Raw genomic sequence first — 69612 nt, 5'->3', positions numbered from 1 at the left:
GGCGGGGGCACCAAGAGGGGTTGGTTTGAGGGGGGTCACCCATGGGTGCCCCCCACCCATCAATGGGGTGTTCGGGGGGGGGGGGCACCATAAAGAGGGGGTGCACCCATGGGTGCCCGTCACGCCCCCCACACCCCTCCATCACCTCCCATCCAATAGGGGGCGCCTCAATGCCAGGAGCAGGGTGTTATATAGGGAGGATAAGGGGGAGGGGCACCAAAGAGGGGGTTGTTGGGGGGGGGGGCACCCATGGGTGCCCCCCACCCATGGGTGCTGATGTTGGGGGGGGGAATACGTTACCACTGGAGGTTTATTCCCTGATTCCTTCAAACAAAAGGCGATGGCGTGCTGGGGGGGACAGGAGAGAGCGTCAGGGGGGGGCCCAAACCAACCCGCCCCCCCCCCAAGGAACAATGGGGGAGCCCCCCCCCCCCCATTTAGAATTGGTGGGGTCCGATTGATCTCCCCCCTCCCCTCAGTTTATACAGAGGGGGTTTAAGTGACACCACCCCCCAACTGGTATCAATGGGGGGGGCATTTGGTGCCCCCCCCCCACTTTAATAGGGGGTCATTTGGTGCCCCCCCCATTGATGGGGGTCATTTAGTGCCCCTCCTATATATTAATGGGGGTCATTTAGTGCCCCCCCATATACTAATAGGGGGTTATTTAGTGCCCCCCCATATATTAATGGGGGTTATTTAGTGCCCCCCCCTTGTATTAATAGGGGGTTATTTAGTGTCCCCCCCTATATATTAATGGGGGTCATTTGGTGTCCCCCTTATATTAATGCAGGGGTGATTTAGTGCCCCCCCAATATATTAATGGTGGAGGGTGTCATTTGGTGCCCCCCCATATATAGTGATGGGGGGGGTCATTTGGTTCCCCCCCTCCTTGATTTTTTGGGTCCCCAGTTTAATGGGGGGATCCCATTTGGTGCCCCCCCATATATTTTAGGTGGGTCCCTTAACCCCCCTTTTATTATGGGGGGGTCATTTGGTGCCCCCCATTATTGGGAGGGGGAACACCCTGCTCCAGGCTTTGATTAAGGGCTCGGGGGGGGGCTCCCCCTGGTACCCCCCATATTAAGCCCCTATAGACACAACCCACACATGCCCCCCCACCTTGTGCCCGCCCCACTTCATGCCCCCCTCCCCATGCAGTTCCGTGCCCCCCCCCTTGATGCAGTTGAGATGGGATAAAGGAGGCGGGGGGGGGGGGGCAGAGGATGCTGGGGGGAGACCCCCATACTTTGGGGGGAGCACCCGTATTTGGGGGGGGTGCTCTTTAGACCACCCCCCATCACACTGGGGGGGTCTCTAAGTAATACCCCCCCCCCACATCCCAATTTGAGGGGGTCCACAAGCAGCACCCCATATATTCAATGGGGGGGGCTCAACAAGCAGCACCCCCATAGCCAAAATGGGGGGGGGTCTTCAACCCCTCCAATATAAAGCACCCCCACCCCCATATTGTGGGGGGGTCCCCCAAGCATCAGCCCCCCCCCCCCCCCCATTTATAAGGGGGGGGGCAGCATCCTCCAGCATCCTTCATGCAGCAAAGCAAAGGGAAAAGGGGGGGCACCCCCAAACCACAGTGAAGGGGGGGGGTCAGGAGCCCCCCCGGGTTTGGGGGGGGGGGTTAAGTGGGGGGGGGCAGTTCTGGGGAGCTGGGGGGGGGGTCAATGTAAAGCTCCCACTTACAGGAACCAGCTTCCAGTACCAGCGGGTGGGACACTGGAGCAGGAGACACAAAGAGCAGGATCAGAGCGAGGGGGGGGCCCAAAGCAAAGGGGGGGGGGGGCCCAAAACCAAGGTGGGGTCCCCAAGTGAAGGGGGAGGCCCGAAGTAAAAGGGGAGCCTCAACAGCAAGCGGGGGGTCCCCAAGACAATGGGGGGGTCCCCAGATGATTGTGGGTAACCCCAAAACCAAAAGGGGGTCCCCAACTCAATGGGGGGGTCCCCAAAAGCAAAGGGGGGGTCCCCAAGGCTATGGGGGGGGGTCCCCAAAAGCAAAGAAGGGTCCTAAGACCAAGTGGGGATCCCTAACTCAATGGGGGGGGGGTCCCAACACCATGGGGGGTCCCCAAAAGCAAAGAGGGGGTCCCCAAAAACAAAGGGGGGGTCCCCAAAAGCAAAGGGAGGTCCAGATAACCATGGGGGGGGTCCCCAAAAGCAAAGGGGGGTCCCAAAAGCAAAGGGGGGTCCCAAGACCAAGGGGGGGTCCCCAGCTCAATGGGGGGGTCCCCTAACAGCAAACCCCATGGGGGGTCCCCAACACCATGAGGGCAGGCCCAAGCCAAAGGGGGGGGTCCCCAAGGCCATGGGGGGGGGGACCCCAAAAGCAAAGAGGGGTCCCCATCACCAAGAGCAAAGCAGAAAGAAGCAGGAGGAGGGCACAAAGCTCCATTGGGCTCAGCATCAGCAACTTGGGGGGGGGGTCCCCTTTAAACCCCCATTAATTGCATGTAACCAATTAATACCCCCCCCCCCAATGGCACCAACCTTGTGGGTGCAGGCGGGGGGGCCCGCGGGGGGGTCCGAGGTGGGGCCCGGGCCGGGGGGGGCCTCCTTCTCGGTGCTCTCCTGTAGCTTGCGGTTCACCTGGAGGGGGTATGGGGGGTCAATAGGAGGGTGCCCCCATAGCCCCTCCATAGGCACCCTATAGACACCCCACAGCCCCCCATAGCCTCCCCATAGCTCCCCATAGACTCTCATAGCCATCCATAGCCCCCATAGCCACCCCATAGCCCCCTATAGCCCCCCCCATAGCCACCCCATAGCCCCTATAGCCCCCCCATAGACACCCCATATAGCCACCCCATAGCCCCCCATAGCCTCCCCATAGCTCCCCATAGACTCTCATAGCCATCCATAGCCCCCATAGCCCACCATACACCCCCATAGACCCCCCATAGACACCCATTGCCCCCCATACACCCCATAGTCCCCCCATAGCTGCCCCGTAGACACCCCCATAGCCCCCCATAGATCCCCCCACAGCCCCACATAGCCCCCCATACACCCCCATAGACCCACATAGACATCCCATAGCCCCCCATACACCCCATAGTCCCCCCATGGCTGCCCCATAGACACCCCCATAGATCCCCCCACAGCCCCCCATACACCCCCATAGACCCCATTGCCCCCCATACCCCCCCTACCGTGTCCAACCAGCACAGGATCTTCTGCTCCCAGCCCTCAGGCCCGGGGGGGGCTCCCGGGGGGCACCCCAAGCCCCGCGTGGCCTCGGCCACGAAGGCGCCCATGAGGGAGTCGATGAGGGTGAGGTGGGCATCCTGGGGCACCCAGAGAGAGGGAACGGGGGAGCGGGGGCACCCAGAGCTCCCAGGGCCCCCACTGCCCCCCCATTGCCCCCCATTGCCCCCATTGTCCCCATTACCCCCAATTCCCCCATTGCCCCCATTACCCCCATTGCCCCCCATTACCCCATTGACCCCATTACCCCCATTGCCACCCATTATCCCCCATTGCCCCCATTCTACCCCTTGCCCCCCATTACCCCCAATTCCCCCATTATCCCCCATTACCCCATTGACCCCATTACCCCCATTGCCACCCATTATCCCCCATTGCCCCCATTCTACCCCTTGCCCCCCATTACCCCCATTGCTCCCATTGCCCCCCATTACCCCATTGACCCCATTACCCCCATTGCCACCCATTATCCCCCATTGCCCCCATTCTACCCCTTGCCCCCATTCTACCCCTTGCCCCCCATTACCCCCATTGCTCCCATTGTCCCCATTACCCCATTGACCCCATTACCACCATTGCCACCCATTATCCCCCATTGCCCCCATTCTACCCCTTGCCCCCATTCTACCCCTTGCCCCCCATTACCCCCATTGCTGCCATTGTCCCCATTACCCCATTGACCCCATTACCACCATTGCCCCCATTCTCCCCATTGCCCCCCATTACCCCCATTGCCCCATTACCCCTATTGCCCCCCATTGCCCCCATTCTCCACATTGCCCCCCATTACCCCCAATTCCTCCCTTGCTCCCATTGCCCCCAATTCCCCCATTACCCTCATTACCCCCAATTCCCCCATTGCCCCTATTACCCCCATAGCCCCCCATTACCCCCATTGCCCCCATTGTCCCCATTACCCCCATTACCTCCAATTCCCCCATTGCCCCCCATTACCCCCAATTCCCCCATTGCCCCAATTCCCCCATTGCCCCCCATTACTCCCCATTACCCCCATTACCCCCAATTCTCCCCTTGCTCCCATTGCCCCCATTGCCCCCATTACCCCCAACTCCCCCATTACCCCCATTACCCACAATTCCCCCATTGCCCCAATTCCCCCATTGCCCCCCATTACCCCCATTGTCCCCATTGCCCCCCAATTCCCCCATTGCCCCCATTGCCCCCCCGCTGCACTCACGATGTCGAGGGGCGGCCTGAGGTCCGCCGCCTGCAGGGGGCGCTCGCGCAGGGTGGGGCCGTCCCCGCGCTGCCGCAGCAGCTCCAGCAGCGCCGCCGTGTCCGGGGGCGGCCGCGCCCGCAGCGCCCAGGCCCAGGCCCGGCAATAGAGCCCCGGGGCCGAGAGCGCCCGCGCCACGGCCGGCACCAGGCGGCCCCGCTGCAGCGGCTCCCGCAGCGCCTCCGGCACGTTCCCTGCGGGACAGCGGAGGGGGGCGTGGGGGTACCAGAGACACCGCCGGGTACCACAGAGACACCGCCGGGTACCATAGAGATGATACCATAAGGATAACATGGGGGTACCATAGAGACACTGCCAGGGTACCATAGAGATGATACCATAAGGATAACATGGGGGTACCATAGAGACACTGCCAGGGTACCATAGAGACACCGCCGGGTACCACAGAGACACTGCCAGGGTACCATAGAGATGATACCATAAGGATAACATGGGGGTACCATAGAGACACTGCCAGGGTACCATAGAGATGATACCATAAGGATAACATGGGGGTACCATAGAGACACTGCCAGGGTACCATAGAGATGATACCATAAGGATAACATGGGGGTACCATAGAGACACTGCCAGGGTACCATAGAGACACCGCCGGGTACCACAGAGACACTGCCAGGGTACCATAGAGATGATACCATAAGGATAACATGGGGGTACCATAGAGACAATGCCAGGGTACCATAGAGACACCGCCGGGTACCACAGAGACACTGCCAGGGTACCATAGAGATGATACCATAAGGATAACATGGGGGTACCACAGAGACACCGCCGGGTACCATAGAGACACCGCCGGGGTACCACAGAGACACCGCCGGGTACCACAGAGATGATACCATAAGGATAACATGGGGGTACCATAGAGACACCGCCGGGGTACCATAGAGATGATACCATAAGGATAACATGGGGGTACCACAGAGACACCACCGGGTACCATAGAGACACCGCCGGGGTACCATAGAGACACCGTCGGGGTACCATAGAGACACCGTCAGGGTACCATAGAGACACTGTCGGGGTACCATAGAGACACCGCCGGGTACTACAGAGACACCGCCGGGTACCACAGAGACACCGCCGGGTACCGTAGAGACACCGTCGGGTACCAGAGACACCGCCGGGTACCACAGAGACACCGCCGGGTACCGTAGAGACACCGCCGGGTACCACAGAGACACCACCGGGTACCATAGAGACACCGTCGGGTACCAGAGACACCGCCGGGTACCACAGAGACACCGTCGGGTACCATAGAGACACCGCCGGGTACCATAGAGACACCGCCGGGGTACCATAGAGACACTGCCGGGTACCATAGAGAAACCACCGGGTACCATAGAGACACCACCGGGGTACCATAGAGACACCGCCGGGTACCATAGAGATGATACCATAAGGATAATATGGGGGTACCATAGAGACACCGCCGGGTACCACAGAGACACCGCCGGGGTACCATAGAGACACTGCCGGGGTACCATAGAGACACCCCTGGGGTACCATAGAGACACTGCCGGGTACCATAGAGACACCGCCAGGTACCACAGAGACACTGCTGGGTACCATAGAGATGATACCATAAGGATAACATGGAGGTACCATAGAGACACTGCCGGGGTACCATAGAGACACCGCCGGGGTACCATAGAGATGATACCATAAGGATAACATGGGGGTACCATAGAGACACCGCCGGGTACCATAGAGACACCGCCGGGGTACCAGAGATGATACCGTAAGGATAACATGGAGGTACCATAGAGACACTGCCGGGGTACCATAGAGACACCGCCGGGGTACCATAGAGATGATACCATAAGGATAACATGGGGGTACCATAGAGACACCGTCGGGTACCATAGAGACACCGCCAGGGTACCATAGAGACACCGTCGGGGTACCATAGAGACACCGCTGGGGTACCATAGAGATGATACCATAAGGATAACATGAGGGTACCATAGAGACACCATCGGGGTACCACAGAGACACCGTCGGGGTACCATAGAGATGGTACCATAAGGATAACATGGGGGTACCATAGAGACACCGTCGGGGCACCATAGAGATGATACCGTAAGGATAACATGGGGGTACCATAGAGACACCGTCGGGTACCATAGAGACACCGTCGGGGTACCATAGAGATGATACCATAAGGATAACATGGGGGTACCATAGAGACACCGTCGGGGTACCACAGAGACACCGTCGGGTACCATAGAGACACCGTCGGGGTACCATAGAGATGATACCATAAGGATAACATGGGGGTACCATAGAGACACTGCCGGGGTACCATAGAGACACCGTTGGGGTACCATAGAGATGATACCATAAGGATACCATGGGGGTACCATAGAGACACCGCCGGGGTACCATAGAGATGATACCATAAGGATAACATGGTGATACCATGGGGGTACCATAGAGATAACACAGAGACACCATAGAGATACCATAGAGATACCATGGTGATACCATGGGGATACCATAGAGACACCACAGAGACACCATAGAGACACTGCAGGGACACCATAGAGACACCATCGGGGTACCATAGAGATACCATGGTGATACCATGGGGGTACCATAGAGACACCGTCAGGGTACTATAGAGACACCGTCGGGTACCATAGAGATGATACCATAAGGATAACATGGGGGTACCATAGAGAGACCATCGGGGTACCACAGAGACACCGTTGGGGTACCATAGAGATGATACCATAAGGATAACATGGGGGTACCATAGAGATGATACTATAAAGATACCATGGTGATACCATGGGGGTACCATAGAGATAACACAGAGACACCATAGAGATACCATGGGGATACCATGGGGGTACCATAGAGACACCGTCAGGGTACTATAGAGACACCGTCGGGTACCATAGAGATGATACCATAAGGATAACATGGGGGTACCATAGAGAGACCATCGGGGTACCACAGAGACACCATCGGGGTACCATAGAGATGATACCATAAGGATACCATGGGGGTACCATAGAGATAACACAGAGACACCATAGAGATACCATGGGGATAATATAGAGACACCATGGGGGTATCATAGAGATACCATGGGGACTCCACGGGGATACCATAGAGATAACATAGGGATACCATAGAGATACCATGGAGATACCATAGAGATACCATGGGGATACTGTGGGGGTACCATGGGGATACCATAGAGATACCATGGGGGTACCATAGAGATAACACAGAGACACCATAGAGATACCATGGGGATAATATAGAGACACCATGGGGGTATCATAGAGATACCATGGGGACTCCACGGGGATACCATAGAGATAACATAGGGATACCATAGAGATACCATGGAGACACCATAGAGATACCATAGGGATAACATAGAGATACCATGGGGATACTGTGGGGGTACCATGGGGATACCATAGAGATACCATGGGGGTACCATAGAGATACCATGGGGGTACCATAGAGATACCATCAGGGTACCGTAGAGATGATACCATAAGGATAACATGGGGATACTATAGGGATACCATGGGGTTAACATAGAGACACCATGGGGGTATCATAGAGATACCATGGGGATGCCACGGGGATACCATGGAGACACCATGGGGATACCGTAGAGATACCATAAGGATAACATGGGGATACCATAGAGATACCATAAGGATACCATGGGGATACCATAGAGATACCATAAGGATACCATGGGGATACCATAGAGATACCATGGGGATAACATACAGACACCATGGGGGTATCATAGAGATACCATGGGGATAACATACAGACACCATGGGGGTATCATAGAGATACCATGGGGACTCCATGGGGATACCATGGGGATGCCACGGGGATACCATGGAGACACCATGGGGATACCATAGAGATACCATAGGGATACCATGGGGATACCATAGAGATACCATGGAGACACCATGGAGATACCATGGGGATAACATAGAAATAGCATGGGGATACCATAGGGGTACTATGGGGATACCATAAAGGTACCATAGGGATGCATGGGGATACCATAGAGACACCACAGAGGTACCATGGGGATACATGGGTATACCATAGGGATACATAGGGATACCATAGAGGTACCATGGGGATATCGGAGGGGTACCACGGGGATACTATAGCAATACATTGGATACCACAGGGATACTGTAGGGGCATCACAAGACACCAGCGTCTGCACCATGGCTGGCACCAGGCAGCCGGCTTCAGCCACAGCACCTGGGGCATGTTCCCTATGGAATACCATAGAGATACCATGAGGATACCATGGGGATACATGGGGATACCATGGGGATATCATGGAACGGATCCCACAGTGCCGTGGGCACATTCCCTATGGATTACCATAGAGATACCACAGGGATACCATAGGGGTACCAGGGAGACACCACAGAACAGCTCCCGCAGGGCCTCAGGCACATTCCCTATGGGACACATGGATACTGTAGGGATATCATGGGGACACCACAGAGACATCATAAGGACATCGTAGGGACACCATGGAACGGCATGGGATCTATCCATGCATCCATCACAGAGTGACCACAGACCCACCATGGACACTACAGACCCCCCATAGACCCATCTATGGACCCACCATGGACTGACTACTTGTTGCCTCTGATCCATCAATGGATCCATCCACAACCACTCCATGGAGCCATCCATGGAGCCACCATAGACCTGCCACGGCCACCAAGGCCAAGGCCCCAAAGCCCACAGCCCCACAGGATCCATCACAGACCTTGAATGGACCCATGGCCATGGCCTACAACCCCCATGGGGATCCACGATGGCCACAGACCCATCACAGACCTACAGCCAAGACCAAGGCCATGGGGACCCCACCATGAGCCAGTGGAGGCAACCATGGCCATGGAGACCCCAATGGCCAAGACCATGTCAATGGAGACCCCAGTGGCCAAGACAACACCAATGGAGACCCCAATGGCCAAGACCATGTCAATGGAGACCCCAGTGGCCAAGACCACGTCAATGGAGACCCCAGTGGCCAAGACCATGTCAATGGAGACCCCAGTGGCCAAGACACCACCAATGGAGACCCCAATGGCCAAGACCATGTCAATGGAGACCCCAATGGCCAAGACCACGTCAATGGAGACCCCAGTGGCCAAGACCACGTCAATGGAGACCCCAATGGCTAAAACCATGTCAATGGAGACCCCAGTGGCCAAGACTATGTCAATGGAGACCCCAGTGGCCAAGACCACGTCAATGGAGACCCCAATGGCCAAGACCATGTCAATGGAGACCCCAGTGGCCAAGACAACACCAATGGAGACCCCAATGGCCAAGACCATGTCAATGGAGACCCCAGTGGCCAAGACAACACCAATGGAGACCCCAATGGCCAAGACCATGTCAATGGAGACCCCAGTGGCCAAGACAACACCAATGGAGACCCCAATGGCCAAGACCATGTCAATGGAGACCCCAATGGCCAAGACCACGGCAATGAGGACCCCACCATGAACCAGTGACCAACTGTGGACCCACATCACCCATGACACCATCCTGCACCCACACCCAACCAATGGCACCCACCCATCGCACACCCTGAACCCACAGCACCCACTCAGCACCCACACCCAACCCACAGCAACACCCACAGCACCTATTGGCACCCACATCACCCATATGCACCCACAGCACCCTACTGATGGTATCCCCAGCACCCATCCTGCATCCCACAAAGGGGGGTGTCAGTCCCCACCACCCACCTGCACCCCAGCACCCAATGAGGAGGAGGAATCAGCCCCCAGTGCCCATCCTGCACCCACAGGCAACCCATGGCACCCATCCTGCATCCCCAGCACCCAACCTGAACCCCATAAAGGAGTGCCTCAGCCACCAGCACCCATCCTGCACCACCAGCACCCATCCTGCTCCCTATAAAGGGGGGTCTCAGCCACCAGCACCCATCCTGCACCCCATAAAGGCGGGTCTCAGCCACCAGCACCCATCCTGCACCCCATACAGGGGGGCCTCAGCCACCAGCACCCATCCTGCGCCCCACAAGCGGGTGTCACCCCCAACCACCCCCATGCCCCCCCCATGACCCCGTGGGTGCTGCTGCAACGTGCCCCTCCCCTTCGGCCAAAGGGCGCTGCAGGAGGGGGGGAGGGGGAGGACTTTGACCTGGGGGGGGTGGAGCTAAAGCGGGAGGGGGGGGGATGAGGACATTGGCGGGGGTTTGGGGGGGTTCCCCCCCCCCCCCAACACCGCAAGAGGTGGCACCGAGGCTGGGGATCCCGCCCGGTGACGTCACGCGGCGGTGTCACTCCCATGACGTCACACCCACCCCCCCCCCACCCCACCCCAGACTGCAACAAAAGCACGGGGGGGCAGGGAACACCCAGTTGGGGCCCCCCACCCCGTTACCGGATACCCCATAACCGGTACCACCCCCCTCATAGACCGGACACCCCCCAATAGACCGGATACCCCATAACCGGTACCAGACCCCCCCTCCCCATAGGCAGGATACCCCATTAGAGGCCTCCCCCCCCACCCCGCCATAGACCGGATACCCCATGAACGGTACCAGTTCCCCCCCATAGACAGGACACCCCCCCGGACACCCCATAACCGGTACCGGACACCCCATAACCGGTATCGACCACCTGCATCCCCCATCCCGGTTCACAGGAGCCTCTCGGGCCCCCATCACCCTCCATTGCCCAGTGCAAGGTGCATCACCGGCGTCAGCATCCCCGGTACCAGCTTTCCCCCCGGAACCAGCATCCCCTCGGTACCGGCATCCCCTCGGTACCGGCATCCCCTCGGTACCGGCATCCCCCGGGACCAGCAACCCCTCGGTATCAGCATCCCCCCGGTACCGGCATCCCCTCGGTACCAGCATCCCCTCGGTACCAGCATCCCCTCGGTACCGGCATCCCCTCGGTATCGGCATCCGCCCGGTACCGGCATCCCCCGGTATCTGCAAGCCCCGGTACCAGCATCCCCTCGGTACCAGCATCCCTTCGGTACCAGCAACCCCCCTGGTATCAGCATCCCCCAGTACCAGCATCACCGGTACCAGTATCCCCTCGGTACCAGTATCCCCCCGGTACCGGCATCACCGGTATCAGGATCCCCCGGTACCAGCATCCCCACGGTACCAGCAACCCCGGTACCAGCATTCCCCGGTATCTGCAACCCCCGTACCAGCATTCCCCGGTACCAGCATCCCCTCCGGTACCGGCATCCCGGTACCAGCATCCCCCGGTATCTGCAACCCCCGGTACCAGCATCCCCCCGGTACCAGCATCCCCCGGTACCGGCATCACCGGTATCAGGATCCCCCCGGTACCAGCATCCCCTCGGTACCAGCATCCCCCGGTACTGGCATCACCGGTACCAGCGCCCCCCCGGCCCCCGCCCGGTGCCCGCTCCCGGTCCTACCCGCTCCCCCGTAGCTGGCGGCGATGGCCCAGGCGATGCTGGCTGCGGTGCGGGCCCGGGCCCCGTCGTACCGGTCGAGCGGGCGGATCTCGGGCCCCAGCAGCTCCCGGCGCATGGCGGCGGCCGCGGCCGGCGGAGCCGCCACCATCGCGGGGCCCGGCCCGGCCCGGCCCGGTCCGGTTCGGTTCGGTTCGGTTCGGTTCGGCTGCGGTCGGGGAGGGGGGGGGGCTCGGAGGTGTTCGGGTCCTCTCGGGTGGGGTTCGGAGGGGCGCGGGGATGGTGGGGGGGGCTTGGAGAGAGGTCGGGAGCGCTCGGAGGGGTTCGGGGGGGCTCGGAGGGGTTCGGGGGGGGTCGGAGGCGGGCGCGGCCCCGGGCGGGAGCGAGCGCACAGCGCCAGGTGCGGGGAGGGGAGAGGGGAAGGGGGCGGGGCCGGGGCACGTGACCGCAGGTGAGCCCCGCCCTCTGCTGCTCCCGGTGGGGCGGGGCTGGGGGGGGCGGACGGGGGCCACTGGGAGGCAATGGGGAGCAATGGGGGGCAATGGGGGGCAGTGTGTGGCAATGGGGGGCAATGGGGCAATGGGGGGCAGTGTGTGGCAATGGGGGGCAATGGGGACACTGTGAACAATGGGAACACGAGGGGCAGTGTGTGGCAATGGGGGCAATGGGGACAGTGGGGGCAATGGGCACAATGGGGGCAATGGGGGGCAATTGGGACACTGGGAACAATGGGAACACGGGGGGCAATGTGGGGCAATGGGGGCAATGGGGGCAATGGGGGCAATGTGGGCACTGGGGGCAATGGGCACAATGGGGGCAATGGGGACACTGGGAACAATGGGAACACGGGGGGCAATGGGGGCAGTGGGGGCAATGGGAACAATGGGAACACGGGGGGCAGTGTGTGGCAATGGGGGCAGTGGGGGCAATGGGGACACGGGGGGCAATGGGGGGCAATGGAAGCAATGGGGGGTAATGGGAAGCAATGGGGAAATGGGGTTAATGGGGGCAATGAGGGTCACTGGGAACAATGGGAACACGGGGGGCAACTGAGGGGTCTGGGGGGAAATTGAGGGCAGTGGGGGAACTGGGAGCAATGGGGGGATTGGGAGCACTGGGAACGCTGGGCGCACTGGGGATAATGGGGAGCAGGCCCCTAACGGAGGCACCGGGGTTACTGGGAGCACTGGGAGGGACTGGGAAGCGCTGGGTGCCCGTGTCCCCTGTGCCCCCCCCCCCCCCCCCCGTGTCCGTGCCCCCCGCAGCCCCTCCCCGTGTCCTATTTTCCACCAGTGGCCATGGCAACGGGACAAGGGACACGGGGGGGGACGGGGGACGTGGAGGGGACAGGAGGGACGTGGGATATGGGGTGTGGGGAATGGGGTATGGGATATGGGGAATGGGATATGGGGAATGGGGTATGGGGTGTGGGGAATGGGATATGGGGTGTGGGGTGTGGGGAATGGGATATGGGGAATGGGGAATGGGGTATGGGATATGGGGTGTGGGATGGGGGGGTGTGGGGGATGGGTTTGGGGTTTCTGGGGACACCCCGGCTGGGGGCGGGGCCGCAGGTGCTCGCGCTGGGCCCGCCCCTGCCCCTCCCCCAGCCCAGTTCATCCGGTTCAACCGGTTCAGCTGGGAGCTGGGGGGGAGGGGCCGGGTTTTGGGAGGGGGAGGGGCAGCCCCAGCCCCCCCCCCGTTAATCCCCGGCACGGGTTTAAAGAGGATTAAAGGGGGGAGGGGACTCAACACCAGCATCCCCCCCACCCCGGCACCCATTGCACCCCCCCCTCCGACTGGTTCTGGCACCCAAGGGTGCTGGCAATGGCACCCATAGGTGCTGGCACTGACCCAGGACACGGCACCAGCACCCATGGGTGGCACCCACGGCCTAATACTGCGACACCCAGCTTTATTCAAGGCACTTGGGAGCAAGAGGCCACATCCAGATGTTGGGGTCCACATCCAGATGTTGGGGTCTCCATCCATGTGTTGGGGTCCCCATCCAGATGTTGGGGTCTCCATCTATATGTTGGGGTCCCTATACAGATGTTGAGGTCTCCAGCCATGTGTTGGGGTCCTCCTCCAGATGATGGGGTCCCCATCCAGATGTTGGGGTCCCCCCCACCCTACCATTGTCTCCTCCCAACCCTTCCCCTCTTCCCACCTCTCCCCCCACCCCCAACACAGTCGGAGCCTCCCATGGATGCTGCTATGAGTGCCCCTCGGGTACTGCTATGGGTGCACCCATGGGTGCCACTATGGGGAGCACCCCTTGGTGTCCCAATGGGTACCGCTATTGGGAGCACTCATGGGTGCCACTATTGTTGCCCCCTTGGTTACTACTATAGCGAGCACCCATGGGTACTGCTATGGAGAGCACCCATGGGTGCCACTATGAGTGCCACCCTGGTTACCACTATGGTGAGCACCCATGGGTGCCGCTATGGTGAGCACCCATGGGTACTGCTATGGAGAGCACCCATGGGTGCTGCTATGAGTGCCCCCCTGGTTACCACTATGGTAAGATCCCATGGGTGCCACTATGAGTGCCACCCTGGTTACCACTATGGTGAGCACCCATGGTTACCGCTATGATGTGCACCCATGGGTGCCGCTATGGGTGCCACCCTGGTTACCACTATGGTGAGCACCCATGGGTGTTGCTATGGGTGCCACCCTGGTTACCACGATGGTGAACACCCATGGGTACCGCTATGGTGAGCACCCATGGGTGCCGCTATGGTGAGCATCCATGTGTACTGCTATGGAGAGCACCCATGGGTGCTGCTATAAGTGCCCCCCTGGTTACCACTATGGTAAGATCCCATGGGTGCCACTATGAGTGCCACCCTGGTCACCACTATGGTGAGCACCCATGGGTGCCACTATGGGTGCCACCCTGGTTACCACTATGGTGAGCACCCATGGGTGCCGCTATGGGTGCCATCCTGGTTACCACTATGGTGAGCACCCATGGGTACCGCTATGATGTGCACCCATGGGTGCCGCTATGGGTGCCACGCTGGTTACCACTATGGTGAGCACCCATGGGTACCGCTATGGTGAGCACCCATGGGTGCCGCTATGGGTGCCACCCTGGTTACCACTATGGGGAGCACCCATGGGTGCCACTATGGGTGCAGGCTGCCCCCATCCAGGAAGTCCTGGATGAGGCGGGCGAGGGCGCGGGGCTGGTCCTCGGGCAGCCAATGGCTGGCGTCGGGCAGGAGGCAGAGGCGGGCACTGGGCCGCAGGCACCTTCGCAGGGACGGCACCAGCCGTGGGTCCAGGAGCGCGTCGTGGCCGCCCCACAGCAGCAGCGTGGCGATGGGGGGTGGCTCCCGCGGGATCGGGGTGCCCCTGCAGGGAGACGGCAAGGAGCTTCCATGGGGCACCCAACCGGGAGCGTCTCCAATGGGAGCATCTCCAATGAGGCATCCAACTGGGAGCGTCTCCAATTGAGCGTCTCCAATGGGAGCTTCTCCAATGGGGCACCCAACTGGGAGCGTCTCCAACGGGAGCATCTCCAATGGGAGCATCTCCAATGGGGCACCCAACTGGGAGCATCTCCAATGGGAGCATCTCCAATGGGAGCATCACCAATGGGGCACCGAACCGGGAGCATCTCCAATGGGAGCATCTCCAATGGGAGCATCTCCAATGGGGCACCCAACTGGGAGCGTCTCCAATGGGAGCATCTCCAATGGGAGCATCACCAATGGGGCACCCAACCGGGAGCATCACCAATGGGAGAATCACCACTGGGAGCACCTCCAATGGGAGCGTCTCCAATGAGGCACCCAACTGGGAGCATCTTCAACGGGAGCATCGCCAGTGGGGCACCAAACTGGGAGCATCTCCAATGGGACCACCCCAAAGTGGAGAACCCCAAGTGGAGCCCCATAATGGGGCACTCAAGTGGGATCAACCCAAAGAGGAACAACTCAATGGGATCCCACCAACCCATAACACCCATCCCATAACACCCAACCCAAGAGCACCCAACTGGGATCATCCCAAAGAGAAGCACCCAATGGGACCCTACTAACACCAGCACCCAAAGAGGAGCACCCAACCCACAACACCCAACCCAAGAGCACCCAACTGGAACCATCCCAAGGAAGACCCCTTGAGTTGGATCCCTCAATGGGACACCCCCCCCCCCCCCCCCCCCCCAAACCAGCAGCACCCAATGGGTCCCCCCAACCTGAAGAGGTTGCGGTAGTGGTGCAGGGGGGGGCTGAGCGCCCCGGGCTGGGCCAGGCTGTAGATGTAGGCATCCAGCTCCTGCTCCGTCAGGCTCCGGCCGGGGCTCTGGATCCCCGTCCATGCTCCGGTCAGGATGAGCTTCACCAGCTACAGAGCCCCCAGTGGGGACACGGGAGGTGGGGATGAAGCCATGGCCCCACAATGGGCTTTGGGGCATCGTGTGGGGCTTGAGGAGCTCCTGGGGTTGAGGAGGAGCAGGGGGGACGAGGTGGGGACGTGGGGATGGGGCCCACCTCGAAGTCCGCCAGGGAGAGCAGCAGCTCTGGCAGCCAGGGCAGCTGGAACAGGAAGACGTAGCTGGAGCGCAGGAGCTGCGTGGGGTGGCCCAGGGTGAAGCCTGCACCCAAAGAGGGATGGGGTGGGGGTCAGGGCAGGTGCAACCCAGAGGGGATGCCCTGAGAGGGGGCACCTGATGGCACCCAATGGCGTGGCCATGAGAGATGGCACCCAATGGCCTGGTCATAAGAGATGATGCCTGATGACATGGTCATAAGAGAGATGGCACCCAATGGCATGGCCATGAGATAGCACCCAACAGGATGGCCATGAGATATGGCACCCAACAGGATGGCCATGAGAGACGGCACCCAATGGCATGGCCATGAGAGATGGTACCCAATGGCATGGCCATGAGATAGCACCCAACAGGATGGCCATGACAGATGGTACCCAATGGCATGGCCATGAGAGATGGCACCCAATGGCCTGGTCATAAGAGATGATAACTGATGACATGGTCATAAGAGAGATGGCACCCAATGGCATGGCCATGAGATAGCACCCAATGGCAAGGCCATGAGAGATGGCACCCAACAACATCGACCACGAGCCATCACCCAACACCGTGGCTACGCGATGGTGCCCACCACCCCCATGGAGGCCACAAGAAGCCCCCCTTACCAGCCATGACGGCGCGGTGTGGCGCGTCCATCACCACCAGCTTCTCCACCAGCTCGGGGTGGCCGGCGGCCAATTCCCAGGCCAGGACCCCCCCCCAGTCGTGCCCCACCAGGATGCACTTGGGGGAAGAGGGGGGAGCCCCGGGGGCCCTGCTGGGGGTGCCCAGCGCCTCGATGACCTGGCGCACGTCGTCCAGCAGCGCCTCCAGGCGGTAGCTGTCCCTGCCTGGAGGCTTGGATGATGCTCCGTAACCGCGGAGGTCCAGGGCCACCACCCGGTACCTGGAGCCGAACTCCTGCAGGAGGTGCCTCCAGCAGAACCTGGTGGGAGGAGGGAGGTGGTCACCGCGGTGATGGTGGTGACCATGGTGACCATGATACCATGATGACCATAGTGATCATGATGGTGGTGTCCATGATGACCATTGTATCATGATGACCATAGTGATCATGATGATGATGTCCATGATGACGATGGTGATCACAACAATGATGGTGATGACTATGGTGACCATGACAGTAGTGACGATGGTGGTGACCATGGTGATCATGGTGACCAAGATGATGAGGGCAGTGACCATGATGACCATGGTGATGATGGTGGTGACCATGGTGGCCATGATGACCATTATATCATGATGACCATGGTGATCATGATGATGATGTCCATGATGACCATGGTGATCACAACAATGATGGTGATGACCATGGTGACCATCGTGGTGACAGTGGTGGTCACCATGGTGACCATGGTGATGATGGTGAAGAACATGATCATGATGGCGTTGACCATGGTGACCATGATGATGACCATGGTGATCATGACCATGATGATGACAGTGATGACCATGGTGACCATGATGATGATGGTGGTGACCATGGTGGCCATGATGACCATTATATCATGATGACCATGGTGATCATGATGATGATGTCTATGATGACCATGGTGATGATAGCAATGATGGTGATGACCATGATAATGATGGTGGTCACCATGGTAACCATGGTGATGATGACCATGATATCCTGATGACCATGATGATGATGGTGGTCACCATGGTCACCACAGTGATGATGGTATTGACCATGGTGACCATGCCAATGATGATGATGCTGGTCAGTGACCATGGTGACCATGCCGATGATGATGATGCTGGTCAGTGACCATGGTGACCATGCCGATGATGATGACCATGATGATGGTATTGACCATGGTGACCATGATGATGATGATGATGATGCTGGTCAGTGACCATGGTGACCATGCCGATGACGATGATGGCGCTACCAGGGTGTTGGCACCCACCAGTTCTGGGGGAAGCCGTGGAGAAGCAGCATCAATGGGGCCGTGGCGGGACCCCGGGTGACGTAGTGGAGCATCAGCCCTGAGTCCTAAAGGGGGGGTGGGTTGTGGGTCAGTGGAGTGCCCCCACCCCAAAACCAGCCCCCACCCCTTAAGCCCCACTCCCCAGACCCCCAACCCCCCTTGAAACCACCCAAGACCCCCCAAAAGCCCCCCTTGACCCCCAAGTCCCCCCTGACCCCCCCACCTTGAGGCGCAGGTACTTGTGCTCCCCATAGGTGCCATCGGCCAGGCCGGGGGGGGGCTGGTCCCTCGCACGCCGCCCGAAGGTCGCTCGGGGTCCCCGCCGCAGCAGCACCCAAAGGCCCCAGAGCCCGTAGGCCACCGCCGCGGCCACCGTGGCCACCGCCACCCCCAGCCGGGCCACCAGGCTCGACACGGCCAAGAGCAGCCGGGTGGGCGCCAGCAGCAGCGAGCACAGGGACAGGAGCATGGCCGGGACCTGCGGGGGACACAGGGCACCGTGGGGTGGCTCCATCCCATCGTGGCTCCATCCCATGGTGGCCTCATCCCATGGTGGGTCCATCCCACAGTGGTCCCACCCCATGGTGGCTCCATCCCATGGCGGTCCCATCACCAAGGTGCCTTGTCCATGGTGGTGGCCTTGTGCCTAAGGTCCACGTCCACATAGTGCCCCCATCCCCATGGTGCCCCCATCCCATGGTGGTCCCATCCCCATGGTACCATTGTCCATGGTGGTGGCCCTGGCCCTAAGGTCCATGTCCCCGTGATGCCCCCATCCCCATGGTGCCCCCCTTCTCCCCATGGTGCCCCATCCCCAGGCCCCTCCCTTGGGGCCCACGCCATGGGGTGCCCCATCCCGTGCTGCCCCCATGGCCACGGTGGCCCCGGCCCCAAGGTCCCCGTGCCCCGCTCGGGCTGTCCCCGCCATGGGGGTGGCCTTGTCCCGGCAGTGCCGTGTCCCGTCCCCCCCCCCCGCCACCGCCGTGCCCTTGTCCTGACCCCCGGGTCCCTGCCCCCAGGGGGGTCCCCCCCCTCCTCCCCCTTCCCGTGTATCCGGTCACGGCCCCGTCCCTGTCACGACAGCGCTGGGGGCGGGGGGGTCCCTGTCGCGACACGGGGGGGTCCCCGCCCCCCCCCGACCTTCTCGCGCCGCTTCCTCCGCCCGCCCGAGCTCGGCCGCGCCCGGCCCCGCCCCCCTCCACCGCTCATTGGTCAGAGCCGGGGAGGCTGGGCGGAGCGAAGCGACGGCCAATGAGAGCGCGGGGCGGCGGTCACGTGGGGGGGAAGTGAAAAGTTCGAACTTCGGGGCTTTTTGGGGCCATTTTCGATTTTTTTTTCCTTTTTTTTTTTTTCCCTTTTTATTTTTTACACTTTTTTTTTTCCCCCTTGGAGCTTTTTGGCCCATTTGTCGCCTTTTTTAACCTTTTTTTCACTGTTTCTTCTCGGCTTTTTCTCTTTTTTTTGCACTTTCCTTTTGAACATTTTTGCTCTTTTCCCATCTTTTTCCCTTTTTCTCTGTTTTAAACCAATTCCTCCTCTTTTTTTAACCCCTTTCCAACTTTTTTCTGCCACTTTTAAACCCTTTTTAACCCATATTCTCCCTTTTCCCTTTTTCCCCCCCTTTTGTCCCTTTTTCCTTTTCAATTTTAAATTTAAATCTCAAATGGAAAGGTTTACCCTCAAATTTCAAAAGTGAATCCTCAATTTTCCAACTTAACCGTGAAATTAACCCTCGAATTTCATATTTAACGCTCACAGCCTCGATTTTCAAATTTAACCCTAGAATTTCAGATTTCAACCTAAATTTTCTAATTCAACATTTAGTTTACATCCTCCAAGTTCAGATTTAACCCTCACATTTCAATGTTAAGCCTCAATTTTCACATTTAACCCCCAAATTTCAACTTTAACCCCAAAATTTCAAATTCCAACCTAAACCTTATAATTTAACCTTCAAATTAGATTTAACCCTCAAATTTCAGATTTAACCCTCAAGTTTCAGATTTAACCCCCAAATTTACAGATTTAACCCCCAAATTTCAGATTTAACCCTCAAGTTTCAGATTTAACCCCCAAATTTCATATTTAACCCTCAAGTTTCAGATTTAACCCCCAAATTTACAGATTTAACCCCCAAATTTCAGATTTAACCCTCAAGTTTCAGATTTAACCCCCAAATTTCAGATTTAACCCCCAGGTTTCAGATTTAACCCTCAAGTTTCAGATTTAACCCCCAAATTTCAGATTTAACCCCCAAGTTTCAGATCTAACCCCCAAATTTCAGGTCTAACCCCCAAATGCCAACTTTAGCCCTCAAATTTCACGTCCCAATTTCCACCCTCCAATTTCAAATTTAACCCTGAATGTTCAAAATGTAACCCTCGAATTTCAAATTCAATCCTCAATTTCCAAAGTCGTTTTCCAACTCTCCTCTTCCCAAGGTCGGGAAGTCGGGGATGACCCCGCTGGGGGGTTAGGCAGACCACGCCCCCCCCCCCAACACCAATTCCCTCTGGCTCCGCCCCTTTTCCCCAGGCCCCGCCCCCCGCTGGAAGAAGCGGCCAATCCCGTGGCTTGTTTTATACAAAACCAAAAGAGCTGCGTTTATTCCATCATCAGCATCAGCATTGGCCCCGGCTCCGGCTCCGGGCACGCGGCCGGGCTCGGATCCGAGCGGCTCCGGCCAGGAATAATTATAATAATAATAATAATATAATAACATTAATGGGGGGAGGCTCCGCTCCAGGGCTCGGGAATGCCGGGAATGGGCTGGAGCCCCACCGGGAGCAGGAAAAACCATTAAAATCATACAAAAAGCATGGGAGAAACCAGCGACTTCGAGGGGAAAGTGGGAGGAAATGGGCAAAAGGGGAGCTCCGGGTGGGGGAAATGGGGGGAAAAGGAAGGAAATGAGGGGAAAAGAGGGAATAAAGGAGGAAAAGGAAAGAAAGAAAGAGGAAAAGAATGAAAATGGGGGAAAAAGGAGGAAAATGAGGGGAAAAGGGAAAGGAGAAACAAAAAGGGAGGAGAGGGAAATAAAAGAGGAAAAAAAAGGAAGGAAACTAAAAGGAAAAAGGAAAAAAGAGGGAAAAGAAAGGAAAACCGGAGGAAAAATAGAAAAAAAGAGTAAAAAGGAAAAAAGGGAAATCAAAAATAAAGGAGAAAAGAGGCAAAAAGGAGGAAGATGGGGAAAAACAGAAGAAGAAGGGAAAAAGAAATAGGAAGAAAATGGGTGGAAAAAAAAAGGGAAAAAGGAGGAAAAAAGTTTAAAAAGAGAGGGAAAGGAGAAAAAAAGGGAAAAAATGGGAAAAAGGAAAGACGGAGGCAAAATTGGGGAATAAGAAGGAGGAAAACAGAAAAAGTAGGAAAAAGGAGGAAAAACTGGAAAAATATTGGGAAAACTGGAGAAAAAGACTGAAAAAGTAGGAAAAAAAAAGAGGAAAATTCCCAAAATGTGAGGGGGGGGGGGCTCCCCTCCCCCATCGCCCCTCCCCCCTCCGGCTGCCCCTGCCCTCATCCCGACGCCCCTCCCCCTCCCGCCCATCCCGGTCCCATTTTGCCGCCGTTTCGAACCTTTTTTAATTCCGAAATTTTTTTTTTGTTGTTTCTTTTTTTTTTTTCCAAAATACGTGAGGGAAAAAAAAAAAAAAAAAAAAACCAAAAAAGAAAAAAAACCCACCCAAATAAAAATAAACCCGGAATATACATCGGGAAAGGGATGGGGGGTGGGGGCCTTTTCCCAGCGGATTCACCTCCGGATGGAGCTTTTCCGCTGGGATTGGACTTGAAATCGTTTTCCTTTGGGATGATTTCTAGGATTTGGGGTTGGTTTTTGCCATTTGTCGGGGATTTGGTGTGAAAAGAGGGAATAAAGAGGGGAAAGAACTCCCGGCATTCCGGGGACAGCCGCGCCGGACGATCCCGCTCCCGCATTAACACTTAACGGAGAGTCCGAAGCTTTTTTTTTTTGACTTTTCCATGTTGTTTTTTGTTTGTTTTGCGGGGGAGGGAAAAAGGAGAAAAAAATCTTGTGGAATTTTTTTTTCTGATTTTTTTTTTCCCCCCTGTTTTTTTTTTTTTTTTCCTGGGAATTTTTTTTTTTTGTTTTTTTTTTTTGTTTTTTTGTTTTTTTCCTTGGAAAGAGTCAAATCGGGAGGAACAAAACCCGGAGCCGCCAGCGCCGCTAGAAAAGGTTTTCCTCAAAGATGGCCAATAAATCGCTCTGGAAATTCATGTCGATCGTCGCCGCCATCTGCAAGAGAAGGGAAACGGCGTCAGGAATTCCCAGGATTCCCTTCGGCATTCCCAGGTCTTTTTTTTGCCATTCCCAAGGGGTTTTGTTGGACATTTTGGGAGTTTTTTATATTCTCAGAGTGCTTTTTAGGGAGCTTGGAGGCTCTTTTAGAATCACAGCAATTTTTTCACCATTCCCAAGGACTTTTCCGCCATTCCCAGGATATTTTTCACCATTCCCGTTTATTTTGGGGACATTTTCTGCTGTTTTTGAACATTCTCAGAGGGGTTTCTGAGTGTCCTCTGTCATTTTTCACTATTCCCAAGAATTTTTCCCAGTGATCTTTCAGCATTCCCAGGGATTTTCTGCCATTCCCAGATTTTTTTGCCATTCCCGGGTGTTCGATAACATTCTCAGAGGGTTTTTCCAACTTCATGGATTTTTGCGTGTCCTCGGTGATTTTTCCACCATCCCCAAGGATTTTTTTGGCATTCCCAGGAATTTTTTCAGCATTCCCAGAGTTCGGGGGTTTTTTTGGAATTCACAAGTTTGTTATTTCCATTCTCAAAGGGTTTTCCTTGTAACTCCAGGGATTTTGGAGTGTCCCAGCAATCCCTAAGGAGATCTTTAAGCATCCCCAGGGATGTTTTAGCATTCCCAGCCCCTTTCCAGCATCCCAAGGCATTTCTTTCCAACATCCCTGGACACTTTTCAGCATCCTCAGGGATTTTTCAGTCTCCCTGGAGATTTCGCAGCAGTTCTGGGTTTTTTTCACCATCTCCAGGGATTTCTAACACCCCCAAGGCTTTTTCGGGCATCCAGGGAGGGATTTGCCTTCGCATTCCCAAGGATTGCTTAGAATCCCTTGGGCCCTATTTTCGTTCTTGCTTCCCTATGGGTTTTCCACCCCCCCCGCAGCGATTCCACTCACCGCTTCCCGGCGCCTCCGCTCCTGCTCCCGCTTCCTGGCCATCTCCCGCTGCTGATCCAACATGGATTGGGAAGATTGGGGCTGGGAGCTCTGGGCCTGGGGAGCCGCTGCCGCTGCTGCTGCCGCCGCTTGCTGCTGCTGCTGCTGCTGCTGCTGCTGCTGCTGCTCCTGGCGCCGCCGCACCTCCTCGTGCACCCGGCGCGCCTGCTCCATGGCATCCTCATCCTCCCGGCTCCTGCCAAGCCACCGGGATGTGCCGTCAGGAATGGGGCAGCTCGTGCGCCATGGGGAGGGTGGGGATCCGGCTGCTCTCCCGCTGCGCTCACAGCAGGGATGGGCAGCTCTGGTGCGGAGGTTTGGTGGCCCAAATGGGAACGGGGAGCAGGGATTGTGGCACGAAATCCAATTGGATTTGGGATCGCACGGGATCAGCACAGGCTGTGCCATGGATCGGGTTGGACTGTGGCGTGAGATCAGCTCAGGTTTGTGCTATGGGATGGGATCAGGTCTGTGCCATGAATCAGCCTGGCGCACATTGTGCCGTGAGACTGGATGGGATTCATGGCACCAGATGGGATCGTGCCACAGATCGGACTGGATTTGTGCCATGGGATTTGATTTGTGCCTGGAGATGTTATCATGCCATGAACTGGATCAGATTCATGCCACGAGATCAAGATGAGATCAGATCCATGCCACGAGGTTGGATCATGCCACAGACTGGATCCCATTTGTGCCATGAGTTGGGACCGGATTTGTGCTGTAAGATGGGATCGGATTTGTGCTGTGAGGAGGGATCATGCCATGGATCACATCAGATCCACGCCGCTAGGCTGGATCAGGCAACAGATTGGATCCCATTTGTGCCATGAGTTAGGGTTGGATTTGTGCTGTAAGATGAGATCATGCCATGGATCGGATCAGATCAGATCCATGCCATGAGGCTGGATCATGCAAAAGACTGGATCCCATTTGTGCCATGAGTTAGGATTGGGTTTGTGGCATAAAATGGCATCAGATTGGCGCTGTGAGGTGGGATCATGCCACGGATCAGATCAGATCCATGCCACAAGGCTGGATCATGCAAAAGACTGGGTCCCATTTGTGCCATGAGTTAGGATTGGGTTTGTGGCATAAAATGGGATCAGATTGGCGCTGTGAGGCGGGATCATGCCATGGATCAGATCAGATCCATGCCACGAGGCTGGATCATGCAATAGATTGGATCCGATCTGTGCCACGAGTCGGGATCGGATTTGTGCCGTGAGGAGGGATCAGATTGGTGCCGTGAGTTGGGATCATGGCATGGATCAGATCAGTTTTATGCCACAAGATGGGCTCACGCCATGGACCGCTGCCGTGAGGACACCCATTTCCCTGCGCCCATGGCCAAGGTGGGGACGCCCCAAAACCCCTTCGACCGCGCTGGCGCTGGTCTCACCTCATCCTCTCCTGCTCCCGCCGCATCCGCTCCTTCTCCCGCTCCACTTGCTCCGCCTGAGCCTTCAGCGCCTTCTCCCGCTCCTCCTTCTCCCGGGCCGCCCTCTTGAACTGCTCGAAGCTGTCGCTGGAGGACTTGGCCGTGGAGGACGGGGTCGTGGGATGCTTCTGCACCAGGCTCGCCCAGGACCCCATGTTCTTGATCTTCAGGTCCTAGGGAGAAGAAGGCCAGGGGTTTGCAAGAGCCGCTCCGGGTGGGAATGATCCCGGAGCTGCCCGAGCTGTTCCCAGGTGGAGAAACACCCAGGGTTGGAGGACGGTGGTGGAGCAACGCCAGGCAGCTGGGAAGCATCTCCTTCCCCGGAACCAAGCAGGAGGCTCCTCACACTCCCCAGGCACATTTAGAATGGGGGAAGCATGGAATGGGTTGGGTTGGGAAGGAGCTTAAAGCTCATCCAGCTCCAAGCCCTGCCAAGGGCAGGGACACCTTCCATAGAGCAGCTTGCTCCAGCCTGGCTTCGAACACTGCCAGGGATGGGGCATCCAAACCTTCTCCATTCATCCCGTCCCAGTGTCCCAGCATCCTCTCGGGGAAGCACTTCCAAAGATCTCATCTAACTCCTCCTTCTTCCAGCCTAAATCCTGCCCCTTGTCCTACAGGTCTTGGTCAAAAGCTTCTCTCCATCTTTCTTATAAGCCTCTTCTGTACATGGAATTTGGTGGAAACCACCAAATCTCAGCCAACCTTCCGGTGACCACCAAGGTCCTGCTTGATTTTAGGAGGTTTCCCTTGAATTTTGGGAGCTTTTGCCCAATCTTTTACCTTTTTGGGGGCAACGGGGGTTTTGGGCTCCTGCTTCTGCCGCTCCTTCTCCTGCACTCCCGGTGGTGGTGGGTTCTGCTCCGGGGGTCTGATAACAGGTCTTCCCCCTTCCATGGGTTTCATCTCTGTCCCTAAAACCAACAGCTCCTGTCAGAGGTTATCAGGGTCCCCCGGGACCTCCTTAACCACCCAGAGGTGACACCAACATTAGGGCTGATGGCTTCTTGGCCCCCAGAACTGGGTGGCCAGGAGATGGGATTGGTCCCATGGATCTGATCACGGAAGCACTCACGCTGCGGGATGTGAGCGGGGGGTTTGATGTTCTCCGGGTGTTTGGGTGGATCTTGCCTCAACGGGGGGCTGAAGGTCTCGTTACGGATGACGGGCGAATGTATCTTCTCCTCCTTCACCACCATGGGTTGAGATTGGACGACGGAGGCAGCTCTCATCTCCTACCACAGCACAAAAGCACCTCAAGACCCATGCGGTGATGCCCATCCCTCAATCCCTCCCCTCCGTTCCCAAACTCCCGCTGCAAACCGCTGGCCCCTGCGCTCTCGGTGCTTTGGTCCCAAGCTGGTGATGGGGCTGACGATGGTCCCTGGTGGCGGGACCCCGCGGGTGGGTGCTCTCCTTCCCTTTTTACCTGCTTTTTTGGCTGGATAGTTTGTTGAGGTGGCGACTGGTGGACCAAACCCTGGAACTGCGGCATCTGTGGGGAATGCATCATGAGAGGGGAAGGGGCTTCCCGCAAGTGACCTGGGAACAGGTTGGCAGCAATCAGTAACCATCGTCACCATGGCGCACACCAAGCATCACCCCCCCTCCCCAAACCGCCATCACACGCCTGCATCCCATAGGACAATCCCATCCAGGATCAGTGGTGGGAGGTCCTCAATGGACCCCAGCTGGAAACGCTGCCATGAGGCAGCAGCAGAGAGCAGAAGATGCTCCCTGCCTTAGGGATGCTCATTTGTGGTGTCCCCCCGTAACTGATGGTTCTCCTGGTGGTCCATCGATATTCCTGGCTCTAACTCCATTCCCTATGGATACCCAAGTGCTGACACTGCCCTGCCTGCACCTCACCCAGCCCCAAGCCATTGAAGTGGGACACGTTTGCTCTACGAGCAATGGGAGGTCTTCAGGAGCCACCAGGCTCCGTTGTGTCCAACTGCCTGTGGCAGCTTTGCAGGTAGGAGACGCAGCTCCACGCGCTTCCTGCCCTCATCCATACAAATCCAGGGATTCTGTCCCTGCACAGAGCTGAGGACAACTTTGGGAGCAAAGACCTGACGGGAACCACGTGGAGAAGCAAAAGCAGGAGCGAGACCTCCTAAACTACAGAGGTTTGATGGATGCTCGGTCGCCAAAGCACGACACAGCCAGAGTTATCCCACCTGGACACATTCCCTATTGGGAATGCCAGTGGTGGCACCACCGAGCCCATGACTGTGATGGAGATCTGGGATCTCCCAAGCCAACCTTGAAGGCTGAGCCCTATGGCCAGGTTTAATCCCATTTCTGGGACGGCTGGAGGTCACACACCGGGATTCCCCATAGAGCATCCCTTCTCCTCCACCAGGCAACCGCATTATCCAAGCCCCCATGGGGCATCCATAGCCTTCACCTCCTCTAAGAAGAGGGTGTAGGAGACCCCCTGCTTCCTCAAGAGAGAGCATCCAGCCAGGATGGTGACGAATGCAAGGAGGGCGCTGCTCTCACTCATCAGAGCCAAGATCCTTGAGAGCCCCCAGGAACCCCGAGATCCTTCAAATCCTCCAAACCCCGAGATCCTCAAAGGACTGAGACCACGGCCCTCAAAGACTTGAAATCTGTGAGAGTTCCTCAAAGATCCGAGATCCCTGAGATCCCCAAAGATCCGAGAGCCTTGCTCCTCAAATGCTTGATATCCCTGAGCTCCTCAATGATCGGAGAACCTTGAGGTCCTCAGAAATGCGACCGAGACCCTCAAACACTTCAGTACCCTCCAAAACCTGAGATCCTTGAGATCTAAAATACTTGAGAACCTCAAGATCCTTGAGATGCTCAAAATGAGAACCTCGAGATGCGCAAAATGAGAACCTCGAGATGCTCAACGTGAGAACCTTGAGATACGGAAAATGAGACCCTTGAGATGCTCAACAAGAGAACCTTGAGATGCACAAAATGAGAACCTTGAGATGCTCAACATGAGATCCTCGAGATGCTCAACAAGAGAACCTCGAGATGCTCAACAAGAGAACCTCGAGATGCTCAACAAGAGAACCTTGAGATGCACAAAATGAGAACCTTGAGATGCTCAACAAGAGAACCTTGAGATGCACAAAATGAGAACCTTGAGATGCTCAACATGAGATCCTTGAGATGCTCAACAAGAGATCCTCGAGATGCTCAACAAGAGAACCTCGAGATGCTCAACAAGAGAACCTCGAGATGCTCAACATGAGATCCTTGAGATGCTCAACATGAGATCCTTGAGATGCTCAACATGAGATCCTCGAGATGCTCAACAAGAGATCCTCAAGATGCTCATGAGATCCTTGAGATGCTCAACGTGAGACCCTCGAGATGCTCAACATGAGACTCTCGAGATACTCAACACGAGACCCCCGAGACGCTCAACAAGAGATCCTTGAGATGCTCAAAACGAAATCCCTGAGATCCTCAAAACCTTAAGGTTCTTGTTCCTCAACCCCCTGACATCCTCAAAAGGAGATCCTCAAGATCCTCTCCTTGAGCCCCTCCAAACCCGGAGCTCAAGCTCCTCAAGGATCTGAGCCCCTCCACCTCCTCCAACACCGGCCAGCCCCAGCTCCAACCCTGAGCCGGGAAGAGGCCTCACCGGGTGCCTCCATCACGGGTGCCTCACCGGGGCTCCCCCCACCCCAACCCCATCTCCCCGCAGGCGCCGACGGAGCTCAGCAGCCGCACAGCACCCACCCCACCACCTCCTAGCCCTGCTTCAGGGCACAGTGCACCCGGGCCGCTGCCCGCTCACCGGTCGCGTAGGGATCGGGCTTATGGTGCCGCGGTGACGGGTGGTGCTGGATGACCTGCTGCGGCTTGGCCGGCGGCGGCGGCGGCGGCTGCGGCGCCGGGTGCTGCTGCTGCGGCGGCGGCGGAGCCTGGCCTTGGGGGAGGTGGGATGGGAAGGGCATGGGCTGCATGTGCATGGGCCGAGGCGGCGGCTGGTGCTGCAGCTGCTGCACGGCGGGGTGAGCCGGGGGCTGCAGCGGCGGCTGCGGTTGCGACTGGACCTTCACTGAAGGGAGAAGAGGAGTCTGAGGCTGCACCTTCTGCAGCTGCTGAAGGTAGAGCTGCATCTGGCTGGTGCTCAGAGGCAGGTTGTGGTGCGGCGGCGGAGGCTCTTCGTCCTCCAGCAGGACCTGGGGCGGTTGGGGCAGCGGCGGCTGGGGGAGAAGGGGCTGCTGGCTGATGGCTGGGGACACGGCCGGGGGACGTGAAGGCTTCGGCGGCAGCGCCGCGGCGCGGTTGCTGGGTCTCGAGGGCTGCTGAGGCAGAGCGTTGTGCAAAGCTGGGGACAAAGGGACAGCGTCAGGACAGGGCAGCGGTGGAGGTGATGCTCCAAGGGCTGGAGAAGAGAAGGCTCCTTAAGGGAAGACCTTAGAGCAGCTCCAGTGCCTAAAGGGGCTGCAGGAAACCTGGAGAGGGGCTTGGGACAAGGGATGGGATGAGGTGGAACAGCGACATGGGATATTGGGATGAAGCTCTTCCCTGGGAGGGTGGTGGGACAGTGGGATGGGTTGAATGGAGGTTTGGATGAAGCATCCCTGGCAGTGTTCACGGCCAGGTTGGAGCAAGCTGCTCTATGGAACGTGGCCCTGCCCGTGGCACGGGGTTGGAACTGGATGATCTTAAGGTGCTTCCCAACCCAAAGCAGTTGGGGATACTATAATGGCAACACGGTGTGGAGAACCTCCTATGGCCCACCCATGGATCCTCCATCCCAGCCATCCTCCAGGAGGAATTAAATCCCACCCAGCGCCATCCTCCCATCTCCAACATGGCTGTCCCAAGGAGGAACGCACCCCCTCCCAACACCATCCTCTTCCTCCCATGTTGAGGATGAGAGGCTCACCTGGAGGAGACACCACGGCATGCTGGTTGAGGTGGGGAGGAGTGCTGTGCTCGGGCGGCTGGGGGAGATGAGGCGGCATCTCCGGCTGCGGGAGATGCAGGATGGGCTGGGTGAAATGCGTCATGGTGTCGAACATGGTCCCCGGCAGCGGGTGCTCCAGGACGGGGACCTGGGCAGGGACGAAGGGTGGAGGAGGAGAAGACTTCATTGGTGGTGGAGGAGCTTGTGGAGGGACTGGTGGTGCCGGGGGGGGCGGTGGCGGCTGCTGCGGTGGCAGCGGCTGCGGCGGCAGCGGCTGCGGTGGAGGAGGAGGAGGAGGCGGCTGCTGCGGTGCAGGCTGTGGCTGCGGCGGGGGCTGCTGCTGCACCGGTTGGTGGTGGTGATGGTGATGCTATAGGAGGGAAGGAAACCACCGGTGAGAGGCCACAGCACCAAAACCTTCCTTGTGGGGTGGGATGGGTTGGAAGAGACCATAAAGCTCCTCCAGCTCCAACCCCTGCCATGGGCAGGGACACCTTCCACTGGAGCAGCTTGCTCCAAGCCCCATCCAGCCTGGCCTTGGACACCACCAGGGATGGGGCAGCCAAATCTCCATCCATCACCCTCACAGGGAAGAGCTTCTTCCCAATACCCAATCTCAGCCTCCCAATCTTCCCCTAATCACAACCTCTGTCAGGTTGAAGTCATTCCCCCTTTTCCTATCCCTATATCCCTTGTCCAAAGCCTCCCTCCAGCTTTCCTGCTGGACCTTCCTGGTGTCCTTCCAACCTGAGGTGGCCTGGGCCAGCTTCCAAGCCAACCAACGACAAGCCTCTTTGGCTGAACAAGGGAATGGCATCAACCCATTGAGCATGTTGGTGACGGTCCCACCAGCATTCCCGACCTCCCTGGTGACTCCATCCCTTCTCCAGCACCACGAGGAGGCCGCCCTGGCTCGTACCTTCTTCTGCTCTCGCCCCGAATGCCCTTTCTTCTTCAATTTGGGTGCCATCTCTGCCAAAGAGAAGGGAACAGAGGAGACACGTTAGTACCGCAGCCCCATCACCCATCACCCCGTCCATACGCGCCGGCACCGAGCCCGCTCCGACGACGCCAAAGGGGAAGGTGTTGGGAATGGATGGAGCGGGATTGGCCATGGGACCTCTTGCTCAGGTCCTCGCCATCAAACAAGGGACTGAGAACTGGAGCTCAAAGGAGAAGAAACCAAAGGGAAAAGAGCCCTGGATCCTTCCACTGCAACGGATGAAGACCTAACGGCCAAGGAAAGCCATGGCTCAAGCAGACGCAGCTATTCCAGGAATTCCCAAAGGGCAGGTAAGGAAGACGGGACAATAAGGAGCTATTGCACACCCCTGCAAAGCAAACAGCGGTTTTCCATCCTCATTTCCACCTACATCTGGGTTTGGGGCTGGCAGCTTCCCATGGGATCATCTCTTCCGCCTCCTCCCCATCCCAGATACTCTTAAAGCCTCACCCTCAACAACAACTGGTTGGAGTTTGGGGCCAGGGTAATGTCTTCCCAGGATTCCCTCCTCCAACCATGCCAAAAGCCAGGGAATTAACCACCAGCCATTGTCCAAACTCCCTTTTCCAGCTCATAAATCCCTCGGGATGGCATTTTTGCTTGGATGTGCCTAGGAAACCCTCACAGCAATGGTGTGTAAGGGAGAAAAAGGTCTTAATCCCCAGGGATCATCTCCCACAGGGGATTATCCCTGAAATCCCTCCAGGAATTCCATGAATTCACTGTAAACTGAATGGATTGAGTTTCCTCCTTCTAAGGCAGCATCAGGAACTTGGTTTCCTGGTGGAAAAGACCTTTTGAGTCCATAGTGGAGGATTCCCAATGTTACAGCCCGGATCCGGTGGATCCGTGGATAAAAGAAGAGCAGGAGAAGGGGAAGAGGAAGGTCACAGGGGATGCCAGAATCCAGGAATGCTGTGAAGAGTCAGATGGGGAGTAAAATCCCACCACGTGTTGGCAAGAGGCGGGATTCCTGGGAGCATCCCGGTGATGGGTTGGGTTGGTCACGGATTTGGATGGGCATCGGGTGTCTGTTGAATCCAAATGGGTGTTCGTGGATCCAGATGGGTATCCAGGGATCAAGATGAGTGTCCGCGTCTCTGGATGGGGACCCACAGATCCAGATAGGTGTCCATGGCTCCAGATGGGATGTCCATGGCTCCAGATGGGTGCTTGCACACGGGTGTCCGCACATGGGTGTCCGTAGATTGGGATGGCATCCATGGATGCGGATATACATCCATGGCTTCAAATGGTGACGATGGGTCTGGATGGGTGTCCACAGGTCCTGACAGTGATCCATGGCTCCGGATGAGCATCCATGGCTCCAGATGGATGCTGGGTGTAAACTCCCTTCCCAAACAGACCAAGACCCAACTTCCATCATCCTTGAGGACTTCACTGCTCTTCGCCGGTGCCACAGAAGCAGCAAGGACAATAAGTGGAGCCAAGTTTGTCCTCCAGATGCTCCCTATGGATAAACCACATCCGGAGGCAGCTACTGGGGAGTGGAACCCCAGTTTCCATCTTGTCTCATTCAATCGGGATAAAAGCGCTCATGGGATGGGGAAGAAAGCCCAAAATGAGGAGAAAAGCTTTAGACGAAGCCAGGATCAGGCGAGATGGATGCTCTGGGAGACCCTTCACCAAGATGAAGCCAAGGAAGACCATGGATGGTCCCGGTGGGATCATCCGGTGGCACTGGAAAGATGCAATGAGCTTGGCCAACCCAACCAAAGGATGAAGCTTCTTCCACCACTGAAGACAACTGCTGGGTTACAGGTGGTGTTATGCAGCTCAACCATGGAGCAGGAACACCGGGAACAAGCCGCATCCCATCTCCTGACTCTGTTAAATCTCACCCATGGAGCGAAATACCTGGGATTCAAGGAAAAGGTCGTTTCTGTGACGTCATCAAGAGATGAGTTTAGAACAGAAAGGTCAAATCAGGGCAGGAGGCTCTGCTCCCACCACCAGCATCTCCTTGGTCTTCCCTAAATCCTCCTCTTCTCATCCCAAAGCAGCCCAGCGCTGGCTGAGGGTTCTTCATCATCATTTCCAGTTATTTGGGGGAATTCTGGTAAGAAATAGGGCAAGTGACTCGAGTTGAAAAGAAAAATCCAAAGAAAAGCCGATTATGGGTCTAATTGGTTATAAAGATCAATTTTTGATAGAAAAAAGGAGGTTTTAGGGCAACAGAGCCACAATGGGGCCTCTTTAATGGTGGAGAATAGGGATATTCATTCGCTTTGCTGTTGGAAATGGGAGCAGATTCACAGAGGCTCCATGAAGCCACCCAAAATCGAGACGCCATCAACCACGGCACTGCCAAAGAACAACTGGATCATGTTAGTCTCCAAATCCCATTAAATACACCAAAATCTGCCTGATGGAACCCAAATCTGCTTCATTTCACCCCAAAATCCACTTGATGGGTGCTGCACCCAAGAAAAGGATGCTTGGCCCGGAGTCAGTGGCAAACCAGGACCATGAGATGCCACAAGTCACTTGGGAGTCTTTTCCACTGGGAAGTGTTCTTGGGCTCAGACTAAAGGGATTTGGGGCTGCTTTGTCACTGTGATGGGCACAGTGGTGTCACCTCCATGCCTGCCCCATAACCACCCACCAGTGATGACTGAGGTTCCCCTAAGTCGAGCTTAACCAAGGGTGGTGGTTCCTGCCTGTACCTGCACCTAAACCGAGCCTAAAGCATCTCTGTCCTCTCTCCCACCAAGCATCAAGGCTGGGACAAGACTTAAGTTAGGTCAAGGAGAGTCTTAGTCCTTAAGTCAACCCATCCCGCTCTCAAATACAAAGGACAATGGATCAAGGATTAAACCCCATTGGACTGAACCAGAGCATGGAGGATGCGGTGGGTAGATCAGTGCTAGGACTGAGCACCCATCACCATGGGTACCTGCCTGTTAAACCTGGGTCCTGTGATTTAAACCCGGCTGTCTGGGAATTCAACCTTTAAATTAAACCTGGGTGCCCGTAAATTAAACTTGAGTCATTCTGAATTAAACCCGGGTAACTCTGAATTAAACCTGGGTACCTCTGCATTAAACCCCAAGAGTTCCGGTTTAAACCAAATACCCGTGAATTAAACCCAGTTTCCTGTGATTTAAACCCAGTTCCATACAATTTAAACCCAGTTCCATGCAAATTCTGGGTACTGTGAATCAAAACTCAGGTACCTGCACATTAAACCCAGGTTGCTGTGATTTAAACCCCGTTTCATGCAAATTCTGAGTATCTGTGAATGAAAACTCAGGTACCTGCACATTGAACCAGTTTGCTGTGATTTAAACCCAGTCTCCTGTGATTTAAACCCAGTTCCATGCAATTTAAACCCAGTTCCATGCATATTCTGGGAACTGTGAATCAAAACTCAGGTACCTGCACATTAAACCCAGGTTGCTGTGATTTAAACCCAAGTACTTTGGAATTAAACCCAGGTACCTCTGGACTTAAACCACGAACCTGAGAATCAGAACCTGGGCACTTCTGAATTAAACCTGGGTACTTTTGACTTAAAATCAGGCTCACTGAATCCAAATCCTTGCGATTTAAACCCAGAATTAAACCCAAGGGACCTTCAACTCTGAGACACCACCAAGTACCAGCCCATTGCTACTCCAGCCATAGGTCAATGCTTCTCCTAACACAGGACCAGCAACTCATTGCAACAGCGCTTAAAGATGTGCTGAAAGCAGCTTCCCAACCCCCAAAACTGGGTTTTCCAGCCAGCTCTAATCCCACTTTTTGAGCACGCTTTAAACATAACCACGTTGCTGCAGCTCTGAACAACCCGCAAAGCCTTTTCCTTCCTGTAACTGGATAAAACCCACAGAGAAACGCAGTTTTCCATTGGGAATCTTGGCAGAAAAGCAAAATGAGCCTCAGGTTTTAACTGCTGAGCTTTTAATTGCTGCTATTAGGGCAGCTCTGTGATTCCTTCCCCACAAATGGTCTTTTGGGGGCCTTGGGAAGCATCTCCCAAAGGATAACGGGGGATTAAACCCTGCTCAGCTGAGCTGTGAGGATGAACAGGCAGAGCCCAGCCACTTTGCCATGAAATGAGCCCAAATTTGGTCACCTCCCAAAGGTAAAATGGGTTGTAAGCTGCCCAATGTGGCTAAATCCCAGTCCAGCCTAAGCACCAATGCTGGAAGAAGCATCCCAGGTACACGGAGAGCTCATTCCTGGCTGTTTGCAAGCAAAAAAAGCCCTCCCTAGGTGCTTCCAGGCTGGAATTTGGGATCATTTGCATTCTCTAATGGGTAATTACAAGCAGTTAAACCAGACTAAGCCTCGCCATCAGCACCACTGGGCTCCCAGAGCTAAAGGCTCAGCCCCAGCGCCACAAACCCAGTATTAGCATTAGTAGTTACGGCTTTTTCTGCCTTTGAAGCAGATTTGGGGCGAAACACTCCCAATTTCATAAAATGACAGGGTGGATGGAGCCCTTGGGTGGGTTCAAGTGGGGACAACAGAAAGAATTCCCATTTCCAAAGCTCTGGAGTGCACCAAGGCAACTTAGAAGAGAATGGAGCTGTAATTAACTGCAATTAATCCCAGCTTATGATTTCAGGGTGTCAGCCTCAGTTTAGAACTGCCGTAACCGCCTCTTTGGGCAAATCCAATAGGAATTAGCACAGGGAACATTGGGAAGAAGCAAATGTGAAAGCAAATCCTCAGCTCAATATTGTACAACAGCAAAATCAATGGCCCTGTCCCATTTGGGGTCATTAAATCACATCATCTAAGCCAACAAGAGAATGCTCAGGGTCAAAAAACGTGTCTTAAAGCATCTTAAAGGGCCTTTAGAAGGCCTTAAGAGGTCTTAATCTCAAAACAGTCTTAAAACAGTCTTAGGAGATCTTAAAACATCTTAAAATGTCTTTTAACCTCTTAAAAGATCACTTTAAAAGGTCTAAAACCATCTTAAAATGCCTTAAACCGTCTTAAAAGGTCTTAAACCATCTTAAAATCCCATTTACAAGTGGCTCAACAGTAACATGGCAAATACTGGGATGGAGAAGATCCATGGCATCCCTGTGGTCACGGGTTTAAGCGTGTGTTTTATCAGGCACAGGAAGAAAACCTCATTGAGATTGGGAATTGAGTACAAGAGATTAATTCCCATAATTAACATCCAACCCAAAGCGTTCCAGGTCGGATTCATCCTCCAGTGGTGGCAGACGGAGCTTATCCGTGCTGGAGCGGCGCTTAAGCCTTTCCCAAGCACTGGTACGGATAACGACAGTCTATGCTGGCCAACTCAATCCCAAGTATTCGTATCTGGGATGACAAACACCGGAAAGTTGTGGGATTTGGGGAAAAGTAACAAAAAAGAAGACAAAACATCAATGCAAGAGCAACCTCTGGGCTCCTCCACATCCAATGAGCCAGCATTTGGGGAGAAACACTCCAAAAAGAGCATTTTCCTCGCTATGGGAATGCCGGAGCAGGATTTTGCCCAAAGATTCCAGGCTGATCCCATGTTTAATCAGTGCTGCTCATTGAAATGAGAAGGGTTTGGCACTGTCACATCCCCATCATTCCCATCTTCCACCTCACATCCCTGCCACTGCGCTCCAAAGAGATCCCTGAGATGATCCCTAGAAACCACAACTCGGTTGAGGATCTGGCTGTGGATCCATCATGGACTTTGGGGGGAAAAGAGAGGATTTTAGATCAAACCCAATTTGGGGATCACAGCAGGCAGGTTTAGTGGGTGGATTTTAACGGATGGGCACCATGGGATTAATGCTCTGGATTTGGGATGAGTTGATGTTGGCTAACGTGACTGATAAGGTGGGTCACGATTAACTAGTTGCTCTGATTTTGGTTGATCCCATCAGGAGCTTGGGATAAATCAAGAGAAATGGGATAAAACTGGTTTTAAGAGGATCAAGGCGGCGGGTTTGGCTTCTGCCCTCAAAGCCAGGGCAGATTCAGCACCAACCAATTCCAGTTTCTGATTGCCAAGAGCCGACCCTCAACATTCCATCACAACCTAAAACTTCCCTGGAGAAAGGAAAAGGCCATTTCCACTCAAAACACATCAAAATAGATAAAACTGGTTGAAAATACTGACTTATCCCAGACAAACACCTCCCCCAAAGGTGGAATATTGCTGGGAAGCACTGGCTCAAAGGCGAATCCCACCAATCCTGTTGAATTTTGGGGGTTTTAGTTCATTTGGGGGGATTTTTGCCCCTCTTACCAGTGCCTTTTGCCCTCTGCACCCAACCAGGCACAACAGGAAACCCCCATTAGTTTCTGCCCCGCTCATCTCCTGCTTTCCCAACCCATAGGAGATGCAAAAGTTCCCTTAAGCCCAGCTTAACCTCTGGCTTCTGAGCTGACCGAGCAGCTAAAAGCAGCTTTAAGTGACGGCACAAGCTTTGCTTCCCTAAATCCAAGGAGGGAACATGAGCAAGGAAAGCACGACCATGAAGAACAGCCTAGTTTAAGCCCAGACTACGACGGTAGGAGGGAGAAGCAAAGACTTACACAGCGCAGACACCACTCTGGTGACAGAAGTGAAGTTTTTAATCAAGCTGCTGTGAAATCACAAGGGTTTTACATCTTAAACCCTCTTTCCTCCATCCTTCTCCCCTCTCTGTGGCGCAGGACAACGCTTTAAACCTCTCCTTGGAGGCGAAACCACCGTGCTTCTCTCAACACACCAATCTAGGCCATTAACCAGACAACGAGCTACCTTGGTGCATGGTTTAGAGTGCTCAAGCCTGAGTTTAGCAAGGAAAAGCTTAGGAAAAATCATCATGTCGGGCTTAAGACCTGCTCAGAGACAACGCGCCTACCGGTTGTCCGCGCCGAGCTCCAACGCGAGCAACAAGATCAGGGTTTGGTTGATTATAAAAGACAATAAAATAATTAAAAGACCGAGCCAGGAATGAAAATGTATTTATTTATACAGAAAACCAGGGCTAGGACTGAGGCGTTAAATAAGCTGCGTCTAACCTGTTTCTGACTCTTCGCTGTCGGAGGAGCTGGACTCGCTGGTGCTCTCAGACTCGGAGGAGGAGAACCCCTTCATCTTAGAGGAACCAGCAATTACATCCACCTTCTCTGCTGCAAGAAGACAACAGCGCGGTGTTAGAGGCTAAGGAGGGACCCCAAGGCCAAGACCTGCAGCACCCCAATATTCCAGCTAAGCCAAGCTTGAATCCCACGTCTCCGCTGATTTCTATCCCTGTAGGGATGTGGTGGGGTCTTGGAGGTCGTTTGGGTGATGAGCTGGTGCAGGGTGCAGCGTGATGTCCCAAAGGACTGGGAGCAGTGGGATTTAAGCCTGTCCTAACAGATGGCTTGTTCCTTCTTCAGCCTCCTAAACCCCTCTGGCACTTTGGGCTTATGGGAGCCCTAAGCCCAAGGGGCCTTCTCTTTCACCCTGTGTCCAGCAGGAGCTGGGGGTTAATCCCATGTGGCTGAAAACTCAACTTTGGTTTTGAGTTGTTGGGATAAAGAGGTGGAAAAGGATAAAATTCCCTGATTTTAGTAGCTTAAACGGAGACTAAACTAGGGCAGTTACAGACCTAGAGCTGCTCAAAGCCACGGGTGATGTCTGAGCCCTTTACTAAATCCCTAAAACTCCAGACTAAAGAACTCAAATCCATGTTTTGCCAGGGTACAGAAGTATAAAGGCAGCGCCCAGGAATAAACTGGTCTTCTTTTCCACTTGGATTTATCCCAGGAAGTAACTGGTATCCCTTGGCCACGGGAAATCAAGAGATTCCCTTTAAATCCCCTCCCTCTGCTTGCTGCCACATCTCCTTTTCTGTGAGTGATTCAGGTCCAAAAGAGTTTTGCTGTTCTTCAGCCATCAATAAATGTGTATTTACACAGATTTTAGGAGATGTTAACAAGAAAAATGGGTATAAAATATGTACTGAAACGGAATGTCAGGCTGTAACAAATGGATAAATGTATCGAAAATTGGTTGGGAAGAGATTAAACTATTAAAAGAGATGAAAATAGATCAAAAGAGAGGAAATAAGATTAAAATACCCATTAAAAAGGAACTCCCAGATGTATTAGAAAAGGGGGAAAACCCTTTTCTACCTCCAACAAGTGGAGGTGGGAAGCTCAGCCTGAATCTTGCCACATTCCAGAGTGTTCCGTGGATGTCAACAGAGAGGAATTCCTTTTCTCCCACCTCATCTCTACTCTCTTTTGGACAGATACTGATTATAATTTAAATACTGATGATGGATATATGGGAATACGCTGCCAGCACATTCCAGCTCCATGTTGGGATTTAATCAGTGCTGTGAAATTGGAGAAATAAGTGAATTAAAGGAATTAAATGAAGCAAATATCCTCTGGTGGAGCGGAGAAAGGTCTGGAGCACCCGCTCCCAATGTTCCTCCTCCATCTCCGTCTTAATCCCTGGAAAATCAGGAGGAAAACCGGGATTGGAAGCTAACAAGTACCTTGAGGTTTCCTCTTCTTCCGCAAGCAGGAGGTGACGTATCGCTCCAGCTCTCGCAGCGTGGAGGGTTTTAAGGTCTCAAAGTCAATCTCGATCTCATCGGGGTTGGAGTTCTTGAGGGAAGGCTCTCGGGACTGGATGATGTGGACAACCCGGCCCAGCTTCTCCCCAGGGAGTTTGTTAATGTCCAGGCTCAGCTGCCGCTTCTCCTCGTAGGACATGGGCTTACACTTGTCCTCCTCCTCCGACTCGTAGGCTGGAGGGGGTTTGCTGTTCTTCACCGCCACCGGCTCCTTCTTACTACTTAAGAACAAGTAAAAGGTTATTCTAGAGCAGAGCCCAAGGAAGAAAAGCAGCTGCTTGAGTCTAAAGCTCTGCCAGGTAAGGCCTGAACCGCGCTGGGTTTAAGAGTTTTCCTGCAGATGAGCCTCTTCTGCATTTAGAGCTTGAGCCTGAAGCTCAAAGAGGCAGAAAGCTGAGCTCAAGCTTCTGTTAGACAAGAAAGCTGGGTTAACCTGCTGTTAGACACCCAGGGTTGAGCTCAAACTCTTGTTAGACTACCAAAGTTGAGCTCAACCCACTCTTAAGATACCCAAGGTTGCACTCAAGCTGTGATAAAGATACCCAAAGTTGAGTTCAGCCCACAGTAAGGCAAGAAAGCTGAGCTCAACCCACTGTCAAGACACCCAAGGCTGAGCTCAAACTGTTCTTAGACTACTAAAGTTGAGCTCAACCCAAGGTTACGATACCCAAGGTTCAGCTCAAACTGCTCTTAGACTACCAAAGCTGAGCTCAACCCACTGTTAAGATGCCCAAGGTTGAGCTCAAGCTGTGATTAAGATACCCAAAGTAGAGTTCAGCCCACTGTAAGGCAAGAAAGCTGAGCTCAACCCGCTGTTAAGACACCCAAGGCTGAGTTCAAACTGCTCTTAGACTACCAAAGTTGAGCTCATCCCACTGTTAAGACACCAAAGGTTGAGCTCAAACTGCTTTTAAGACACCCAAAACTGAGCTCAACCTACAGTTAGGCAAGAAAGCTGAGCTTAAGCCACTGTTACACACCCAAGGCTGAGCTGCCCATCCCGAGTTGCTCTCCCAAAGAGAAGAGCAGCTCCAGGAGGTCACTGAGCAAAGCAGGAGCGGCTCCAGAGGGGAATTCCTTACATCCACACTTGGACAGACCCAAGCTCAAGTGCTGCTGCCTGGTTCTCACTGGGACAGGCTGTCCCAGAGCCTGGTACCCCATATGGGGACATAAAGCCCAGCATCTGTGTTACAACTGGTTCTTAAGAAGGGAAAAACCAGCTAAAGGGACCCCCAGTTGTGGTTACCTCTACTTGGGGCACCCCAAACCTGCCTCCAAATTCCCAAAGAAAGGGAAAACTAGGAAAAGTGAGTGGATTTGTGGAGCTGAACTGCAACAGAGCAACTCCACGTGATTCCCCTCCCTTATACCTGGGGTGTTTGGAGCAGCCAGATGGAAGAACACCAGCTCCAAACCCCAAAGCTGACCTCAACCCTGACATTCCTGGTCAGGAATCCCACCTGTAATTCCATTCATTAGCAAAAAGGAAAGGAAAACCCAGCGGGATGGGGCTGACCTGGAGGTGCTGCTGTTGCTGTTGCTTTTCTTGGCCTTCTTGGATGGTGGCTCCTTGGCTTTGATCTTCTTGGTGTCCTCCAGCTCCTCCTTCTTTTTGTGCTTCTCCTTCTTCTTCTCCTTCTTGTCCTTCTCCTTCTTCTTTGGTTTGTTCTGCTGGGGCTGGGACAGGGCCGCGAGCTGCTCGTGCACGGCTTTGAGCTGAGGAGAAGACACATTCCAACATCGGGATGCATCCCAGCTCCTTCTCCTCTTCCATGGGCACACCTAAGGCTCTGCTATGGGCTATGGTGGGGCCTCTTCCAGCTCCCATCACCCTCATTTGAGGGGATTCAAGTGCTGACCACAGCCAAGGACAACCTCTGGAAGGTCCCTTCCTGCTCCAAAGGGTGCGGAGTCACCACCCAAGCCCAGGCAGCAAATTCCTGCCTTTGGGAACCACCCTGATGCCATGAGCACTAACTGCAAGCAGCGAATTCCTGCCTTTGGGAATCACTTTGGTGCCATAAGCACCAAGTGCAGGCATCGAATCCCTGCCTTTGGGAACCACCTTGGAGCCATAAGCACTAACTGCAAGGAGGGAATTCCTGCCTTTGGGAACCACCTTGGAGCCATAAGCACTAACTGCAAGGAGGGAATTCCTGCCTTTGGGAACCACTTTGGGGCCATAAACACTAAGTGCAGGCAGCGAATTCCTGCCTTTGGGAACCACCCTGAAGCCATAAGCATTAAGTGCAGGCAGCGAATTCTGCCTTTGGGAACCACTTTGGTGCCATAAGCACTAACTGCAAGCAGCGAATTCCTGCCTTTGGGAACCACGTCGGTGCCATGAACACGAAGTGCAGGCAGAAATTCCTTTGGGAAGTAAGCAGGCCCAACCCCCCTGACCCACTCCATCCCTATGGACAAGGTACCTGCTCCTGGAGCTCCGCCAGCCGCTGGGCACGTTCCTCCTCGGAGTCATCGGAGGAGCTGTCGCTGTCGGAGGAGCTGTCGCTGCTGCTGTCGCTGGAGGAGGGGGGAGCCACCTTGGTGGGAGGTGGCACCACCACGGGAGAAGAGGCTGGAATCACGGGCTCCTCCGGCTCATCCGGCATCTTGGCAAAGCGCATCTCGAACACATCCTGCGAACAAAAGGCAGTGGAAAACAATGGGACCTCGGCGCCGTTCCGCATGGATTTGGGGTGTCCACCCAAGCAACCACCACAGATCCCGAGAGCTCCCAATCCAGCTGGAATTGTGACCATGTCCAAGATGGTTTTGGGGGAAAGGCCAAAACTCCTTTCAAAGCTGCGTTGTTCAGGTTCTTGAGATCTTCCACAGTGGATTCATGGGGAGCTCCAGGCAGGAATTGCAGCCTCAATCCCTACTCCTCTTCAACCTGCCTGGGTTTTCCCAACCCACACCCATGAAAACCACATCCATGCAACCCAAACTCTTGTCTAATGATATTCCCGTTATCCTCAAGAATGAGGGATGCAAAACTGGTGCAATTCCAGTTATCCCACAGGTGGGAAAAGTCCTTTGCTCCCCTGGTTGGGGGGGGGTTTCAGAGCCTGATTGTTCCATTGGCAGCAGCTTTTCCAGCTCCTGGAGATGCTGTTTTGCTGCTTCCATCTGCTCCCGACTTCATTGGATGCTCAGGCTCAAGTATGAGATAAGGGAGCAGAAGGCACTGGAAGAGGAGATTCCCAGCTCCTTCAGCATGGATCTTCACACGTGGATCTGTTGCTCAATCACTGCCCTTAATGGTTGTTTACATCCTAAGTATTGTCTTCCACAAACCAGGAAATCCAGTTCTTCATCATCCCTCCGAGGCAAAGGGAGGTTCTTCACTTCCCAGTGCCAGCAGTGTCACACGATCAGGGAATGAAGCTCACCCATGGCCCTGCCATGGGCAGGGACACCTTCCACTAGAGCAGGTTGCTGCAAGCCCCATCCAACCTGGCCTTGAGCATTGCAAGGGATGGAGCATCCAAACCTTCTCCATTCGACCCATCCCAGTGTCCCAGCACCCTCAAGAGTGGAGAAGTTCTTCCCAATATCCAACCTCAATCTCTGTCAGTTTAAAGCCATTCCCCCTTGTCCCATCCCTCCAAACCCTTATCCCAAGCCCCTCCCCAGCTTTCCTGTAGCTCCTTTCCTGGAGCTGGCATCAAGCCTGAGAATCCAAGACATTGTCTTCTGATGATGACCTGGTATCAAAAAGCAGCAGAACAGGATATTCCAGAGGCTGGCAACTCCAGGATGAAGGGATCAGGGCCACTGTTGGCCAAGACATGGGTTGGTTATAGGAGCTCAAGTCCAAACCTGCACCTTCGGCCTTGTTCCCAAACCTCAAGGGGTTTCCCTTCTCGTCTCCTGTAGTGGGAGCTCCACCACCATATCCTTCTGCTGGAATTGCGCTTTTCCACACTTATAATCCTAATGGATTTGGGTCCTGCGACCTCACATCCTGCTGAGCCCATCCTGTGTGCACAGGAGGAGACATTTTTCCAGCTCTCAGGATGCAGTTCTGTGTGGATTTTGGGATGTCCCAGCACCAGGGTCACCTGAAGCACCAGAACCCACAGCCATGGGGAACGCCCGAGTGTTTTAACAACAGGAGGTGAAACGGTTGGGACCAAAATCCACCACAGGAGCTCTGGAACCCCTCGCAGATGTTCCCCGTAGTTCCTGTGAGCTCCTCCAGCACCCAAAGGAGCTCGGACCCCCCAGATCCACCCAGAGCAAAGTGCTTTTTCCTGCTTTGGCCACATGTCCTTGTGGGGCAGCTCCAAATTAACTTGAGGGATGAGGGAATGGGGAGGATTTTATAGAGCAGCCAAGGGTGTTTGAGACATGGGGCTTCTCCAGCAGCTAATTCCTTAGTGCCAAATCCTCGAGGAACAACAGCAGGAACGTTCCCCATGAGGATGCTGGAACTAAAGCAGCGAGGAGCAAGAGCAGGAACGCTCCCCATGAGGATGCTGAACTAAAGCAGTGAGTGCTTTGGGCTCTGGGGACAAAAGTGACCCTTTGGAGCCAAGCTTTTCCCTCCTACTCCTTGATCAAGAGGTGAAAAGATGGGATAAAGATGCTATTAAAGGGCTTAAAGGAGCAACTTGGGCTCATTCCTTCACTCCCAGCATCACTTCCATAGGAGAAGTAGGATTCCTGACCATCACCTCCCACCCTGGAGATGTTCTTTCAAGACCCTGTGGTCCTCATGCTGTGACAACATGGGTCCTCACCTGCAGCTTCCGTGCCATGGCCACCACCTCGTGATCCGCAGGGTTGTACTTGTAGCAATTGGAGAACATCAACCGCACGTCTGCCGCGAATTCCTGTGCATCCCGGTATTCCCGGTTCTCCAGTTTCGACTGGAAAGGAGAAGGAGGGGGGAAACCCCATCAAAACTCAGCTATTAACTGTGGAAATAGCTCAAAGGGGTGAGTGAATAAGCACAGCTCTGGGACATCCACAGATTTCATGCACCCATCTTCTCCCTGTGTTGGAACAACTGATTCTGGCCAAAAGAGTGACAAATGTTGGCCAAACCCCACCTCATTTTGGTCAAAGAACAACTTATTTGGGTCAAACAAGGGATATGGATGGTTTAGAAAGAGCGAGCTGGCTCTGGGCATCCTCAATGATGTGAAGAATATGAGGATGTGCCCTCCAAGCCACCTTCTTGAAGAAGAAAGAGAAGGAAGAGCCGTGATCCTTGTGGCTTCAGCCCTGGTGGAACCTCAGCACGGAGCGGGCTGTGCGAAGGGAAAATTGAGTCCTCTGGATCTAAAGCATGGGCCCAAACTGGGCAAAGCTGGAGTCAGAGCTGAGCTTAAACTGTGTGTGCTCGAGTTCAGGCCATAGCCAAGAGACTGGATCTCTAAATCATGGATTGAGGCTTGGAAACCAAACAGTTAAAGATTTCCAAGTAAGGAATTCTGGATTCCCAGCTAAAGCTGGATTTCTAAAGCATGGATGCACACTTGGTAGCCATAAATTTGGACTTCTAAGTAAGGAACTAGGGATGCCCAGCTTTACGTTAAGGCTTCTAAACCGCAGCTGAACATTTCAAGGGGGAACAGGGGTGACTCTGCAGTCCTTGTGTTAAAATCCAACCATTCCAATGAGAAAGGAACGTTTTGAGGAGAAACATGGATGAAGATGAGGACAATGGTTTCAACAGAATCTCCTTGTTCCTCTGATTTAGGCTCGCTGAGGCCACCTCCTGGGGGAGATTTACACAATAAAGGACATTGTCCATAAACCCCATGCGAGCATCTCCCAAGGGCTCTCCTGGAAGGATTCTTCCCAAACGCCAGGAGAACAGCAAGAGGAGAAGAACAGGGACCGAATGGAGAGATCTGAAGTGAGAAAACCACTCTGGTTCTACTCAAACCCACAACACACGTGTCCCTCCTATAGACCTGGACTTACCTTGATGGTGCTCAGGTCCATGGGATGCTTGATGATGTCGCAGTAGTCGTGCAGCCCCAGAGCCTCCACGTCCACGGGCTTGTAGAAGGGCCAGGCGTAGGCAGCGTGTTTCTTGGCGAACATCTCCTTGATGATCCCGCTGCAGTACTTCAACTGCTCCGAGATCTTGGTGCTCTTCTCCACCAGGTGCTGTTGGGAGTCTGGAACATCCTTCTTTGGAGGCTTCACGGGCCGGCTGCTCTCCCGGCGCGGGCCCAGCTTGGTGGACTTGGGCTCAGCGGGCAGCGATGAGGAGTCGTGGATGGGGTCGATGGTGGTCGGGGTGGTGGTGTCTGCTTTCCTCTTCACCCCTTTTTTTGTCTAGGATCAAGGGAAGAGAAACTGGAAGTGAAGCAGCGCCAGGGTGTGCACCCAGCACAGAACCCCCACTGTGTCCTGGGCTGCATCCCCACAGCATCAGCAGCAGGTCCTGCTCCTCTGCTCTGGTGAGATCCCACTGGGATGCTGCATCCAGCTCTGGTGTCCTCAGCACAAGGACATGGAGCTATTGGAAGCCACAGGGATGAGCAGGTCCCACATGGAGCCAGGCTGAGAACATTGAGGCTGCAGAAGAGAAGCTGCGTGGAGAGCTAAGAGCAGCTTCCAGGGTCTTAAGGGAGCTACAGGGCTGTGGAGAGGGAGCTTCCATGATTTCATCTTACACACATAAATCCAATGTTACTTTGGGCACCACATTAGGGCTTCCAGCTGTGTTTCTCATAGCTTTGACTCGGATTCACCATCACAGGGGGCTCAACCCTCATGGCAATGGTACAAGGAGGACACTGGAAGCCCTTCCAAAATCCCTGGATACTGCTGGTCTGTACTGAGCTCAACAGAAAAACATGGATTATGTGGCGAGCCCCTTCAGCAAGCCAAGGTGTTCCTCCTGAGTCATCGAAAGCTCAAGAAAGGCTGGTTTTAAGAGGATAATGGATTGTCCATGCAAACCATGGTGGGATTCATCATGGTTGTTCCATGGTCTAGAGTATGGTGTCCCTGCCCATGGCAAGGGGTTGGAGCTGGATGATGTTAAGGTCCTTTCCAACCCAAACTATTCCATGAGTCTATGACTCTATGTCTGCTGCCAACCGGTGTCAAAGGGAGTCACTGCAGGCTCCTCAGGGTCTCAAAACATGACTTTTTGGACCCAACTGCAGCCATTCTCCTTCAAAGCAGCAAAGCAAAGGGTGCTCATTGCCCGCCCACGGCATTCCAAGCCACCACATGCGGATGCTTTGGGAATCACTCACCTTCACGGGCTGGGCAGGTGTCGGGATAACGGGAGGGTGAGGCTGGATGGGCTGCGGCGCCGGGGCTGGCGGCGCGGGGGCCTGGGGAGCCGGTGGAGGCGGCGCAGGAGGTTGAGGAGGCACCATGGTCATCACGGGGGGCTGGACGATGAGGTCGGGGGTGACGGAGGTGAAGGGATGAGCCGGCGGCGCGGGCTGGAGCGGCTGTGGCGGCGCCGGCGGCTGCGCTGGAGACGATCCTTGGGGGGGGTTTGGTACCGTGGATGATCCTGGTTTGGAGGTCACTGCCAAGAGAGGAGGAAAGAGAAGGTTGGAGCACGGAGAGGGCTGGAGCAAGGAGGGAGAAGGTTGGAGCATGGAGGGAGAAGGTTGGAACATGGAGGGAGAAGGTTGGAACATGGAGGGAGAAGGTTGGAGCATGGAGGGAGAAGGTTGGAGCATGGAGGGAGAAGGTTGGAGCATGGAGGGAGAAGGTTGGAGCACGGAGAAGGCTGGAACACTGAGAAGGCTGGAACATTGAGAACGCTGGAACATTGAGGAGGTTGGAACATGGAGGGAGAAGGCTGGAACATGGAGAAGGATGGAACACAGAGAAGGTTGGAACACTGGGAAGGTTGGAACATTGGGAAGGCTGGAACATTCAGAAGGCTGGAACACTGAGAAGGCTGGAACACTGAGAAGGTTGGAACATTGGGAAGGCTGGAACATTGAGAAGGTTGGAACATGGAGAAGGTTGGAACATTGGGAAGGCTGGAACATTGAGAAGGTTGGAACACAGAGAAGGTTGGAACATTGGGAAGGCTGGAACACAGAGAAGGTTGGAACATTGGGAAGGCTGGAACACAGAGAAGGTTGGAACATTGGGAAGGCTGGAATATTGGTAAGGTTGGAACACTGAATTAGCACCTTCCAGTTGCTGTCCTGGAGGTGGGTCCTTCCCAAGGGCTGTCTGAATGGCTTCCAAAATGATGGAGCCCAACTACCAAACCCCCTCCAGACCAAGCCCAACATCAAGCCTTCCCTTCCCAAAGGATTTCCTGCAGGCAGGGCAGGGAGACGAGTGCCTCTTCTCTTGCCCACCCACCTTCCTAAGCACTGGTTCTTCATTTGAAGCCAAAACTGGGCAGCATTTCCTTTGGGAGCAGTTTGTGCTCCATTAGCAACAAGACTTTATTCATTCCTCATGACTTAAGGCATCAAAGCTGCTGCTGGATCAGGGAAACCTCTCCCCATGGCTGGAGCGAGGTCCTCCTGAGGTGATTTCAAACATGGAGCAACCCCAGAGGATGGGACACAAGGCTGGAAACATCAGTGTTGGCCTTAAACCCTGCTCCAACCACGCTTCCCAACATCCCAGCATGGTCAAATGCCCTCCAAAGGGGGATGCTGCAGAGCTGGATGATGCTGGGACACGTAGAAGACCCCATGGTCCCCGCATGGTCCTGCTGAGCTAAGGTGGAGCCTGCTGGGCCCACCTGCCTCCTCTAACCAAGGGGAGCTCCTTTCTGCACATGTGAATATCAGGAATGGTGCCTGAAACTGGAACAATTAAAAGGAATCTCAGCCAAGAGCAATCCAAGACCACTGGGCTCTGAGGCTTCCCTCACTGGCCTGGTGGTGGCACTCCAGAAGCATTTGCTCCTCCAACAGCTCCTCCAGCAGCTGCCAAGCGGGATTTTCCCTCTGTCATCCACACAACTGGTTCCCAGAATCCTTCCAGCAAGTCCTCAGGCTCCTGGACATCTGCTGCTGGGAAACTGGGATCGCAGCAGCACCAGGCTGAGACTGAGAGAGCATCCCAAGAGCTGTGAGGACCCACAGCATTCCAGAAGGGGGCTGGAGTGCTCACAGGCAGTAAATATGGTCCAAGCACCTTCCTTTGGTGATGCTCCTGCACGTGATGATGTCCTCGGTACCACAGAGGACTTGGATTAAAAGGATGGGAATGCTACAAGATCAGGAGATGTTTAAGTTCCAAAGAGGATCTCAGAAGTCCAATGAGCTGTATGGAGCTCAAATCATGGCCACGATGTTCCCAAACCCTTGAGGAACGATCCCACAGTGTCTGCAGCCAGTGTTGAGCCTGAGGAATGGCTGGCATCTCAAAAAAGCAAGCTAATGGAAGGCTTGAGGTGTCAACAGGGACTTGGAAGGTTGTTCTACCTGCAGCAGCTGTCACATTTACATCCAATTGTGGTGTCCACAGTGACAAACTGGAAATGATCAGAGAGGGCTGGGAAGGAGGACTGGAAGAGTGGAAGGAATTCCTGAGAGTGAGAGATTCTTATGGAGAACAGGGATTTAGAAATAGAGGAAGCATTTAATATAACCGTGCTATCTAAAGAGGAGATGGAGCTGCTGCGTTCAGACCAGGAATGTTCAGGAAAAGAGGAGATTAAGAAACAGGAAACAGCAAATTTACATTTTTCTACCAGGAAAATGGGAGATTGAGATGGGATCCTGGGACGTTCTTCCCTGTGAGGGTGGTGGGATACTGGAATGGGTTGAATGGAGAAGGTTTGGCTGCCCCGTCCCTAGCAGTGCTCAAGGCCAGGCTGGAGCAAGCTGTTCTAGTGGAAGGTGCCCCTAGCCATGGCAAGGGGGTGGAACTGGATGAGCTTTAAGGTCCCTTCCAACCCAACCCATTCCATGATTCCCTGATGCAGGACTCCATGGTTCCTACCTGCTTCCTTCCTTGCACGTCCTCTGCCTTTCGTCTGGGCGATGACGATTTCTGTCTCCTCCTGGGTCATTTCCGAGATCTTCTGCAGGAAAAGCTTTTCCAGAGCTTCTGCCATTAAGACTATGTCATCCCCTGGCTGGAGAGAAACACACAGGAGACATGAGGCATAACTCCAGAGGGAGGGGTTTTGTATTCCCACCCTTCTTAGGGCTACTCTTCCCGTTATTCTCATTATGGAGCAGGATAACGGCCCCAGTGTGGAATATGTGGACAACTCCTCACCCTAAAGCCCTTTTAGAGGTAGAACCAGATGATGGGCAGGGCCAGCACCAAGATGAGCTGGAGAACAACCAGCCCAAGGTGCTACCTGCCTGTGGCAAAGGCTGTTTTCCAAGTGAAGGGAAAAGAGGGAGAACTGGAAGAAGAAAAGAGCGCATTTCATGCCGGATGGTTGTTTCCACCACACCAGATTGCCCTCACTTGGTGGGTCTCATGGTGTCTCCACAGAGCATCAGGGGTTAAGAAGAGCTTAGGATGGGCTTTGCAAGGTAACTTCTTCCCTAAAAAAGGAGGTTTTCCAGGAGGAAGTTGACTGTTTTGAGACATCACTTATGGCTAATGAGGTTTGGAAGGAGATGATGGTGCTAAGAGGTCCTTAAAGACCTGGAGGAGAAGAATGCATTTGTGGAGGACACCCAGTGATCTGCCCAGGAGCACCCTGCAACCAGGCAGGGTGAGAAGAGCCAAGAGAGAAGGGCTGGAACAACAGCCCAAGAGCCTGGATTGATGTGAAGACAATAAACCCATGGCCAACGTTGCCATGACATGGTGACACCAAGAAAATCATGGAATGGTCTGAGCTGGAAGGGACCTTCAAGCTCATCCAGTTCCAACCAAGGGGCAGGGACACCTTCTGCTGGACCAGGTTGCTCCGAGCTCCATCCAGCTCCAGCTCTGCTGTCAACATAAGGATGGTTAAAACCACTGGCTGATGGTCTGAGGCCTCCATGATGCCCTCAGAGATGTTTCTTCAGCTTAGATGCTTTTGTGCTCTCCAGCCTGGAGGAGACGGGTGAAGATCAGGGGGGGCAGAGTAAAGCTGACAGGGGAAACACCACGGTGGGAGAAGACTTGGAGGTGTCTGAGTCATCTGAAGCCTTTAAGAACCTCCCCTTGTTGCAGTTGCATCACCCTGGCTCAAAGCAGAAGGGCCAAGGGCCAGGGAGATGGCTCTGAAGGCCTCAAACTGCGAGTGTTTGTTTGGAACTGCCTACAAAGGGCTTGTGCAAGAGGAGGAGGAGGGGAACGGGGTCAACGCACGTGAGGGTGAAGCAATGGGGCTGGAGAGGAACATGAGGAACTGAAACCCTTGGACAAGGGGGGGGGATGCTCGGAGGGGTCAGGAAGGAAAAGGCTCCCAGTGACTTCCAGGACCCTTCCTTAGTGCATGTGGGCCTTGTGGAGCAAGTGTCTTGTGCTCCACACAGCCTGGTACCAGCCCAAGAACCAACTCCAGCTGCCCAAGCTCCACCATCACATTCCCAGAGGCCACTGTCCCATCACCACCATGGATGGAGAAGCCCTGGGATGCTCCTTATCCATCCCAAGAGCTCTTCCTGTGCCCCACGAGGTTGCACAATTGTTTATGGGATGGATTTCAGGCTGTTCCTCACTGTCTGGAGGAGAATCTGCTCCACTGAGGTCAGGGTGGGGCATGACCCATGCACTCCTCCATCCAGCCCTGTTTTTTCCTTGGAAGACTTTAGGGTTCCAAAGCAGCTGTAAGGTGGTTTCTTCATGAAGAACCTGCTCCTCAAGAGCTCGTCTGACACCATCTGGAGCTCTGCTCAAGCCAGATCCCAAGAAAATCATAAAATCTTCTTTTTAAGAATAAGAAAAGGGAAAGAAACAATTCCTGGACTAATAATTCCAGCAGGGAAGGCTGTTGGGATCTGCAGCCCTGCCTAAGCTCCCATGGGTTTAATCCTAATGAAGCTGATCTTGGTGGTGGTTCCTTTAAAGACCCATTCCAAGCAGCACCATGTCCGCTTCCGCCCCGCTCCAAGGAGTAGGTGGCCAATTTCCATTGGGAAAAAGGCAAATTTGGGAACTTTGTACCTTATTGTAGATGTAGCAGTTTGTAAACATGGTGTTAAAATCCTGGATACATTCTTGAGCATTCCAGTAGTAGTTGTTCTCCAAGCGCTTCTTTATTGTTCCCATATCCATTGGGGTTTTAATTATCTTGTAATAATCCTGCCAAGGAAAAAGAGGGAAAGGTCAGAGTGGGAATTATCCATCGCTACAGGGACCGGGATTCCACCACCTCATCCCCATGGAATGATCCTCCATGCCCAGCACTCGGCCACCACCAGCTTCTCCCACTGGGATTTTGAGTTCAAACCTTTGGCAGTCCAAGTGCTGGATCACTGAGTCCAGCCACTGGATCAAGTCCAACCCTTAGACCAAGTCCAACCAGATCTAATGATCAAGTCCAACCATGAGATCAAGTCCAACCATCGGACCAAGTCCAACCATCGGATCACTACTGGATCAAGGCCACCCACTGAAGATGGACTCTGTGATGCCAGGAGAAGCCTGGACCCCCACCCCAGACCCATAAGGCCTCACTCCTTCCACCGAGAACCATCACCCGGTCTCCCCCCCTCTACTTACAGGGAGATTGAGCTTGACAGCATCCACAGGCTGCTGGAAAGGCCACGCAAACTGGTGCTTCCACAGGGTCTTGAGCACCACCTTGAGCAGGTACTGCAGCTGGTTGGTCTGTCGCTTGGGTTTGTTGGGGTTGGAGGTCTCCGGCGGTGGGGGATTAACACCTACAATGTTGCCTTGCTGGGGCTGAGCCTGGGACTGCGTTGTAGACATCTGGGTGGCTTCAAGTCCGTCCCCCATCACGGGCAGGTTTCTCAGTCTCGTTCCAGGGCCGCTCTCTGCCGACATGCTATTGATCCCATTGCATTCCTCACCGGATACCCTGCAGAGCAAGGGCAGGGAGGGCACTTCAAAGCCAGCTTCTGGTGCAAGGTGCTGCTGAAAACCAAGCTGGTGGAGCTCCATCAGAGCACCTCAGGCAACCTGAGCTTGGGCCCCACTTGCTTGGGCCCAACAAATGATGTGAGATGGGTAAGAAAGGACGTTCCAAGGTAATTCCATGGCCAGGAGTCAGCGGTGCCCTCTCTGCTCCCGTTTTAACCCTGTTCTTGCCTAATGTGGCCAAAAGGACCTCAAATGTTCTCCACAGGCTTCAAACGCTGCTGACTCTTGACAGGAACTACCTTCAGCTCCAGGGCTGAGTTTGCCAACACCAGAAGAGACCTTAAGCTGGTGTTGGTCAACTTTGAGCCCCACTAAAGGAACGCAAGGCGAGACATGGATCTCCTTTCAGCTCCTCAGTAGTCCCCACCACCATGGGTCAGCTAACCCCGATTTCATGCCCAAATCTGTCTTTTAGGTGGATGCTGAGCTTTCATGAGATGCTTCAGCTGGACCATGCAGCGCGCAGACCCACATCTGATTCATAGTGTCTGCTTTTGTAAGTGATTTAGGAGATGATCACCTTTAGGTCTATAATCTAGGCTGACAAGCCTTTAGGTAGATGATCTTCAGGTAGATCATCTAGGTAGGCCATCTTTGGGTAAGTAATCCCCTCCAGGATGTGCCCATTGTCCAGTTTAATGCTGAGCACATGTTAAGCTTAAGACATGCAGCTCTGAATTTGGGTTTGGGTTCATATTCTTATGCCTTAGAGCAGCCCCATTGCTCTGGTCATGAATGGGCTCTCCACATGGACCACAGAGAGGAACAAGCCAGAGATATGAAGCAATCTGACCTCCTATGTCCCTCAGCTGTGGTCCATGGCTTTAACTGGTCTAAATCTAACCCTGAGCACCCTCACACCCCAGGGCACACCTTGGTCTTTACATGATAGGTTTAACTCCAGGCCTCCAAGTGAGGGGAAGCATCACTTTATGCTTAGGGGTGGTGCCGATTCCTCTGGGATGCACATTAAAGGGAAGCTCCCAAGGGATAAACTGCTCTTGGCCAAGCACAAGGAACCCTCTGTTCACTGCAAGGAGCTACTTTACCTTGTAGGATACATTGCCATAGAATTTTGCCCCAGAAAATGATGCAGAGTCAGAAGTTGCTTGGCTTGTCCATCTATCTTCCGTGGCTTCAGGCACAGATGCCTTCAGATACCGTATCTGAGGGAAGAAACAAGCAGTTAAGCCAAGGCAGCAACCAAAGGCATCCGAAACAAAGGTACCTCCAGAGAAAAAGGTACTTCTCAATACTCCAGGGCAGGAAAGGAGCCAACAGACCCCTGCAAACATGGGGCACCAATGGAAAAACAAGGAGTTGACACCGTAGTTAAGCTTTTCCCAGGCATTTTTCCTCCTTTTAGACAAGCATATTCCTGAAATTCATCCGTTCAAGACCCAAGACTGGTTTCTTCCACATATTTATCCTTGCATTTATCCCACACTGGGTCTTTTGGAAGGATCCCACCACCTTCCTCCTGTGTTATCAAAGTCAAGCACTTCTTTTCCCTCAAGGGGCGTGCGGTCTCATTCCCAGCAGCATCATCCCAACTCATCCCAAGCTCATTTCATCCCTAAAACCATGGATATCGATGCCATGGGCACACATGAGAGGGACATGGAGCTGTTGGAGTGAGTTCAGAGGAGGTCATGGAAATGCTGCAAGGGCTGGAGCCAGGCTGGGAGAGCTGGGCTGGTTCAGCCTGGAGAAGGCTCCTTAAGGGAAGACCTTAGAGCAGCTCCAGTGCCTAAAGGGGCTACAGGAAACCCGGAGAGGGGCTTTGGCCAAGGGATGGGATGAGAAGGAACAGCTTCCAATAGGAAGAGTTAGATGGCATACCGGGAAGAAGTTCTTCCCTGTGAGGGTGGTGGGACACTGGGATGGGTTGAATGGAGACGATTTGGATGCTCCACCCCTGGCCAGGCTCGGAGCTGGATGAGCCTTAAGGCTGTCTCCTGTTTTGCAGTGCTGCCTGGAATCCAAGCCCTCAGGAGAAGGCAGCTCTGCAAGCGCTGCTGGCACCCATCAGAGATGTCCAAACCCAAACGAACTCAAAATGGCCAAATTCAGCCTCAGTGGTGGCCATGGGGGGACAACCTGGAGTGGCTCAAAGCACCAAGAGGTGTGGGAGATGGAGCTGCACATGGATGTGGAAACAGGAAACTCCTGTCTGAGGGTGTGAAATGCCCCAGGAATACACCAAGATCCCGGAAACTGAGTTATTTTGTGCTGTGAAGCTTCTCCCTGCCCCTGTTTCTCCCTGCTGGAATCAGCTCCGTGGGAAAAGCAGCCTCAAACCATTCCAGGAGGGATTTAAGGGATGTGAGGGACGTGGCTTAGTGGTAGAGTTGGGAGTGCCAGACTAATGGTTAGACTCAATCTTAAAGGTCTTCTGCAGCCTAAATGGTTCTATGATCCCACAAAGCAGCAGGACAACCAAGGGAGATCCAGCTCCACATCCCCACAACAGGATGAAGGTTCACGGAATCCCATCTCTGGCAAAGCCAGGGATGTGCCCCCTGCATCCTGCCTGAGGTTAACTCCATCCAAAGCACTCTGGCTGTAAACCACCCCCGCAGTCCTGCTTGACACCCCCAAAAGCTGGGAATACTCCAGCAACTTGGGATCCTGACCTGAAATCTGAGTTGACCCTTCGAGGTTTTCAGTTCTTCTTCACCAGCTGAACCCTCTGACCTTCATTTTCGAGGCTACTATTGAAAGAAAGATCTGGAAGGGAAAAGAAATGAGCATTAACTCAGCATCAGAGCCCAAAGGCAGGATGAACCCCAACCCTTTGCTTTCTGCTCTCCATGTCTCTGCCTTTATCCATAGGATGGGATATGCATGGGTTGGAAAACCAGGAATGAGGTGGTGAGAAGTGGGCACAGCGCGGGTGGGGACTGGGGAAGGATCCAAGACAATGGTCCAGCTCCATCACCCAAGCGAGAAGCAGTTAATCTGAGCTCACAAACCCATCACGGCTCATTGAGAGCTTCCACAAGCACAGCTTCACCTCTAGGCTCCACATAAAGCCCCTCCCAGCCCATAAAGCCCTTTCCAGTTGTTTAAGCCGGGTTTAACTTAGGGAAGACCTGGATTTAACCCGACCCAAGCATCTCAAAGCCTGATTTAGCAACTTACAAGAGGTGCTGAGCCCCACTTGTGCTCCACCTCGCAATGGGAATCACCTAACAAAGCACCACAGATGAGGTTTAAGCTTGTACCACAAAGACAACCCCTGGAAGACGACTGGAACCATGACCAACACTGGTTTAACACTGCCATGATGCGCTCCCCACACCCCCAGAGCCACCTCACCACATCCAAATACATTAAACTCTATAAAACCCAGCTTTAATTCCATTTTCAGGGGCTTTAATTCCATTCTGGGGGCAGGACAGGCCATGAAGGACATGGGAGATGTGACATATATATCCCCCCCACCCCCCAGCAAAGGGAATTCAGCACATTTAAGGCATACAAAAGCCTAAGGACCATCTTAACAGCCCTGACTCACTCTAAGCTCAGCCCTAGAAAGGTGCAGGAGGTTGAGCCTGCCCTGGGATGAGGAATCCCAAGGGAATTCTGGAGGTCTCCTGCTTTCCATCAGGTTGCTCAGGGCTTGGTCACTCTACAGCCACTGTGGAGGCTGAAGCTGATCTTAGGAGAGCTCTACTCCCCCTTTACTCCTAACAAAGCCCAGCCTGGAGGAAGACGGACACAAAGCAGCAGGAAGGACACTCACAGCCCTGCAGGGAGGTAAATCCACATGGGTCCTGGAATACCCCCCCTGCTCCTACCTCCCTGTGCTTCCTGATACAGCTCATGGGCCATCCCAGCCACTTGAGGCCCTTTTAGGGATCTGAAACCTTCAAACCCTCCTAATTCCACCAGGATGATGGCAACCCCCCCACCCCCCCAGTTCCACCAGGACTGCTGTCCCACACCTACCTGCATTAACAGACCTGCTCCACAAACAACATGGATCACATTCCTAGCACTAATCCCACTTATCTGACAGCATAAACTGGATTAAATCACAAGCACAGGTTGGTTTTCCTCTTGCAGATGCAGGAGCTTGTGTTCCTCCTCCAGTATCCTCTGTGTGGCTTCAGCAGCTCCAAGAACATCACCTGCTATAGGGAGAAGACACCAGGTCTCCTACTGAGGGTTGTAGCTACAACCCCCACTAAACCATGGTGATTTAAAGGGTTTATGCCACCAGTTTTCCTGCTTTTTTCCCCCATTGGAATACATGGGAATGAGCAGGAATCACATTAAGATGGGGAAAAGGTTTCAGTCCTCAGCAGTGAGTGAAGTCCAGACTTGAAGAAAGGGGTGGAAAGGATAAAACACAAAAAAAGGGGGAAAATGAGGATTTTTCCCTTTGAAGAAGGCAGAGAGCAAGGCAAAAACCCTGTAAATGATCCATGTAGAGCCCGCAAATGGGACTTACTGGGATGATTTCTAGTATTGGTCAAGTATTGGGAGGTGACAAGAGGGTTGGAACTGGCTGAGCTTTAAGGTCCCTTCCGACCCAAACCATTCCCAGATTCCATGAAGCCCCTCAAGAAGGGATCATCTCCCAAATGAAATCACTGCTGATCACTCTTCGCCTCTCCATTTGAGCCTCTTCTCCCTGTACACAGCCAAGCAGGAGGTAACCAGCACCCAGACATCCAAGGCCTCCATGGGACACATCACCCCATGCTGGGTGCAACAAGGCCGCCTGGAGCCGATGTCCTTCCAAAGGCACTTATTGCGTCTGGGAGGCTTATCTCCATGCAGGCTGCGCTCCAGGGGATGCATCCAGCACCAGGACACAGAGCTCAGCTGGAAAGGCCGTTTTCCATATGGATTTTGTGCTCCAGCCACCTCTAACACACAAGTGATGCTCTACAGGCCCCCCCCCCCCGATATCCAAGTGTGTGTAAATGAGTATTAAATCCTCAGTTTTCCAGCAAAATGAGGGGGGGAAACCCCACCTGGATGCTTCCAAAGTGGATTTTTTCCACTCAGTGGTTCCCAACTTCCCACATGGAGCTATTTTTATTCTGAAGTTGTGGTTTATAGTAAAAGTCCGACTGCTTCCAATGTTTTCACCCTGAGATCCCCACTGGAATGGCAACAGGAGAGCCCTGCTCCCAGCACAGAGCCAGGGTCCTCGATTCTCAAGATTCCCAAGATTCCCAACACCACAAACAAAGGAAAGGGAAAAGGTGGAATCTGATCCAGGAACTGCACTTGAAACGAGCAGTTCTGATCCACCTGGATCCCTGAATTCCCACATCAACATCCAAAGCCACTTGGGGATGTTTTGTTGATCCAAAGTGTGAGTCCATACATTTTAAACCACGCATGAGGGCTAAAGCCTTGGACAAAGCTTTTCCCAGGAAAAGCCAGCAAAGCAGTGGGTAATAAAAGTGGGAATTACGAGTGTTTCGGATACCAGGAATGGTTTTCCTCCTCCTTATCCCCACCTGAGCCACAGACACCAGCACTGAACTAAATCCAGGTCTGGATGAAGCCTGAACAGGAGGCAATGTGCACCAAACTCCCTGGAATTCCTATTGTGGGATCCTAAGCCCTGGGGAACCAAATCCCAGCTGCATCCAGGCAGTACCGGGTACTTCATGTTGGGAAAACAGGGATCCAATGTGCTGCATAAGGGAAATCCGAGGTAGGAAGCTCAAAATCCCACTTAAAATCAGGGCAAATCTCAAGTTTTTCCTCATTCTTGAGACAACCAGAACAAATTTCCCCCCATCCCGTGTGCCAAAAGCCGGATTTAAAGTTGGAATCATGGATTTAATAGAGGGAAAGTGCTTTAATACATCAGGAATGAGATTCAATTCAGGTCCCCAACCAGCTCCCAGGCTGCAAGTGCCCATCAAAGCCCCAGAGCCCAGGAAGAGGTTTTCCAGTTTAGCCTCAAATCCTTTCACTTCTGGGAGAATCCAGCTCCACGCATGGATCCATGGATTTCATCCCATATCCTGCAGCTCAGAGGCGCTGGCTGGACCCATAGGCCCAGGGTCTGCACCATTAACTCTTTCAAGGCTTAAGAAGCCAAAGCAAAGGTGTGGAGGGAAAACCAGATGGGAACGGCCCAAAAAGCAGGGAGCTGGCTTCATATTCCCATTTCTGCCTGGTCAAGAGGCTCCCAACCTATCTGCCCTCGGGAATGAGGAGTTTTCCTTCTCTTCATTGCAGAGACAGGCTGGAAAGACCTGAAAATGCCAAGCGGGAGCAGCGCTGGGATGTGACTGGGACAAGCTGGAATGGCTCCTCCTTCCCTTCTTCATGGGGCTCACTCCTGGCCAGGAGCTTCCTAAGCTTGAGGCTGCAGCCAGAAAAGGCAGCTTTTATCCCATTAATTCCTAAGAGTGGAGCATGAGGAGCCACCACGTTGTATTAAGCATGGGAAGAGGAATGGGAATGTTTCTAACCGGAGCAATGGGCACCAAGCTCAACCGTTCTCCAGGAGGGAAGACATTCAGTGAGTAAGCAGCCGGGTGATGCAACATGGAGAGCGTGTTTCCATTCCCACTTCAACCCAAATGGGAGTGGAGAAGGAAAGGCAGTGATCCACATCGGGGTCAGCGTGCCCTGGAGCAGGAATGAGCTCCGGGAGCTGGCTCCAAGCTCCTCCTCATTAAACAGGGATTTGAGGACTCATCAGGGGAATGAGGAACCCAACTCACTGTGAATCAGGAGGAGCTTTCTCCAGGAGGAGTGGGGAGGACACATCCGGATGGGTTCGCTCCGAGGTGCAGGAAGCACTGGGATGTTCCTGTTAATCCTCACCCTGGAGTAAGTTACTCACCTCAGCCTGGACTAGCTGGAGGTGAGCTCCTTGAGCTCGGATTAAAGAGCAAACTGGACCTAAGGGTTAACCCTGAGCTCCTGAAGGATGCGGGATCAAACACCAGGCTTCAAATGAACATCCAGAAGGCAATTTCCTGCTAAAATAGCTGGGATACAGAAGGATTATGATCCTCTCTCCAGACCAGGCTTCCTTAGAAGCCCATTTTAGGCTCCAAACCGGAATCCTGAGCTCATGGCTGTAGATACAGAGCCCACAACCGCTCAGCATCGCATCTTTCAGCCGCTATCAATAGCCTGGGAGAACACAGGGTTCCCAAAGGGCCTTTCCCAGCAAATCCCAGCTGGAAGCTGAGCTAAGACAGGACAAGGCAAGGTCAAGAGCAAACAGAACCAGTTGGGAGGCCAAAAGCAAAGCACCACGAATCCAGATAGGACTTGGGTGATATCCAAGGCTTGGCAGTCATTCCAGGTCCTTTTAAGAGCAGGATCTCTTAAGCAAAGACCCATTCCCACCATTTCCTCCCCTGCCCACAGCTCTAAACAAGAAGAGACCCTTTATTCTATAGCCAGACCCAGCTCTGTGGTCCTCGTGTCCACTTCCCCACTTCCAATGTGCAATCCCACCAGCAACAGTGGAATACATGCTGGTTTTCCCCCTTTTCCCTCTTCCTCCTCCTTTTCCCCACCCCATTCCAGTGATTCCACAGGCAGAGGGGAAAGCGCAAGTGGAAAACACAGAGATCAAAGTGTGTCCTGCCCAGCACCACACCTTCCCCTTCGCTCTTCCCCCAGGGGGAACGGGATCGTGCCCAAAATAACTCTTAATTACACCCCAAGTCATTCCCAAAGGATCCTGCCGGGGGTTTGGGAGCAGCACGAAGTTGGGAATCATGGCCTGGAACAGCAGGAATAGCGGTGACGTTGAGCTCTGGGCGAGCAGCAAAGCTCAAACCTGGGTTCATCCCTTCTCCCCAGGCCAGCCCTGAGCTCCCTAAACAACTGAGCATGGAGCTCCTGCAGGAATGACAGGCTGGAAATGGACCTAATCCCAACCCCAGCCAAGCACAACAATCCCAGGAAACCTCTGGACCAGTGAATATTCCTTGTGCCAGGTTTAAGGGAATTTTCGCTCCAGATTATTCCCCCTCTTTGCCCATCAGGACTCAAGAGGATGAAGTGACTGAAAGGGTTTTAAACTGGTTTCTTCCCATTTGCTTCCTTGAAGTGGGAATTAAGCAAAGGCATTCCCAGTGTCACTCCCATCCATCTCATGCAGAGGTGGGGAAAACCTTGCTGAGACACCCAGCTCCATGGGGTGGATTCAGCACAGCCCCACCTTCCAAACCAAGCTGCTTTGAGCCAATCTGATCCTTCATCGCAATCCCAACCACACTGTAGCACATGCACACACATGGAATTAACGGGAGCAGATCAAATCCCCACTTTGGAGGCTGGGATTGGGTTGGAGGAACCTTTGGATCCTGGTTACAGATCCCTGTTCCAGTGCTGTATGAGGAGGTTATGGCTGCTGATGGAAGCAAAGCTGGTTTTACACTCCCCACCTGATGCTGCACATGGCTGGGTCCAACCCTCAGCAGCAGCTCCATAAGAGGAACATGAAAATTAGCCCTAAAACCATTGATTCTTCCCAAAATTCAGGCTTCACATCCTAAATCTGATGCTTCCCTCAGAACCCAACATGCAGGAGGATCCCAGGAAAACCGGCTAAACCAGCTCGGCAAAGGGTTTCCAACCTGGGAAGTGCTGGCAAAGAGATTCCCCTGGCCGAGCTGCACCTGGATCCTTACAGGAGGAACCAGGACAATGAATTTAGTGGTTTATGGGTTTTTTGGTAGGAAAACCTGTCAGGAAAAGACCATAAATGGGTGCTGGGACACTGGGATGGGGTGGAGGGAGAAGGCTCCATCCCTGGCAGTGTTCAGGCTGGATGGGGCTTGGAGCATCCTGCTCTAGTGGAAGGTACCCCTGCCCATGGCCATGGATGAGTTTTAAGGTCCCTTCTCAACCCATTCCATGACCCCATGAATTCCGCTCCTTTCCCATCATCCCTTTCCAAAACAAGACCAACTACAACCGGTTTTCAGGTACTCGGGAATAACGAAGAGGTGTCCACGGCAAGTGGTTGGAATTAGATGACCTTAAGGGCCTTTCCAACCCTAACTATCCTATGATTCCATGATTCCTGAGCTGGGGAATGCTGGAGCTGTCTCCCAGCAGTTCCTGTGTGCAGCCCAACACCATCCTTTCTGTTGAGTATCTTCACTGAATCCCCACTCATGAAGGACACCCCATGGGTCCCATTGCTCTTATGCATGTAAGGGCTGCGGGTGGGGACTAAAAGGGACTTTAAGCCCGGCTTCGAGTGTAAAGAGGAAACCTGAGTAGCAGAACCAGCCCTCCATTCCCAGAACTTCCTGCCCCAAGGATATGATTCCTTTCCAAGGGTTATTCCTCACTTTAATACCTCTTCAGCTCCTCAAATGAGCATAGAAAGGGATTCCAAGAAGGAATGTGCTACAGGAACGGGGCTTTGTTAGGCCTGGTGGAGGTTTTAACTTGCTGCATTGTGTGTTCCCTGGGAAAAAGGGAAGAAAACAGGAATCCTGCAACAAAAAATGTGAGGAAAAGGGAAAACCGGAGTGCACAAAGCCAGCCTGGAAGAGGTTTCAACACAGTGCCCTTGTGCTGGGTTCGAACAATAGAAACCTTAAACTCTCCCCTCTGGCTGTGCCAGTTCCAAGCACAGCCCAAGGGATAGAAATATTCCCAAAAGAGGGATTTTGCTGAGGACAGTCGCAGGGAAGATCTGTCCATGCTCAGCTCTTCCTGCAGGACAAGCAGCTGCAAGGGTTAAGCCCAAAACCTCCACTTGAGCCAAGCATAGAAAGAGGCAGCAGCATCCCATCCCTTCCAGCCACCAGGAAAGCATGGAAGAGGAGCTATTCCCTATGGAACAGTGGCCTGTGCTGCCACTGGCTGCCCCAGCTCTTCTCCCAGCCCATAATAACCCTCAGTGAAGGATAAACCGCAAGGATAAAGGTCCCAAAACATCTGGGCAAAGGTCTTTGGGGATCACCATTCAGCTCCAGCCCCCTGGAATACCTTCCATTAGATACCTTCTCATAGCCAGGGATACCTTCCATTCGAGCAGGATGCTCCAACCTGGTCTTGAACACTGCCAGGGATGGGGCAGCCACAGCTTCTCTGGGCACAAATCCCTTGGAATTCCCACTGGGATCACCTCCACTTCCCCAGGTTTTAGGGTTCAAGTGATCTTGCCTAAAGCTGGGATTGACCCAAAGATGAACCAAGGCCCGTTGGTGACTCCAAGGAACGGGAAAGGGCAAAAAACATCACTTGCTCTGTGCTATTTTTGCTGCTTTTGAACCCAAAACTGCCCCAAGAGAGCATGGATCAGCTCCTGCTACCTAGAGCCTCCTTCCCTATGGAGCCAGCCGTGGAATGGGAACAGACCCAAGCACCAGGTTTAACTAAACCCAGGTTGTATTAAACCTGAGCCAAATGCTGGCTCTTTTGGCGCACAGTGTAGAAAACCAGCTACAAAACCACCTAATTTCTCCCAATATCCCACCTTCTTCCCGCTTTTCCTTAAGGATTCACCTCTTCCCAAGTGGCTGCTACCGATGGAGGGGAAGGAGATAAAACCAACAGCAAATTGCAAAGTGCTCCTTAAATAGTTCACTTATTGCATCCCCTTTCAGATATCCCATTTATTAGGAATTTGAGGATCGTGCCTGTTGGTGGGTCTCAGGTAAAGGGCTCAAATGGGTTTAAATGATGTTTGAATGAGGAAGTGGGATAGAATTCCAGCTTCCAGGCTTGGTTTAATCCCAGATCTCACTTAGGAAAGCCAACATGGAATGAAGCCGATACTGTAAAAGCCCCTTTAAACACGACTGCTTCATTACACCTCTATTAACATGAGTCAGGTTGAAGCAGCACCTGACCTGTAATTCCCACTTTCAATCCACATCAACCACAAATTGCTCCATCAGCACCCGCCTGAGCCCAACTTTAGGCTTTTTAAGGCAAATAAACTGAGTTTTGGGTTGCTTTTATTCCAACAACCGCCCCAGAAGCCGCTTGATGGGTTCAAATCACTCCAATCTCCTTTAAATCCAACATCCACATTTAGATGTGGCACCAGGTTTTGGGGTGTTTTGCCTTAAACCCACCCATTTTCACCTCCTGGGTTTGCTGTTGCTGCTATACAGAAGCTCCATCAGGCTTCAAATCTCTCCTACCAACAACGTAGCTGAGCTAAACCCAAGCTTTAGGTTTAGCTTTGCTGATCAGCTCCCTCCTTCCCTACGTCAGGAATATCAGGAAGCCAACATTCAACCCCCCACATTTCAAGGCTGGCCACTGCTGACGGAATTCCTGCTTTCAGGAAGTTTGCCCAAGGTTCCTGCTCTGGGTTGGTTGGATGCTGCTGCTTTAAGGTTGTTGGATGTGGCCCTGGACTGGTGCCATCTCCCTCCTCCGGAGCAAGAGGCAGGGCTGGGCTATCCCAGCCTTCGGAACAGGAATAATCAGTTACTCTCCTCCCACTCGCTGGAACAACAGGACAGAATTCCTCCTAAATATACCAGGAATGGCAACGGAGCTGCTCCCTCCCTTTAAAACAGTGACTGGGAAACCCATGAGACAAGTTTTGCTCCTCCAACACAGGCCGGCACTTCCCAAATGCTTTGGTCCCAATGATTTGGGATAAACCCTATTTTCCCATGAAAGCAACACTCAGCACGACATTCCTTAAGGAGAAGCTGTAAGATATCACAAGAGAGAGATGAAATGCACCTAAAAGGAGTTTTGGGTCTCGGAGGGTCCCTCTCCCTGTTCCCAAGTGGGAATTTCAGCCTCACTTCAGCCTCATCCTTCCCCCATCCCAACACCTTTCCCTTGATGCTCCAAGATCGGTAGGGAAAGCCCGTTATCCCAATGGTGTTTTCCCTGTGTGGACACGTCTGCTGTAAGACAGAAGACATGGATTAAGCCACCACAAGCCTGTAGCATGTTAAGGACACTTTGTCCACACTTCCCAATTCGGAGCTCCCAGAGGTGCTGCTTGGAGCAGAATTCCCTGGGCTGGAATTTCACTTCACTCTTGACCTAAACCAGCCTTTGGGTATTTGCTCCCAACGGAGATTTAGTGAATACCGAACTAAATATCGACTATTTCATCAAAAAAAGAGGGTGGTTTCACCCCAGAACATCCCACCTCGCTCAATAGGAGTGAGAGCCACAAACCCTCCGCACCGCTGCTCCACTAGGGATAAATCCATTGGGATGTGGGTCCAGCAGGATCCTGGTCCCTTTTCCCATTGCTGTGATTTAACCATCACTTGCTTATGGAAGTTTTAGAGTAAGATGAGGATTCCTTCATGGCTTGTGTCATCTTAATCCCGACTAAAGGAAGTCATTGTGCTGTTCCGCTTGGATCTGAAGCAGCCCAGGGCTCATCTCAGAGAGGAAAGGGGATCCACGTGAGCTCCCTGTGCTGGGATGGCCCGGCTCTGCCGGGCAGCTTCCCCTTTCACATCCGCTCTGCAGAGCTGCTCTTTGAATCCCACTAATCCTCACCCCATCCAACCCGGCAGCGCGCCCGATGGTGCTCCCAAAGCTCTTGGATTTAGATGGCAGAGAGCTGGAAAATACCCATTATTCAATTACACCCCCAAACCCCTCTGCATTTCCCTTGCAAGCTTCCGGAGACCCGGCTTTCCTCCTTCCCATCGCAAAAAGGCTCCAAACCCAGCTGAAAACCGGGATTCAAACCTGGATGGGGGCAATTCCTTCCCCCATTCATTCCATCCCGTTGCTTGAGCTGAAGCAGAGACATGATTCAGGCTCAGATTCAGTGTGTGGTGACACTACCCCTTCCCAGAGCTGGCAGCGGTCGTTTTCCCTTCCCTGTGCATATCCATGTCCCTCACCTGGCATTCCCACAGGGATCTGGGCTGGGAAGAGCTGCCCCAAGCTGCTGTGGTTGGGTTACAGCCATCTCCCACCCCAGGATCCACCCTATTCTTGTGCCCCTTCTATATTTAAGAAGGAACATTCCCTCTGATGAGGTCCCATCCCTACAAGCAGCAAAGGAACACGACCGGGATGCACCTTTATCCATCCCCTTCACCACCAAATCCAGGGAATACCTCCATAAAGCATCATCACCAGCCTGGTTTTGCTGCACTTGGGGTTAAGGTGAAAGGGCTCCCTGCAGAGCACTGGTTCACATTCCTGAACCAGAGCCAGCAGATCCCAATCCAGCCTGGAGTTTACTTTGGAGAAATGATGCCAGAACATCCAGGAATGGTTAACGAAGGGGGCTGGCTCCATGCACCTGAGCCCAGCTCCCCGTTTAACACCAAGGCTTCCCGATTACATTTACTACATTTAAGAGCAAAACGGCAGCATTCCCGGTCGTTTCCGCATTTCAGGTTGGATCCCAATCCCAACCAAACTCAATCCCCGTTTCCTCTTCAAGCAGGAACGGGATTCACACTTGAGATGCTTTACTAGCAACGGAGGTAAGAGCCCATCACCTCCGCTACACGCATCAGATACCGCAGCAACAACAGTTACCCGGCTTTGAGTAATCCATGCAGTCAGAGGGGGCTGAAACAATCCAGGGAATTGCGCCGGGACGCGAGGGCTGCCTGCAGTCAGGAATTCACCGCTTTCCATGCTTGGAAGCACAAAAAGGCCCCGGTGTAATAGCAGCGACCACCTGGCACCGGGAACACCCAGTGCCGTGCATCCACTGCCATTAGCAACGAGCCCACCAGCGATGAATCACTGTGGCCTCAAATGGGTTTGAGGGCTTAAAACCACCCCTGGTTTAGTCACCCAAAGCACTCTGGGTCCTTTTCCTGCCTAAAAAGGGCTCAATTTGGCCGAGACAAACTTAACCCAAAGCACAAACAGGTGAAAGAAACCTCTAAAACGCCAACAAGTGGTCAAAACCACCCAAACGACCCCAAAACGGTGGCAGGAAGCAGAAGCTCGTCATCCAAGTGGGTGTCCCACACATTCATTACGGTTTGAATGAGCAGCTTAATGCCTGACACGATAACACGCATCCCTAGGAGCAACGGCGCTGTGCTGACCCGTAAACCACGCTGGGAGCTGTTTGTACGAAGGATAACAGGGATTGAAGGAGCTTCCTTGGGAATACCGCTGCGGAAAGCCAGGAAGCTTTAAGCTCATCGGGAATAAGAACGATTCGTGAAGCTTTTAGGATGGGAAAGCATTGGGGGCAATGGGAAACCAACGGGGAAGCGGCGTGGGGGTTAACGGAGCTGGGTTTGACTCCCTGCTGGTAATCGGCCGCTCGAAGCCGTATCTCCCCCAGCCAACACGCACTGGAAGGGAGCGGGAGCCGCCTGAGGGCAATTCCTGCCGCAGGAACCGGGTGTCCCCCTTCCCCAACGCACCCAACAGCGGCTCCGGAGCCTCCCCCCGCGCCGGAGCGGCTGCGGAAGGAGCCGAAGTAGGGAACAGCCGGAGAACCGACCCAAACCCGTCAATAACCACGGGGAGACGGAGCCGAGGGCCCCGACCCGCCCCGCTGGACGCGTACACCGGGACCATCCCCAGCTGCAGCGGCTGCTGCTGCGGGCAGCGGCTCCGGCCCTCACGGCTGCGCCCCCACAAGGACACCGGCCCGGTACCCATCGCCTCCCGGCCCCGCTCGCTTCGCCCCCCGGCTCCGATCGCGCCCGTTGTCCGCTCCCCTCCTCAGCGCCCGGCGAGCGGCCGCAGGGCCCGGGCGGAGGCGGGCGAGCGGCCTAAGGCCTAACGGCGCGGCGGGAGGCCTCCACCCCCCCCATCGCTAGGCCCGGCCCGGTCCCCCCCAACCCCGGCCGAGACCCCCCCGGGCGGGGGCCGAGGCGGGGACCGGCGGCGGCGGCGTCACTCACCGCGGGCCGCGGGGCCGGGCCTGGCCGCTGCCTCCGCGCAGGAGCCGCCGCTTCCTCCTCCCGTCCGCCGACAAAATGGCGGCGGCAGGAAGTGCCCCCGCGCCGCCCCGCCCCACCGCACGCACTCTGCGTACCGGCCCGACAACGGCGTAATGCGGCCCCGCGACGGCTACGCTAACGGCGTAAAGCCGCCTTCCCACTGACGTAAACGCCGTAGCTGCGCGCCGGCCTTTACGCAAGCGGCGTAACCCAGCGAGCACACTCCCCTCCGCCCGCGGGGGCCCCACTCGGGGGTTACGCAAACTGCGTAGTGCGCGGAGATTCCGGCCCCCCTCCCTCCCCTCTTTGCGCAGCAGCCTACGCACCCGGCGCGTGACCGCCGCTACGCCAACTGCGGCCGCCCCCCCTCCGTACCGCCTTACGCCGTTGTCGCAAGCTAGGCCTCAAACCTGCGGGCGGGCTCCGCGCACGCACTTTACGTAGGCCTCCCTGACGCAGCGGCCGCATTACGCAATGCGGGTTACGCCGGCGGGGCGACGTATGAGGCGTTGGTGAATCCCGAACCCCCCCCCCGCCGTCTCCCCCCTTCACCGCTAACGCCTGCCCCCCCCCCCCCCCCGCCGGGCCCCAGCGCCGCCGCTCCCGTCACCGGGCCCCGCTCTTACCTCCGGTGGCAGCGACGGCGGGCGCGGCCGGACGGGCAGCGCTGGGGCCGGGTCCCGGGGGCGCCGAGGGCGGCGGGGGGAGGAGGAGGAGGAGGAGGAGGAGGAGGAAGAGGGAGGGGGAGGGGGGGAACCGGGCACCGAGGGGCAGCGGGTCCGGCAGCGGCGCCGCACTGACCTCACCGCGCTGCGCCTGACGTCACGGCGCACCGCGGCACGCCCACCCCGGCGGTCGCGCCCCGCCGCGTGACATCACGAGGGCGCGGCGCGGGACGGTGACGTCGCGCGCGGGCGTGACGTCAGCCCCCCCCCCCAGCCCATTCCCCCTGGTGCATGGGGAGATGGTTCCATTTATTGCCGTTTTAGGGGCAAAAAATGGGGATTTTGGGAAAAAAAAAAAACCTCAAAGTTTTTACTCCGTATCCGGCTGATAAATCCCCAAATCACAGCCATGGGATTTGGGGTGAATCCTTTGGGAAATGGGTGTGGAGCAACAGCTGCAAATTCTCCTGGAAAAAGGCGGTTTCTGGGGCCCAAACCAAACCATTTTGTGCACCCAGAACGAACGCCGGCCCCATTCCCAGCGGGAATCCCGGAAAATGAGTGCCAGATGGAACCTGTGCGGGGAGGGCTGAAACGAACACATTTTCCAAGGGGAAAAATCTCCCTTTTTTGGGAATAAACCACCTCAAACCTCCCAAACCAGCGGATTTAGGGGGAGAAGGCGCCGGCATTCCAGACCCAAGGAGCCGCCGGGATCCAATCGATGCTTTTATTCATTTGCTCTAAAACCCCCCCAAACTCCCGGGTTTCTTGGGGCTGGCTCCTGCGTTTTCCATCCTAAAACACCACCACAAAGGAGAGGGATTTGCGGGAAAGAAGCGGAAGGAATTGCTACCAGGATGAAGGAAGCTCCTCAAGGCCGTGGCCAGGCCCTTCCCATTTAATTAACCCCCCCCTAATTAATCAAACTCTAATTAATCACCCTCATCATCAACCCAGAATCACAGCCTCTACCGTCACCTTCGCACCCATTCACAGTTATTCCGGTTGCGGCTCCGTGGCTGTCACTGGAGCCTCTTCCTCCTCTTCCTCCTCACTCCCACCAGCTGCTTCTTCCTCTTCCTCCTCCTCCTCTTTTCCTGCCCAATCCTCAGTGTCATTTTGGGGAGAAACCACTGCTTTTGGGGGCTCTTCAGGCGCTTCCGAAGGCGCTGCCGCTGTTTCCGACGTCACCTCCGATGTCATCTCCTCTGCTTCCAGCTCGTCGTCTTGCAGGAACGGGGGCATCAGGAGCGGTTTGGGGGGTTGATCCTGCTCGCCCAACTTCTTAAGGAATTCCTCAGCTTTGGAGAACTCCTGGGAAGGTTCGGCTGCTTCCGGCGCTTCCCCGCTTCCTCCTTCCCCTTCCTGGGAGACCTCGGTGGTGGTGGCGGTGGCGGTGGGAGCCGCGGTGGCTTCGGTCGCTCTTTCCCCGGCGCCGTCGCCCCCTTCCAAAGCTTCATCCACGTCTTGATCCGTGATTTCATCTGTAAAGGGATCTTCTCCCTGCGGGGAAAGAGGGGAGAGAGACGAGGAGTCAGGGAGCAACGGGAATCTCTGCCGGGCACACACGGGACAGGAGTTTTATAGCGAGTG

At 54.4% G+C, this 69612-nt stretch overlaps 4 protein-coding genes across 28 annotated transcripts in view; all 4 read right to left on the bottom strand.

Annotated features, from left to right (window-relative positions):
• CAMSAP3 (calmodulin regulated spectrin associated protein family member 3) overlaps positions 1-12163 on the bottom strand; it is a 24906-nt gene extending 12743 nt beyond the window's left edge. Inside the window, exons 1-6 of one of the 6 annotated variants that reach the window (XM_065664637.1) lie at positions 11945-12163; positions 4418-4650; positions 3165-3299; positions 2503-2601; positions 1702-1734; positions 301-348 (exon numbers count right to left, since the gene is read on the bottom strand). In XM_065664637.1, the coding sequence (XP_065520709.1) occupies positions 301-348; positions 1702-1734; positions 2503-2601; positions 3165-3299; positions 4418-4650; positions 11945-12092 (696 nt within the window). In that variant the 5' untranslated portion in view covers positions 12093-12163. Of the gene's footprint in view, positions 1-300; positions 349-1701; positions 1735-2502; positions 2602-3164; positions 3300-4417; positions 4932-11944 lie in introns of those variants that run through there. The other 5 variants (XM_065664636.1, XM_065664631.1, XM_065664632.1 and 2 more) reach the window with 5 other exon arrangements.
• A 1676-nt stretch (positions 12164-13839) lies between these two features.
• Positions 13840-19635, bottom strand: EPHX3 (epoxide hydrolase 3). The gene is made up of 7 exons (XM_065664674.1): positions 19586-19635; positions 18669-18923; positions 18425-18510; positions 17117-17436; positions 16450-16553; positions 16155-16303; positions 13840-15307 (listed from the first exon to the last, which is right to left on the bottom strand). The coding sequence occupies exons 2-7, from the start codon at positions 18912-18914 to the stop codon at positions 15079-15081; spliced, it is 1134 nt and encodes a 377-aa protein (XP_065520746.1). The 5' UTR covers positions 18915-18923; positions 19586-19635; the 3' UTR covers positions 13840-15078.
• Positions 19636-22007: 2372 nt separating this feature from the next.
• Positions 22008-68147, bottom strand: BRD4 (bromodomain containing 4). 7 transcript variants are annotated; one of them, XM_065664658.1, is made up of 23 exons: positions 67978-68147; positions 56472-56656; positions 55154-55247; positions 53567-53683; positions 52137-52455; positions 51579-51716; positions 49461-49596; positions 46778-47061; positions 45486-45845; positions 44294-44422; positions 41975-42184; positions 41062-41261; positions 39462-39763; positions 37990-38100; positions 30913-30965; positions 29973-30363; positions 28872-29408; positions 26520-26632; positions 26166-26325; positions 25874-26004; positions 25052-25263; positions 23611-23845; positions 22008-22697 (listed from the first exon to the last, which is right to left on the bottom strand). In XM_065664658.1, the coding sequence occupies exons 4-23, from the start codon at positions 53584-53586 to the stop codon at positions 22629-22631; spliced, it is 4110 nt and encodes a 1369-aa protein (XP_065520730.1). In that variant the 5' UTR covers positions 53587-53683; positions 55154-55247; positions 56472-56656; positions 67978-68147; the 3' UTR covers positions 22008-22628. The 7 variants fall into 7 exon arrangements, with proteins under 7 accessions (XP_065520730.1, XP_065520731.1, XP_065520732.1 ...); XM_065664659.1 differs by lacking the exon at positions 67978-68147 and adding an exon at positions 67313-67401; XM_065664660.1 differs by lacking the exon at positions 56472-56656.
• A 585-nt stretch (positions 68148-68732) lies between these two features.
• Positions 68733-69612, bottom strand: part of AKAP8 (A-kinase anchoring protein 8) — a 16350-nt gene continuing 15470 nt past the window's right edge. For 6 of the 14 annotated variants that reach the window (XR_010609211.1, XR_010609214.1, XR_010609213.1 and 3 more), the window contains one exon: positions 69436-69522. Coding sequence is in view for 4 of the 14 variants with exons in the window: in XM_065664665.1 (XP_065520737.1) it covers positions 69016-69522 (507 nt within the window). In the remaining 10 variants the exon portion in view is untranslated. Of the gene's footprint in view, positions 69523-69612 lie in introns of all 14 variants that reach the window. The other 8 variants (XM_065664665.1, XM_065664667.1, XM_065664666.1 and 5 more) reach the window with 5 other exon arrangements.

The sequence above is a fragment of the Lathamus discolor genome, unplaced genomic scaffold (assembly GCF_037157495.1).
Source record: "Lathamus discolor isolate bLatDis1 unplaced genomic scaffold, bLatDis1.hap1 Scaffold_51, whole genome shotgun sequence".
In the NCBI taxonomy this organism is placed as follows: Eukaryota; Metazoa; Chordata; class Aves; order Psittaciformes; family Psittacidae; genus Lathamus; species Lathamus discolor.
Note: the sequence above shows the minus strand (reverse complement) of the source record. Positions and strands in the feature narration are given on the sequence as shown.

Excerpts from the sequence above, each read along its gene's own strand:
- EPHX3 (XM_065664674.1), bottom strand. The coding sequence starts at position 18,914 with ATGCTCCTGTCCCTGTGCTCGCTGCTGCTGGCGCCCACCCGGCTGCTC. Across the intron at positions 16,304-16,449 it reads TCTCCCTGGCGGACTTCGAG|CTGGTGAAGCTCATCCTGAC; the intron begins GTGGGCCCCATC and ends GGGGCTCTGTAG. Across the intron at positions 15,308-16,154 it reads CACTACCGCAACCTCTTCAG|GGGCACCCCGATCCCGCGGG; the intron begins GTTGGGGGGACC and ends GTCTCCCTGCAG.
- BRD4 (XM_065664658.1), bottom strand. The coding sequence starts at position 53,586 with ATGGCAATGTATCCTACAAG. Across the intron at positions 51,717-52,136 it reads CTGTCAAGCTCAATCTCCCT|GATTATTACAAGATAATTAA; the intron begins GTAAGTAGAGGG and ends TTTCCTTGGCAG. Across the intron at positions 29,409-29,972 it reads TGCCGTGGTGTCTCCTCCAG|CTTTGCACAACGCTCTGCCT; the intron begins GTGAGCCTCTCA and ends CTTTGTCCCCAG.